The following is a 70,647-nucleotide window of genomic DNA, read 5'->3' on the forward strand; positions in this document are numbered from 1 at the left end:
TCCTAAAGAAAGGGTTTTTTCGTGGCAGAACTGTGGGAGATACCTCTATAAAGTGGGGAAAGACTCAATACAATGACTTTTTTTTTTAACAAGGGGGACGGTTAGTTGAGCCTGTTGTGCCCTATGGGGAGCCGCCCGCCATTGCAGGTTGTGTGCCACGGTGCCCCCCGGGGGCCAGTGCTGTTCCCTCTGCCCGCAGGTACACACCGCATCCACCACACCAGCCCCAGCGATCTCCAGGGGATGGGGATCAGCGGCGGCCTGGGGCACACTGCAGAGAGCAAACCTCTGGCTTGAGTGCAATACTGAGGGATGGGGCTTTTGCCAAGCCTGTGACAGTGCTGGAAGGTAAAGAGAGGAAACCCAGTGAATGCAGGGGAGGTCACAGGTGGAAGAGAGGCAACGCAGTTCCCGCTGACAGGGACACAGCGCAACCCAGGCAGAGGAGTGCACGCTGCACGACCAGTGAGGGGTGCAGGCTGTGGCTGCGACATCACTGCACGTAGGTGTCACCGAGATGGAAGAGGTGATCTCTTGATAAGATTTTGCAGGTAAGAAGCATCACATTGTCACAATAAAACAATCCATACAGACACAAACAGGGCTGATCTGACCAGCAAAGGTGACAGGAAGTTCAGATGCAGCAGAACTTTATATTCCAGTTTGGTTTAGGCTTTGCTTCTGGGGAAAAGTAGTGCAAAAGACCACAATGACCCCCAAACTCACAGATGGTTATACAGTCATCCTAAGTGATCAGGAAATATTTGCACTAGTGGAGTGGAGTTGCCAGGAGGGGAGAGAGTGCCTAAAATTCTGGCCATTCTTTTCCAGTTTGTTTACCACGTTGCTCTGATATTGCCCTAAACAAAAATGGCAAGAGCAGCAGCAGTCAGCCTAGCACACAAAGTCTTCAGCTAAACTGCTCACCAATACAAAAAAATTAGCAAAACTGTGCAAACATGTTTCAACTCCAGCAATGGGTTGAGGTTGTGATGTGTTATGCTAGAATATTACAAAGTCGCATTTGTGCTCACAACTTCAGACCTCAACATGCCTAAGCTAATGGTTTGGGCTTGGCTGATTCCTGGTGTTGACTACATGCAGCTTTGGAAGGATCTGTGCTAGTTCTAAAGGGCAAGTTGTCATTAGATGAGTTCTGCTATGCTTTTCTGGATGCCAGACAAATAGCCTTTCTCCAGATGCAGCTGGCACTTGTTTATCTGGAGTTGTCTTACAGCATGACCCCAGTTTACCACTGCAGCAAGCATGTGGCAGTTTTTGCCCTTATTTACACTGTCCTTTCCCTCTCCATGAACTACATATGAAGCATCATTAGGTATTGCAAAGCCAGGTGCAGGGCTGGCCTAAAGCAAACATCAGAGTGGACAGGTACTATCACTACTGTCCAGAGACCAAGAAACTCCTTCTAGCAAGAGTGGTTCTTATCTAACAGCCTGATCTTCCTCGTGTCCACCTACCTCTGCTCTATCCGTTGCTTTTAGGAACTTTCCTGACAGTCATGTGCAGCCTTTGGTCTTTGGATGCTTCAGCAGGAGCATTGCTGTGCCACTGCATAGAGCTATGGCATTCACTGCTGTCTAGATAGCTTGCTTATGTAAGTGTAAAAGTAGAGTCTGATCTGGTACCTTCCAAATTAGAGAGGAGGACAGGATATCCCCCACATATCCCAAAGAGTATCACAAGATCAAAGGCTTCTCTCAGATGGAAACAGGTAGTTCAGTATGCTACAGCCTACCTCACAACCTTAAGCACAGGAAAAAAAAAAAAACCCTTAAACAAATAAACCAAAACCACCACCCCTAAACAAAGGAACAAACAAAACCCAGGCTTGATTAAGGAAATATTTACAGGCAATATACAAGCAAGGAAGGCAGCTTGATTATTTCAGAAAGCCACCCAACCAGCCCCGCTACCCTACCAAAGCTGCTGGAGTTGGTGGTGTCATACAATGTGTAGCAGTGTGAACAGAAACTCAACTCACTGCTGCGTGAGGGGAAGAAGTGAGAGCAAAGAAATAGAAGTGCACACCATCATGATCCTAGTTGTGTGCCTTTACACTCATAGCTCCTGCTCCGCCTCCCACCCCATTCTCCAGAGCTGGGGTAGCAATACAGGTAGACTTCCCACCTTTGAAGCAGAGTGACTCAAGTGGAGTTTCTTCCTCCTGTTTTCAGGCAAAGCGTCAGAGGATATGCTGATATACTTGTACAGCACCAAACACCTTGTAGTCCTGGTTGTTAGCTGATCCCCTGGCTGTGTATATTAAAATGTTTTTGTTACCAGGCTTGTCACAAACAGAGGACCATGACTTCACTGAAGAACACAAACTTATGCAAAGAGAAGACCTTTTTATATCCTAAGTGGAACTGCAAAGATCTGGAGTAGGTAGGAAAACAGGGCTAGTGATAAAGCAGGCTTCTGAAGAAGTCTTCCTCATCTAACCCTCAGCTTAATGCAGCTAATCCTTTTTCCTGTTTGCAAACATGGTTCAGTTATAGAGTAACACCTATGATAGCAAGTTACAGAAACAGCTTCCACAGCTGCCTTGTTCAGTAATTTCACCGTCCCAAGAGAATATTTCTGCAGGATAACAGATGCAGTAGATAATACCTTGTCTTACAACTGGCACCTGGAATATATCACCTTCTCTGTACAGCCGCTGCTTGGTGCAGTGTCCAGCAGACAGAAAGCCAGATGCATGTTTAAGATTGTTAAAAAAGATTACCAGTCCAAATTTTACCAGTATTTTGTACTTGAAATACACTGAGTGTGGTGAGCATTGTTCTTTCAGTCAGCTTGGGCTCCTAGCCAGTACTTTTATAAAACCCATAGCTAGCATGCAGCATGATGGGATAGTCTTTGGCGAGGGACGTCCGGGCAGTTAATTTAACTGTCACATCGGTGTCTTGTAATGGTACAGTTTTAGAGCCTGGCTCACTGCAAGCAACTAGACACCACTCAGAAGGAAGGCCATTTCAGGACTTTGTTGAAGAACCCACTAAGCCTGGAGGACTAACAAAGTCAACAACAGTTGAAACAAGGTTAGCAAAGTAGCCTGAAGCCCTTTTTATTTTTCTTGGCAAACCCAAAGGATCTCTAATGGAAATACCGCATCTGTAAAATGTTTTTAGATTTAAAAGACACTTGCAAGAGACAGCTTTTCACAAAGGAGCCAGAATCCAAAGGAATAGGATGAATTTCGCCGTTTGGGACATTAAGATGTTTAGATTGAACAGTGTGGTAGCAGCTGCTCAGGAAATTCCAGTGTTAAAAGTGGGAAGGGCAACTTTAACATAGACCTGTGAATGGGTGTAGCAGTCTGTTGGAATATACTCTTCCTTTCATCAGCATTCAGTGACTAAGCATGGACTTGTACCTCAGTTTTATCTATATTTACTGTGGCCTAGACTACCTGACACCATTTGAAAATGTATTTTGTATTCACTTATCAATTCACAAGGTTAGGGAATAGAACAAAATTATCAGATAATGGCTGTCAAAACCAAGCCCTCATAAAATCAAGATGTAGAATATCCTGCTGCAGCAAACTGTGGTAGCAACAGGTATATAGCTGATTAATAAATGGGATGAGACAAAATTAACAGGAACTAAATCCATCGGTGGCTATCGCAGAGGTTTACTCAAAAAAAAACAAGAAACCAACACCTCTCCAAACGAACAAACACTAATTCTGAGAAGACAGAAGTATATAAACCATGTCAGGATCAACTGCCTATATGCCCTCTTTCCCAGAGTACCTCCTGTTAGCCACTGGCTGATACCATGCAGGGCTTGGTGCACTGTGCATCAGCCAGGAGGCATAAGAAGCAAGCAGAGGTGTGCAGGGGAAGGAGCACCCAGTTATGTGACTGAGAACTGTAATGCACAGACTCACAAGCAGCAACAGTCCCTGCTATGACACTTACTAAGTGCTTAACTATGCCAATTTAAATGTTCTTGTGTTTTTTTATGATATATGTTTAAAATAGAGTAAGGAAAGGATCTGTGCAAATGCAGACTTATTTCTGAACTACACAGTTGTTGAGAGATTATGGTACAAATTTTACTAGACTTAATGGCATTCCTTCCTCCCACTCATACTCTCCACCCCCCCACCCTCCCCATTTTGCCTTGAAATTCAGGCTGTCAATCAACTGCAGACATTTCTTATAGTCTAGATTATTTCCCGGCTTCCTGCCTTCCAACATTTACATTCCATGTATACCAGAAACTGTCCACACAGTACAAAAAAGTTCATAGGTTTGAAGTGCATCGTTAGTGATAATATTCTCCCAAGACTTCAGAAATCACTTTTACATCTTTTAGCCTACATACACACAATGCTTCCAAAGTCTCTTTACTTTTGTCACTTTTGTATGCAAAACACTTCAGAATAACCAAACTGATAAAAAAACAACCCAATTCCACTACAGAAGTAAGATGTCAAAGGGAAACTGTTCCCTGCTCATGTCAGCTTTATTTTCCCCCTTTTGGTTACTGTTTGCTCTACTTCATCACTAAAAGTCTGGCTGCTCTAAATCTAAACAGCACTCAGGACACATGGCACAAACATCTAAATGAGTTCCAGTGAACATCGGTGAGCCATATCCTTCCTAGGTATTCACACAGGCATTCAGCCAAGCACTTTGATACTCTGCTATGATATAAGAGCAGTCATTTCACAATGAAATCTTTGGGCTCAAATGTACAGAATCAAGCAAAAACCTCAGAACCACCACAGAGATTACTGTAAGATGAAGAATATCATGTGCTTAGTCTGGTGAGCAGTATCAGCTCACTAGATCTGAAGGAAAAGGTCTCTCTAGAGACCTGTACAGCAGAAAGCATCAGCAAGACAACCATCTGCCATAGTGGGTTTTACTTCAAAATGCCTGATCCTAATCTGGGATTGTTGAACTGCTTCACACTTTTGATATAGAGCCATCAAAAGTTTAGCAGTGCCATTCAACTCCCAAGCATACAGAGGGGTTTCTGGCTCTCCCAGAGCTCAGCTGCAGCACATGCTATTGCTAATCTCAGAAAGGTCAGACACATTTCTGATAAAAGGTTTTGGTCATTTATCAACATCTAAATAGACAAAAGGCAACTGTGAGCCGTCATCTAAACTCTTAGATTGTTTGGATGTTCTCAAGAGAATTCTGTCATGAAGGTCCAGAAGTCCTGAGGGAAGCTGAAGGGAAATATTATTTAATACCAACAGCCTGCCTAGAAAACATAAGGGTTGTGCCTTTGCTCAAAAGAGGAATTGTAGAACATCAAACCACAAAGTAAAGGTCACACGCCACAGAACGAGGCCTTCTGGTGCACAGTGTCAGTCTCGGGGGATACCTAGATTTTCCACATGCATTTCAGCTGAGCTACAAAACTGTGTCAATACCCTAACTCCATGACCTGCCAAGTCAGCTCTGCAGAAAGCAAGTAGGGGGATATCAAACCAGCAGGCACCAAGTGAACCAGACCACTAGATCCAGCCTCCCAAGTGCCAAGCAAGCTCCTGCCCTCTCCTTCCCATGCAAGTCAGAGCAAGTTTCCCAGAAAGGGACCAAACTTTTTTATTATTATTATTTTTTTTTTTAAACTAAATGCTTTTAATAGAAAACAAAATACAAAATAACTCTTTCCAGAAAGCAGAAATATTTAATCTCTCAAAATGACAAACTAGAACGTGCTTTTTCCGCAGATCCTCATTGTAAATGCTGATGATTTATCTCACAAAGTGTTCATGAAACTGATATTGCCACATTTTGAGAAAAATCCAACACTGGCAGAGCTGCCTCAGTGTACACACAATAATTTAGTAATACTATTTTTACCCATGTCACTTGTGTGTGTGTGTCTCTCTCCCTGTTCCCCTCTCCCTGGACTGCCAACTTCCATTTACGGAAATATTTCTGTGAGGTGCAGTGGTGGACTGACATGCCCTGTTTCCATTAGGAGTCCAAGCTCAGTCGCTTCTGTTCTGTTGTGCCCTTCCTCCAGACAAGGCAACCCTTAAAGCCACCAGTGTACCTCCACTGTCCTCTAATCCTCAAAACATAGTGCAACCAGATTCAGAAGGATTCCTATTTAATAGAACATAAATACAAACATCACAGCTAGTACCAGGAACCAGACCCAAATTACAAGGCAGAGATGGGCCCCAACTGAGGTCAGATTTCCATCCACTTACTAAAAAGAAAGATGGTATTTTCTACTTAGCTAGTCCAAAATATTCCAGAAGTGCTATAGGGAGCTGTAATATTTAGGACCACTACCACTGTAGAAAATACATAACATTCTTTTAATAGAAGGGTCTTAAAATGCTGGTCCTCTGCAATACCAGGAAAAGAAAAGCAAAAGAAAAAATACTGGGCCAGTAGTTCTCCACACACTCAAGCCTCAGTTAACAGTAGGTAAGATGTGCCCATCAATCAATGCAGGATGTTTAAGTGCAGGTCAGCAGCTTATCTGGTTGGCAGTTTCACTTGTCTGGACTAGGCTTTTGGTTTCCCCAAGCTACTGGATTTACTGCCCTTTTCCCCATCCCTACCAGTACAAGATTAGAATGTATACATTATTTTCATCCCTCCTCCTTTTTGCCTTACATCATTCGACAGCACATGCCTTTTTGTAGGCAAGACATTTTAAAGCATTTGCATGAACATGCCTTTCAAGGGGGCAGAGGAAGGAAAGTGTTTCACAGTCAGTAATCTCAGCTTCCAATGGGCTCTGGCAGTCAATACACCCACCCGCTTCCCTAAGAAAGAAAAGAAAAATTAATGTTCCTGATTTTCTTGTGCAATTCCAGTCACTAGAAGAAGATTACAGGCCATAAACTGTACGCTCAGTACATTATTCATCTGTCCAGTATATACACCAACCAGTTCACTGGAAGACCCATCTGCAGGGGCGTTGCAGTAAGTGTTCCGAATGTCCCAGACCCGGACTGAATTATCCATCGATGCTGAAGCAATTAAACTACTGTCGGGGCTAAAAGTAAGGCTGGTTATGTTGTCCGTGTGCCCCCTCAGTTCTTTGTAAAGAGTTCCTGACGCCAGGTCCCACAGCTTGAGCCGCTGGTCTTCACCTGCTGAGGCCAGGTACTTACCATTGGGAGAAAAGGCGAGTGCTAGCACGGGACCGCGGTGCCCAGTGAAGAGACGCACTGAGTTGCCTTGCTGAGTGCTCCACAAGCGCACAGTTTTATCTGTGGAGCCTGTTGCTAAGTAGTTGGAATTGGGGTGGAACTTGACGCAGTCTACATCTGCCAAGTGGCCTGCGTATATCCGCAGCGGGTACGTCCGATCAAACGACCAGAGCCTTGCAGTGCGATCGTGGGAACCACTGGCAAAGTACAGGCTGCAGGGGCTGATATCCAAGTCCCAGACAGGATAGGCATGTCCTTGGTACAGCACAGTGTTTGTAAAACTTCCCAGGTCCCAGTATCTGATGGACATGTCTTCAGAGCAAGATAAGAGTCCTGAACTGTCAGAAAGAAATCTTGTGCTATACACAGGTCCACAGTGTCCTCTCAGGATCTTCATTTCTGTGCCTGCAGTGTCGTCTTCTTCCTCCTGGTCGAGTAGGAGAAAAAGAAACAAGAAAGGAAAGCATGTTTATCTGCTTAACAAATACAGGAACCACCAAGAGGAAAACAGGCGGGTTTTAAAACAGAAGAAGTTATTTTAGACACGGCACATTCTGAGACACAAATGCATTTATTACATCTAAGCTAATGCTGAAGAGATAGCGAGATAAGATTTTACATAAAGCTTTTACCCTTACTTTGGGTAGCCTTATGCTCCCTGCAGAAGGCACCTTAACCTGGGATTGTGCGCAAACAGGGAAAAAAGTATTTTATGTCATTTTCCCATTTGCTCAAAGCGTATGCTTATTCCCTGTCCGCTCTCTACTAAACATTTGGCTAAGATGTTGAAACAGATCTTGGCACATGCTGTTTTGGTGTGGTCATTATTGGAAGTGAATCTCGCAGTAGAGAAACACAGATGTCTTAAACAAAATGTAGGAGATGGAAAGACTGAGCATGCTTGACAAGCTATCTGCTGGATGTTCTTTCTTAGCTCCACATGTGAACAGAAACCCAGTAAGGCTTTAGTATCTATTTCTGTATGCACGCTCCACCAGGATGCTTTCACATCCTCACCCTTCAACAACCTTAGAGAACAGCAAATATAGGCAGCTTATTTAGGTCAAAGGATCTATTTTGGGTTAAGAGAAGAAGAATAACCACAAAAAGGATGGCACTGGAAACCTTTTTATCCCGTAATTCTCCAATCCAAGTACCAGGGCAGATAGTCAGCAAGTAAAAGCTCTCACATTTAAAGACTGTTCAGTGAGCTGTGCTAAAGGAATCTCCTGACGGAGTGTAAGAGCCTCTGAAATTCTACTCAAGCAGCACCTCTTGATGCTCAAAGGCTACAAACTGCACAAATTTCAACAAACCTCAGAGTGCCCTTGCCTGACAAGCTGGGGTCTCACTAACAGAGTGCAAGATAACCATGGCTTGGAGTGCATCTGCGCTTGAGACCACCCTTCCTCAGGGCTGTCAGGCAGGCACTTTTCCTCAGCACTGAATCAGTAATAGCCCTCCACGGACAACCTCTGCTCATTAAACTCAACGCCGCAACACCCTTTTGTTTGTGAGCAGCCCCTTTAACTTTTATCATCACAAACTGGCCCATTTCCTGCAGAAGGAGCACTTCCTGCCCTGAGAGGAAACCCAATTCCCTAGGGCTGCCAGACTGCTGGCGACCAGCAGAAGTCAGTGTGTCCTGAGCAGCTGTCTTGGCTGACATGACAACTCTCATTCCTCTGACCTCAGGACCCACAGACAGTTTTGCTTCAGACTTAGCAACAATGCTGGAAGCCCTTCTTCTCCAGTGGTTTCAAATCTCGCTTCAGAGGTGAGCTTAGCTAGCTCACTGCCTTTTTCCATCTCAACTGCATGTTCAGTAGTATGCAGCAAGCCATGTTTAGCAATGCTAATTCTCTTCAGAGTAGTCAGTGCCCATGGGAGCTTTATGGTGTGGCTGAGAGCCAACTTCATCTGTGCTATGGAGGTGAGGCAGAGAAATTGCAGGCTCTAGCATGCAAAGCCCCATTCTCATTCAAATTGGGTTTTCTACCTCAGATAGAGCATTGCTTGCTGGAATCCACAGCATCTCTAGGCTATGATACCACATTAAAGGGAGAGGCTGATACCTGCAGCATTTTATACTATTTAATTATGGCCATAAGACTCCACAGAGGTTACCAGTGGAAGCCCATTCGAGTTACCTATAATGTCCTATAGCTTCTGTAAATACTGGAAGTCCAGGTACTTAATTTTTTGCCTTCAAATTCATACAGGGCTACTTGGGCTGTGTGCAAGCACATATTCTTTCTCTTTGACAAGTACCTACTCTTCTTTTCTTGCATTACAGCAGCAGCTTATTTCACAATGCCTCTGCAGCATTCAAAACCACACTCCTGTATGGTCATAGGTAATAAATCTAGTCTTTGACTTCTGTTTGACACACACTTAACATATCAACTGCACACTGCTGCTGCAGCTCACTGAAAACAGTATACCTACACTGCTTCTGAGTCACTGCATTTTTCCGTTTCCTCCCTACAGCAGTCAGTCTGCTGACCAGATTAACAAAGCAGCTGGAAGTACAGGCACTGAATTACTGCCTAACAGAACCAAGCCTCATTTCTTTGTCAGATCAAGCACACTATTCCTTTCATCCCACAGCTACTACAGTGTAGATTTGTATCTGCAGCAGCTACAGAAAGGTTACAACCTGCGCTATAAATCAGCAGGGAGGCAGAAAATCCCTCTTCCTAATATTTTTTCATGATTTCCATTTCACACACTGTGTATGCTTCCAGGATATAATATACCAATGGGCACTACCCAGATATCCCTTAGCTCCTTTTGAAGTCATTGCAGCTGCAGCTTAGCATAAATGATTTGTACTTCCTTGGAATGGACAAGAAATTTAAGTCATATAAGCCTTTTTAATCAATAACCTACACACACACTAAAAGCTACCTTTTATTATTTGAACTATCCAGTTTGAAAATAAGAACAATTAAAACAGATTTTAAGTAATAAAGCAGAGCTGGAAAACCTACCAGCACTACTAAAGTGAGCTAAAAAAGAATTTAACAGTGAACAGGAAGTCTTCCTGAGCAAGCACAAGACTTGCAAAAATGACACTGTTAAGAAACTGAAAAGAATAAAAATGTTGGCATGCTTTGTTACACAGGATACCTTCCAAATTATACACCTACGGAGAGACTGCCTCAGCTATTACTTACATCAGTAATGGATTTTGCATGACAGTCATTTGGACCCAGAAAAATCTACTGCCGATACATTTAACCTTGGGGGCAGCAAACACTATCTCGCTGACAAAAGTTACCTTGATCTTCCACCCAGAGCACTCCTCAAGGGAATGAGCAAGCCTCAGAAAGAAACAATAACCTCAAAAAAAAAACCCTGAAACACACCAAGAAATCTCACCCTGTCCCCTCCCTTTTTCTAACTAGTAACAGGTTTCCCGCATGTCATCATCTCATCCTGCAGTGCTTTTAAGATGCCAAGAGGAAAGATCCCTTAACTGCTTATAGCAGGGAGCTTGCTAGCAGGGAAAGATAAGGGAGTAGATAGGGCTGTCTTTACAGGACATTTCTTACTGCTCCTTCCAGAATTCCATGTGACCTCCACCAAGGTGGCAGCACCATCCCTGCCCATTACCACCTGAAGGACCACTGCCACTTAAAAGCAGAATCCTAGAAGCAGAGCTGAATGTGGTCAAGTCTTTTGTCTTCACAAAACTTACAGACTGCCACTCCTGCAGCTTGGAATAAGCAGTATCATTTTCTGATGTTGATCTACGTAGTACCAGCAATGAGCATGGCAAAACTGCATAGACCAACAATACATCCACTTGCATAGCTGTAAAACCGCATTTTTATACTGGACCTTAAGTAAGAGAGACTATGAAGTGGCATTTGTGAGATGCTACTATAAGGAAAATGGATTTACTTTATCCCCAAATAGTAAGCCTCTCCTACCCCCAGAAAGCAAGACAACATTAGTGAAGTACACTGGAGCATCACACTGAGCAAAATTCATCAATCTAGACCGAGTAAACAATTTTAACCTTAGGGACACTGACTTTACATGGACTACCAAAAAAAAGTAATTTTCTAACACTCTCGCCAAGTCTCAACCTCATTTTTAACTATATATACACACATATATACCCACAAAGAGCTATTAAACCCAATAGTGTAGCTTTACTGCCACTCTGAACAAGATCTACTGAAACTAGCACGGTTTTAGACTTCTGTACCTTCATAGAAAGGACCTATTTGCTTGCAGCAAATCAGAAATCGAGCTGAAGATTATTTCAGGCACTACTATTTAAACACAGTATCCAAAGCCATTTACACAATACAGAAATCAACCAAAAGAAACCTTACAAAACCCAGCCAAGTTTAATCTCCTCACAAGTTACTTGAGAGAATACACCGAAGCAGTATCAAAGCACATTCAGAATTTCTGTTCTTTGTCACAGTTTTCATCAGGTTTATCGCTGTGAATTGTTGCTGATCAGACTGCAGTGACACTCTGAAACACAGGCCCTGTTTGACTGAGCTGCATGAATGATGACTGCAGCCCGGTAAGGATGGTCTTGTTTGGTCTGTCTTGGTATCTGCGGCTTCCACTTCCTGGGGAACCCAAGCAGGTGCTGGTCTGTTCCCACCTGTGGGTCCCTGTGTATTTTCACTTAGGACTCCCAGATACTGGAATTTATTTCCTTTGTGGTTAACAGGCTTTCATTTGCATCTGGGAGATGTAACCAGCAGTTTCTTCAGGCTCGTATCCTCCCTTAACTCTGAACTCTTGATCAGGTCACTATTTGTTTTGTCATTAGTGGAAGTTATTCAGGGCAATGATGACTTTGATCTGTACTGGTCTTTGACCAGTTTTTGGGTTTAGATCTGTGACAAATACTGCAGTATACACAAAACATTGAAACAGCCAACAAAGGAGCCATTTGTACTCAAGCTTCCACGGCTGTTTCATAATACGCATACAATACGCAAGTATCTGTCTATGAGCCAAAAAAAGCTAATAGGCACTCCTGATAACCTGGCAGTATCTTGCTTTTCTGTAGTCTGGAGCCAGAGGAGCTGACCTGCTGATTTACCAGAGAAGGTCTCCTCTGTTTCAGTTATTGACATTTGGTTTCCATGGCACGCAGTACACAGTCACGTGCCCTGTGTACTCTTGCAGCTTATAATGAAAACAAGTCCATAGTTCTATCTTGGGCTAGTCTGACCCACCTACCTGCTCTCTGCAGAAAGGGTTAACCTGGGGAGCAGTCAGCTATCTCACCTGGATGCCTGCCTCTCCTTCTCAAGCTGACTAACAAAGGAATCCCTAACCATATAAGTCTCCATCCTGCAAGCTTTCCACACTCTTCCAAAACAAACAGAACGCTGCCACTAGGTATTTTTTGTGAGAAAAAAAACAGTGGAAAAAAGGATGCTACAACCCCCCCCACCCCACCCCCCCTTCAAAAGGGTGTGATTAAACAAAGGAAGAGTCACAAATTCTGATCTCTAACCAGATATAAGATGCTACGTGGGCAGCTACGGCAAGAGGGGAGGAAGGGTGTGACTAGAAGGGGAAAAAAACATCCCAGTAAACTAGAAGATGCCATCTAGCCTGGCATGTGAAGGCACAAAACCTCGTCTTTGTCTCCAGCACTCCAGAGTGGGAAGCCTCTGCAGTGTCTACACTGCAGATTCCCTGACAGAGACATTTTGCATAATTTTTCCATGCCAACTCTTCACCTCTGAATAAGGTCATAACTGAAATTCAGTTTTGCACTTAGGCATCCCTTCTTCCTCAGGCCTGAGACCAGCCCCCTTTGGCTCTTTCCTTACTTTGTCTTTATTTTCCACTTTCTGCATCTCTCCCTTTCTTTCCACCCTTCTGACTGGTTGTTCTGAGCTGCTTTCTTTCTAGTTTTCATTCACCACAGTGTGTTTTTACTGCCCGCATGTCCTTGTTTCATCTTCCCATCCACAAGAAGGCTCTTTACTCCTCAGGGAAGGAAGCCTTCTCCTTACAGGGCTGCCTGTGTACTGCCATCTGTTCAAGGACAGCTGGGAGAGCGGCACCTAAGACTAGCAAACTATGACCCAAGCACAAACTCACTGCACCATTTACAAACACCGCAGGAAAGAACAAGGACAAGAGTAGGCTATAAAATTCGTGTGTCAAGGCAGACAGGTAGTGGAATAGCCTCAGAGTCCCTGGAGACAATACGAGATATTCTGCAATGCATGCCTCAAGCAGAAAGGGGTGGGGGCGGGGGGAACAGAGAAAGGTATCCAGACCTCCTCATCCAGGATATCACAAGCCAGACGGATGCGGGACACATCAACGAGGTGGGGCTCAGATTTTAGCTTCCTGGAACGCAGGCTCCACAGCTTCACACACGAATTATCGAACCCAGCAGCCAGCAGCTTGCTATTTGGTGAAATCTCTGCAGTGTTCAGCAACTGCTCTGTGTTATAGAAGGCATAGAAACAGATGGTCGTTAGGGAAGGGGGCCCATCCTTGACACGTTTGATGCTGTCCTGCAGTAAATCCAGCGCTGCCTCGTTCTGCAGAATGGAAGCTGGCACGTCGCTGGGTTCCAGGCCGTTGCTCTCGTTGCGTGAGGAGCTCCCGCCGGCATAGAGCTGGTAGTCAGTCCTCTTGGCAGGCTGCACATCCAGGTGAATGTGCAAGGTCAGGACTTTGCACAGGGCATTGTTGTTGTCACTTTGGAGGTAGCGAAGAAGGTAGTTGTAGCTGTCCTCTTGAAGGCGGATGACGTACTTGTTGTCCAGAAAAGCCCGGAGCTTCAAGTTGGACAGGATATCTTGAATAGTCATGGTAGTCTGCAACTGCTCAATGATATCCTTCTGGCTGGCATTCTGCAAGAACATGCCATGGAAGCGGCTGTAAAAACTGTCCACTGTGCTCTTTAGGCCATTCTGGACCATGTTCAGATGGAGGTAGACGAAGAGGGGATACAGAAGAGGCATCACTTCATGGCTGTGCTGAGAATCTGAATCTATATGAAAAACAGCAACAAACTGTGAATGATTTCTCAATCATTTTCTACTGGGAATAAAACAGACCAAAGACAACTACTGCAAGAAACCTTGACAGTGGCATCAGAGAGCAAACAAGAGGAGACTTCTGTTGATGCAACGAAGTGAAACTCTTCTGCAACCTAAACGGGATACGCAATACCTACTACAGATCTGAACAGAGATTCGCAAGTCAGTGAGGGACCTTTTCAGAACAAAATGCAGAGATTTCAAAACCCTTTCTAGGTATGGGCCAGCTATTAAAATACCACCTTATAAAACACATGAGAACTGAAATTTCCCCATTTATTTAAGAAAACTGTGTGCTCTGTTTATTGCAATAACTGGACTTTAAAATTTACTCATTATATTTAGAATAGTATTTAACAAAATTATTTATTTAGCTTGTGTGGGCCTGAACTTTGGTGGCTTTTTATCCCCCCTCTCAACTTCGGTAAAACTTGCATGTGGTGCGGTGCTTTGTATGGAACTGATTTGTCCCAAGGATTAAGGAAGCTAGTTGGCAAAATGTACTGCAGTAAGCTGTGTGCTCTTGTTTTATTTCTGTGCCTGCTCACGTGCAAACCCCAGCAGTAATTCCTAGTACACAGTGTAACAAACTCCCAGTGAGGCTGTGCTGTACCTTCCAGAGACTAATCTGTCATCAGCTTCTTGGGGCTGTTTCCCTCCCATATTCAGCTGGCTGCTGCTATAAGGAGTAGAGCACTGCCACAGAACACCATGGCAACATACAGGGCCACAACAACCAGCTACCAGAGGACCACATGGTCCAGATTACTGGAACAAAACAGGCACTGCTGATCCTCAAACGGCACTGTTGGTCTTCAAACAGTATTGCTGCTTTTCAACCTGTACTTCCCTCCTGCCACTATCAAGGCATATTCTTTTCTTCACTCTTCCATTAGGTTATTTTTCCTCTCCTGTTGGGAACTCCTTCAGACTTTCTCTGGTCCATACTGTGCTCCTCTCCCATTTCTAGGTGAGTAACTATAGAGTGTGTGTGGTATATTTATGTATCTGCACACTTAGGCATCATTTTCCTTTCTGTTCCACTGAAACTGAGCCAAAGCCAGTGAAAACAGTGGTCTGTGTGCAGTAAAAGCTGTAAGCAGCCAGCAGGTGCTTTTTCCTAGAAATGTAAGATGGGGAAGGACCTTACTCTGCAGTGAGGGGAAAAAAAGAGTACAGATGGGTAGTCAGCAGAAACAGGAATGACGAAAACATTCACCCAGGAAAATAGAAGTGAGGTTACAGGCTCTGGGTCTGTCTAGTCTGGGGAAGAATAAGGGGGTATCCAGCTGCTGTCTGCAGTACCCAGTGGGACATTATGGAGGAAAAGGAGCCAGCCTCTTTTCAGAGGTGCTCAGTGAAAGGATGACAGGCAAGCTGCTGCAAGGGAAATCCTCACCAATCACTCAGCCCTGCAGCTGGGACCCAGAGGTGCAGAACAATCTTCGCACTTTCTGATTTTCAGAATGTGGCTGGACAAGGCCTTGAGCAATCTGATCAAACCCTGAGCTTGCCCTGCTTTGAGCAGCCGGTTAGACTAGAGACTTCTAGAAGAATTCCTAGTTTATCCAGTGGTCCTAGTCCCCTTCCCACTCCTCAGGCATCACAGAGATGGGAAGTGTCCTGCTGTGCCTTGCGGCTGGCTGGGAGGTTACTCCCTTGCAGAAACAGAAGCAGTTCACGTGTGTAAGAAATTTGAGCAACACAGACAAAACCCATGAAAACACTTGACATGAACACTAAAACCATGCCTAGCACTTCCTCATAAGGATTTACCTCCAGTACTAAAGTGCAATAGTGTTGAACTGCTCTAGGAGGCAAGGCTAAGACTTCAGTATTTTCTGCCTCTGTTTTACCTTCTTCCCTTTCCCTTCAACAACTATCAGGAATATTAATCACAGCATTATGCACACTGGGATCAAATCCCTACACTGGACAAATGTAGATGTGCCCAAAGGCGAGTGAACTGGCAACCTCACTTTCCTTGGGGCTATTATCTAAAAACCTTATCTGCTTTCTTCTTCACACATTTGGGACTATTAGAAGAAATAAGGCCATTCCCAGGATTATATTTGGTTTTATTATTATTAAAAAAATTATATATATATATAAAAAAGAAAAATAATGATTGTCTTCTGCATCACACTACAGAATGAGGTTTTTTTTTTACTTTCTATCATATACCTCCAGATTTAAGGGAACATTCTCCCTTTAAAATCTAGACCAGCATAAAAATAAGTCAATTATGAATAAAATTTAAAACCTACACTATGAGACAGCAGAGAACTACACTCATTTTTAAGTTACCTGCCTTTCACATAAAGGATTCTAATCTTCTTTCTTGTCCTGTATGTGCAGAAGATCTACAAAGACCAAATGTTTGAATAAGAAAGGGCAAACAGTCAGCTATCTACAAAAGCCAAAGGTACTCAAGCACTCAAACAACAACAAAAATAAACATTTCTAATTGTATTAATTGATATCTCTAAACTAGAACTCAAGATTGTTAGAGACATGATTTTAAATTTTATTATATTGTCCTTTACTCGCTGAAATGACAAAAAAGCCCCCAAACATCTACTTTCCTTTGCTTCCTGGTATTTACCTGTGAGAAAATTGCGTAATCGTCCAAATTGTACTTCATATTGCTGTGGCTCCGCCAGGCAGGGAGCTGCAGACACCACGTTGGCACAACCAGATTCAGATTGGACTGTGAAATAAAATGAGTTAACAATTAAATAGGGATTTAAGGAGTTTTGCATGTGTGTGTGGAAACAAAGCTGCTCATGAAATCCAAGGTAATGCAGCCATGAGATGACATTTCATCTCTCAAACTGTCCAGGGATAGCATAGTCTGAAGCATCTAAACATGGCATTAAGCACCTAGACAGATTGTGAATGAGAAAGTATATCGAAAACTTAAAAAAAGCCAAACAATCCTAAAACTCTCAGCTACTCATCTGCTTCCCCAAGAATATACTTTGAAGTTTTCAAATACAACCTTAAGTTCCCAAGAAATTCAGAGTAACACTGTCACAGATCACTTAACAGTTCTACAAGATACTCAGTGGCTTTATTACTCTGCACTCAGAAAAGATGAGGAAAGCAACCTCCAACTTCCCCCAAAACAAAGTTTCTTTCACAGCAGGACCCACCAGTAATCATGGACAGGAGGTCTGCAGTGGCACTGCCTCAGAGTCTCAAATTCCTTGTCCCAGTCATTCTTAATTACAACAAATGACAATCATTATCATTTACTAGTCTCCAGAGGTGGTGGTGAAAACACACTGAATCTCTAAGCACACACTTGGTAATTTTTAATCAGAATATGTCCTCCTCCTCGAGGATTTTTGGTTATAGGGCAGCTGGTTAAGGTCTCCAGTTGTTAAGGTCTCCTGCAATGGTGTTAAAATGATTTTCAGAATCAGTATCAGTGCTGGTAAAAGCAGTTTTGAACTATTTAGAAAGGGAACTGGCTTCTCCTTCTCCGGCACCAAACCTTTGCTGTCCTGCTAACCTCTCAGAATCCGACAGAGGACTTTGTGCAAGTTTACAGACACCCACCAACATAACCTCAGCATATAAAAATACTAGTGATTAGAAACACAAGTTACAAAAATGATAAGCCGTATGTTTATTTGTCTGCTCTTCTAAGAGCATGAAAAGGCAAAGAGTTTCACTGGTTTCCTTTCCTACATTTTTAAAAATCTGTAACTATTCTCCCCTCCACAAAACCTGTTTTCATTACTCTCACTTCAACTTCTTTCACTCTCCCCTGCGCTGCCACTGCTTTACAACCTCTGTCTTTGCCTTCCTACTCCTGATTGCTTTTTGTTCCAGCATTTGGCTCATGCACAGAGGTACAACTCTGACAGCCCTGGAAGTCTATAAAGAACATCATCAAATGTTTGCATGCCAAAGAGAGATAGGCCAGCCTCCAGTTCATCTCAATGCTGCTAATTAGAAAGAGATCAGCACATCGCGTACAGGCAGCCTGTTGCTATTCTCCCCTTTCTCTTTCACTCTCTCTGGTAAGACACTTTGTCTTCCTGGTGCTTATGGAAATACAGGAGAAATGTTTACCAACTCTCCAGGGCAAGCTGAATTCACCTTTGGAAGCAGAGGACTGTGCTCATCAGCCACTCATGGGAAAGAACAAATACAGATTCCAGCACCAATACCCTATCTTCTCTCTAATCAGTTTAGAAATAAACAGATACAACCTGTTAAAAGATAGAGATACAGCACACTTGCTTTCTACAGCCTGGCTGCTTCAGAAACCCAAAGCTGGTAAGAACTTGAGGCTCACATACTGGTATTACTTAATGGCTAAAGTAAAAACCTCTGCTATTTGGAATCGAAATTTAGTGTAATCAATATTCAGCATGAGAAAAGTAGACTGCATGCAGACATATGTGTATGTAACTCAACAATGTTTAGTGCCAGTTTTCAATGTCACCTGTTGTAAAAGCAAAGAAAACCAAAAATATGATGGCCTTTTATTTCCCTGAAATAAAGCAATGAAGGCTTTACAATCTGGTCAGTTTTCAATCAGTCTGCAAAATTAACATGACTGCAGCAGAAAGTATTTTCAGACTCTGTTTTCAGAGTAAGTATAAGCTGGGATTTTCTTTTTCAACAGTTATTCATGGAACTGCAGTATACTTACTGACAGCTTGCAATGAGCATGTTTGACAAGTAGTATGCAGCTAAATACATGAGAACAGTCCATTTTCAGTTCTAATGAAAACTGATGACTAAGCTCTGAATCACCAGCCACAAAACCCTTGCACTGGCGCGAGCACACAGACTAGTACGAAATCTAGTAATAACATTTGGTGGAAGATTAGTAAAAAGACAAAACCCAATCAGACACTCATTCACACTCTTTCCTGAAACACTTTTTTTTCCTGGATGATGCCATATGCAAACGCAAGGGCTTGTAATCCAATTCATCTCTCCTATTTCAAATACTTCTGTGCCTTCCTGGCATGGTTCACCCCAAGTTCTGGTCCCATTTCAACACTGACCCTTCTACCCACCTCTCCCATAAAATCTCCCATCAAAAATAATATAACATTTTACTTTGGTTTCATTCCTCCTCCATTTCCCCCAAAATGATTTCAGGGAGTTACAACAAACTTCCGATAGTTACTCTGAAAACAGCAAGGAAATGAAAAGTACTAAAATGTAAGTCACTTGTAATAACAAAATATTACCCAATTTCCTCCAGGCCCCTGAGAAAGTCAGCCTAGACATTTACTCACCAGTCACTCATCTTTGGATTATAACTATGGCAAAATACTCTATAGAGGTGGGAGGAGCTATTTTGGCATCCAATCTTACCTAGTTACAAGCAGAGAGTTATGCAACAACTAATGCTTTGTCAAATCAAGTTGTATCACCAGTAACTAAGGTCTCCATCACTCTTAGCCTGGGATGCTGTCACAATCTAAGCGATTTTGTTCACAAAAGCATTTCCTCCATGCATTTTCACCCAAAGGTCAGCCCAGTATTTTCTCAGTTTTACAATTAAATTTAATCTTTATAACCTCTACATTGATTGCATCCTTTCAATATTTGTACAAGCTCAAGCAATAACATAGTTTGCTGTAACAAAAGTAATTACTATGAAGACTGTTGTGGACACAGTTTGAAAAGCAAGTAGTATAGCAGCATTCCAAAACCTTTATAAAGAGGAGGAAGAGCATGCAGGGAAATAAACTGTCTCACCCACTGAAGGACTTTTTGTTTGTTGGCTTTTTTTTTCCCCAGGACAGAGCAGAGAAATAAATCAGCCTGTATCATTGCCATTTCATATGCCATACCCCTCCTGGAGTACAAAAGTACAACAGATTTTCATGCTTCCACTTAATTCCTCCTCTAGGTTCTTCTCACCCTCATCCCAAAGCACCACTACTCACCAGACTTCATGGTCTTTGGGATACAACATAAGCATCTTCCACTACACTGACATATGCCCTTCCTATACCCCCATTTCAGCTTGCTGTTTCACTGACCATGAATCTCACATTGTTACACTTTCATACACATTTTTATTGTTCAAAAGTTCCTATCTCACTCCAACTTCACACTGGGAAATTTATTTCAAAAGGAGAGCTGTTCATATATGCAGACAAATTCACACAGTTACCAATGTACATACTCACACCTGTCACAACTCTGCAGAGAAGCATGTGTGGAAAATACAACAGCCTTACCTGTGAGATTAGCTGCCATCTCTTCAGCAGTCTGACACAGCCTCAGCCCTTGTTTTAGGGGACCTTCTGAGTCCACATACTGACGGCGCTTGAGGTAGCAGGACACTGCCATCTGAATCTGTTCCGTGCGTACGCGTTTCATGACCTCAAGAGAAAAGAAAGAGATGATGAGGCTCTTGCTGGGTAGGTATATGCTAAGATAAACATGCTCTATACACTAAGATAAACTGATAGAAAAGAAACAGCTGAGTATTTTCATTGCTGAAGTCAAACAACTTCGTTACTGAAATAAGAGAAAAACCTTTTATGCGTTTGCCTCTCAGTACTGAGGTGTAACTAAACACTTTGAATCAAATCCCTGAAGATATTTTGCTGCCTAATTCCACTAGCGTCACCAAGGAATCAAAAACACTTTTGAGGGTTCTGGACTAAAAGTGCAGTGGTGAGCTGCAGCATTTGTTTTTTGTTAAAAATAGCTCATGAAAAAGGAGTGTTTCTCCTCCTTGCGTTTTTACAGTGGCTGTTTTGGTATTCTTTAGTCATTTTCTGACTCCTCTGCTTGACCAACTGAAAAACCAATTGCACTTCAGTCAGGTAAATCCCCAGAAAAAAAAAAAAAAAGTAAGCAGAAATTAAAACAAAAGCAGAGCCTTTTGCCTTTTTCACCTGCCCCGATCTATCTAGAATTCCCTCCTATAAAAGTCCTCACAGACACCACTTAGTATCTCAAAACTGAAAGCCCAATGCTTTTAGCCTGTGGCTTGTAATAAAAGAACCTTACCAAGATGAAAGCAATCACTCCCTTGCAATTTGAGTAGCCCCTTACCGCCGCAAATATTTTGCAGTAGCCATTGATTTTACACATAGGTTTAGACAACCTAAAAGGCTTTAAATAAATCATAACTAAGGAATGCTTTTATTCTGTCAGAGTAACAGGTAAAGCCTGAATCTACACATTAGAGCTCCACTACCAGTGACCTGCATGTGTTCCACAAGTGCACATGCTTTCTGGTTTGAGTAGCTAAATCTGATGAAACACAACTTCTCAGAGACACAGAGAAGGATGCCCTTTCCCCATTACACGAACTGTATTTCCCACAAAATCACAGCATTAAAAATTATCATAAATGAAGCCTTTTCAAACACCCATGCACACTTTAGTGCTTATCCCAGTTGGTAGAACAATAAGCCCTCTGTGAAGTTCCAAGCGGACAGGGATGCAAAGTTTCAGCAAAAGTTACTTTAAACAGATACATGACATTGCAAACCCTCATGCTTTGGCAAAAACCTTAAGATTTCAATTTTTTCTCACAGGTGAAATAACTGTGGTGAAGGGGCATCAGCAAAGTGGAGTTTTCAAAGCATTTCCAAAGAGAGCTATTAAAATGAGTTTCAACCACAACTTTTTCCACTCCAAAAATGAACCTCTTTTTCATTTTCCTTGCAATTAAACAAATTGCATCCAACTCTTACACTGTCTCAAATACAACACTTCTGCTGCACAAAACCGTAGGGAAGATAGAATTCTAATGAAGATCATGAAGAAAGGTGAACACAGGAATGGACCAGCATCTCAGTACCCACCTAGAAAACACCCTTAACTAAGCTTCACAATGTATTACGTTCCATTCTGCATTTCAGCCAGCAGCATGGACTCACATGCAGGTGACTTGCCCAGGTCCACCTCTGCATGCACTCTGCTGTACAGTTTAGGTTCAGGTAGCAACACAATTATATCTGAGATGCTTTCATAGATGCATAGGTGATATCTCATAGATTTCAAGTCCAGAAACTGTTTTGGGAGAATTTGCATTTAGACTGTTTCATCTGGCTTATAATCCAAAAGAAATTCACTCCCCAAATGGCACAGAACAGATTCATCTAAATGTTTCTGAAGTGGTACAGTCAGTCAGAACTGTGCACATCCGTCTCAAGTCTGTGGTTTAATTGCAAAGAGAGAGAATCAAGAAATATCCTTGCCCATTCGTTTGTTTTGCTTCAGTTATGGGATCAGTTTGCACCAGGTTAGATTTGGTGAGTACAGGTAATTATTCATAAACTCATAATGGATCAGAGAAACCAAAAACTGGCATGTGAAAGATGCGGAACTCCAGAGGGCCCTTTGAAATGACAGTGACAAACAAGAGCAGCATTGAGATCAGCCTTTTTAAGCTGCTGAACGAACAAATGATGAACAGAGAAAATGGCAAATTTTAAATGGTAGGCAAAAAAAGCAGTAAGTAACCCTAAATTCTAACAGCAGGATCTGACATTTTAGCAGCAAGACAGAATGGCCTGTGAAAGGAGCAGTTGCTGGCAGATGATTCAAACCCAAGCTTTTTCAGAGCTTTAGGGATAACAGGGAAGCCCCAGTTTCTTCAGCCAAGTCTAGCAAGGTGGTGTCTGCAGCTGCTTTATGCAATCTGTACAGTTTCTTGCTCCCTTCACACACCTTGTGTACTCCTGGCAGTCACAATAGTGGGTGCTACAAGCAGTATCTCCTTCCCTACTCACAGGTGACAGAACAGAACTACCTTACAGGAAATTCATCTTCACCAAGAAACACCCGTTAGCATCAAACCATCACCCCTACTTTCATTCCAGGTACTTGTTTCTCCATTCACTTTGCCTATATATTTCACTGTCAGCTTCTCAAAGAGCAATGTCACAGAGGCAGGGAAAACATTCACGAAAAGTGCAAGAGGAGCAAAAGCAGCATTCCTACAAATATTCTTTATTAAGCCCTCAAAATTAGAATATATCATAAAATAAACATAAGGACGGCCTGCGAAAATACCTTTAACTGGGTTCAAGCTGAGCCAGTTCACAACAGGTCAAAGATGCAGAATTTAAATGCAAAAAAGGACAAGCCTCCAATTAATATAAAACTCTAGCTCTCATCACTGAAGATAATGTCTAAAACATGAAACAAACTGAATCCAGCATTCCGTGTCCATGCCTGCAGAAAACTTGAAACAACTGGTCAAAAGTCCCAGCTGCCTCATTCTTCTCAAACAGCCAGAGAGGACAATAAATACTAATGCCATGAACTATTTTTACTGATAAGCAAAATACATAAGGGAAGAGAGAAGAAAGATCACATCGACAGTCTGCACAGCTACAATGCAGCATCTTCCGCAGTGTCACAAACTGGAGCACAAATGAGAAAGGATATTAGGTTAATTTTTTTTTTGAGGAACCAAAACCACTGAAGAAACCCTGAGCAGTGCCTGATCATACACAACACATCACAAGTTCCTCTTTCCTAAAGACGCGGGAAATTAGCTGTGGAAATTCATTTCCTGCCTGTGCTACACCTTGGGTATAGGTTTAGGCAGATTCCACAGGCTTGAAACATTACCACTGCAGACATACAGAAAAGAACTTGAAAACTAGTCTTGGAATGCTGTTTTTTAGGACTCTGCATTCCTGTCCCGACAGTGGGACAGCAGTGTCTTATTTCCAATAGAGTGAGGAAAGACATCAGAGAAGAACCAAGGACAAGCAATCTTGAAACAATAAACCAATAAAACACCACACAGAAGCGCATTTTGAGTGTTCTCTACTGAGAACTGTGTCTCAGGCCCCAGCTGTGGACAGATGGTACTTCACCCTCACCACTACAGGTGAAACTTGGGGTATACTGACAACACTAATCACGCTGTGACGTTAGGTTAATCTAAAATATACAAGACTTCAAAATAGATAAATTAAGGGTAAACTGACAGGAAGACAAGACGAACCTAGAGCCAAGGGATGTCACACATGCAGCGGCAGCAGCTCAGAAACACAGGCAACCAAACACGACAAGCCGACATGGAGACGCGGTGTGGTGGTGGAAAATGGGAAAAGTGCTACAGATAGCATGGACCAGCGAGAAGGCTTCTTCCAAAGCAGCGGCATTCACATGCAGAGGGAGAGAGGAAACAGCTGTGATTTTACAAGAGCCTGCATCCATTTGTGTTTGGCGCAGGTCGGGGTTAGGCTTTTCCAGTTCCACAACGTATCTTCTCTAACTACCCCCTGCAGACAGAGCCAAGCAGTGCGCTTCACCCATGGGTAAAGCCTTCATCCCCTGCGCTACCCTGGCAGGACGCGCTCCTCTTGCCCGCAGCACCACTGTCTGACCCTGCCTCCTCGGATGCAGCTGCTCGGGCCCAGGGACCACCGGGTGGGCAGGGGCCAAAGCCATGGGCCCCGCGTAGCCTCTCGCCCATTCCAGGAGCGGCCGCGGCCGCTGCTGCCGCCGCCCGGTCAGCGCTGCGGATGGGGAGCGGCGGAGGGCTCGCTGAGGGGCCGCGACAGCGAAACTCTTCCCCTATCGGGATGAAACCATGAATACGGAGAAACAGGGAAAAGCGGAGGGGAGGCGCGGTGCGATAAGCAGCGGCCGACCAACCCCGTGCACTGCCCAAGGAAAGACGAGGGTACCAAGAGAAAAGCCCACCCCGCGACCCTCGGGGCGCACCGCAGCCGTCCACCCTTGTCCCCACCCGTGGCCGCCCCCAGAACCGCGCCCCTGCCCAAGGCCTCCCCCCAGGGCCCGCCGGCCTCCCGGGAGCCGCCGGCCGGGCCGGGCCTGCGGGCCTCCGCCACGAGGCGGTCCGGCGGGACGCCCGGGGCCCGCTCCCGCCGCCAGCCGGCCGGCACTGCCCCCCCCCCGCCCCGGCTCTCCCTCACCCCGATCCCGCAATGGCCGCGGCCCGGAGCCGGTCGCCGCTGCCCGCCCGCTGCCACTCACTGAGCATCGCAGGCGGCGGGAGGCAGGGTCCGGCGAAACCTGGGGGGCGCTGTCACTGCGCCCAGCGGCGCCAGGCGCTGCCGGCGGGCGCGCCGCCGCCTCCCCTGCGTGCCCGTGCCGGTGGCGGTGGTGGTGGCGCTGGCGCGGCCGGCGGTGCCCGGGGGCCGGCGGCGGCCGGCGGCGGCCGCTCCATGGCTGGCTGACACACGCCGCCGCTGGCGGGCGCGGGGAGGGGGGAGCGGGACTGAGGCCGCCCCGCGCGCAGGCGCCCTCCGGCCGCCAATGGGTGCGGGCGCCCCACACACCGCCTCCCGCGATCGGCGCTCGGCTGCGGCTGCCTGGCGGGGACAGAGGTCAGCGGGGTGGAGGGGAGGCGGGGAGAGCGTGTGGCGTGCGCCCGGCGGCACGGTGAGGGCCGCGCAGTGCCGTGATCCCGGTGAAGGGGGCCGGGGTCTGGGCTGAGGGAGGGAAGTGTGCTCCGGGAGCGGGCTGTGCGGGGCTCGCCCCGTCCCGCCGAGGGGGAGGCGGTCGGGGTGGTCAGGCCGTGAGCAAGGGGCTGGGGATGCAGGGCCGCTCGCCCTATGTGCTGCCTTCTCCTCATGTGAGGTTTGTTTCAGGCGTGACTCGCTGCCTTTGCCGTGCCGGTCCCCATGGCAGCCATCTACTCCGGGATTTACCTGAAGTTGAAAAGTGCCAAGACTTCTTGGGAGGATAAACTCAAGCTAGCGCGGTTTGCGTGGGTTTCCCACCAGTGCGTTCTACCTAATAAAGAACAGGTTAGTGTGCTTAGTGGTAAGCGGCGGAAGGGAAAACCCCAAAACTCCCAGTAGTTAACTGCTGTTGAGCTTGAATTAATTCATAGAATCCAGGCCTAGCTCTTGACCCTCCCTCGGTTGTTGTGCCAGTATAGCTGTGATGTGGTGTCTCTTGATTCGTGTGGTAGTATAAAATGTTTTCATAACGCCATCTTTCAAGTCGTTTCAGCAGGAAGGTCTGCATGAGGGCAGGGGGAAAGTCTTACGGAGAGAGTAGTGCATGAATTGTGTCTCTGGGATAGCTGAAAAACCACTCTCTTCACAGCTGTTACTAACACTGGTTATTATATCCCATAGAGGATGCTCTGGTGCTTCTGGTCATGGTTAAGAGCAAAAACCTCAGGGTGGGAGAATTGACTGCCACTAGACATGTGTTTTCCGGTGTTCTGAACCTGTTGTGTATGTGCTGAGTGTGCTGTGGATTCATGGGCTGCTTATTAGAAGGTGGTTTGATGCTCTCTGCTTGGAACCCACCCTGTCCCCTCAAATTGTTTGTTTTGAGCCTGTTTCCTGAGGGTCTGCTCAGTGTTTCCCCGAGGGAGGGGTGTCTTGTGCTGCTCAACCAGCCTAGCAGTTTTGTGGGGTCTTGTTCACCATCAGAGACCCGAGTTTTGTTAACGCCATAATTGTATTTTTAACTCAGTAATTTAAATTAGCATGTTTCAGCCTTTTCCAGTTTGCACATAGCTAAATTCCTAGGCCTGAATTTCTAGGTGGTGAATTTAAACATAGGAAGAGGGGGAATGTGAAAAGAATACCAATTGTCAGAAAGTGAAAATCATCTGATTCTTTGTTTTGATTGAAAAGACTGTATTGGCTAATTAGTATTGGCTGTCAGAATTATGCCCTGATGAAAGGGCCTTAGGATGTTGTCTCTTGAGAGCTGTTTTGAGTTGATACAAGGCCAACATTGGATTTAGAATGAAGGCTCTTAAAAACTGCAACCTACAAGGGTGAACTTATCTGCTTGTTTAGAGCCTGTCCTGCTTGGATGCAGAGCAGTTCTCAAGGCACAGGTGTATAATTGTGAAGAGGTGTTACTTTTGTCTTGTTTTCACGTGGGGGTTATTAAAGCTTATTTCTTTTCCCTTTTCTTAACAGGTATTACTCGATTGGGTAAGCCATGTGTTGGTTTCATACTACAATAAGAAACTTGAACTGGAGGATGAAGTTGTTGAGAAACTCTGGGTGTATCTAGACAACATTATCCACAGTAAAAGGCTACAAAATCTCTTAAAGAGTGGCAAGACAATTGGTCTCAGTTTTTCAATTGCACAGGTAACTAAAACTGGGGATGTTTGTTATGTGCTAGATAGACATTTGTATTTTCTACAGTGTAGGACTCTTCCTCACAGTGTCAGGCATTACATGAGATATATAATAATTAATCTGATGGCTTTTAGGACCTCTACTAAAAACTCCTCTGTTTCTGTTCCGCAATACAGTTTGTATTTGTGCAGCACTAAGGCAAAAAATGGCAAAGTGGTATAAGAATAATTTTCCTCTGTGTCTTTTACTTCTTCACACCCTCAGAGAGTGAGGTCTAAGTATTGCAATAGGCTTAGTTCCATATGTTGTTCTTTTATATTATTTACTGCTTATATTGCTCTTTTGCCTGGAAGTCTTAGGGAGAGAGACTGTTTTCCCTCACAGTAGGGCTCATCAGTGTGTTTGGCTTGAATACTTGTGCACTGTGACGTGCTGTCCAGCAAACCCTGCAGCTTATGATGACTCTGAGCAGTGATGGCACTGAATCAGTATTGATCTTAATAATAGCATTATTTTAGCCTCAGACGAAAGTGCATGGGGGAGACTTTAGTTTACAGTTTAGAACTGAACCAGGAAGTCTAGCTTCTTATTCAGCTTCCTGGTTACAGAAATGTCTGTAAAGACAGTGAAAATGACTGGGAAAATGATGCTTTTAGTTGTGATGATGTGGAAGAAGGTGGGAGAAGATAGGCTTTATCTGCAGAAATTGAGTTGTGAGGTACAGGGAATTGGTTGGATGAAATCTGTGCTTCAGAGATGTTACATAGAAAGTGTGCCAAATTTAAACGTGGTCTGAGGGTGAACACCTGTCTGGCTGAAGTTTAGGTGGCAGACCAGAGTACCCTAAAGACCAAGGACTGAGGTGGTAAAGCATCCAGTGCAAAGAATTTAAGGATGTCTTAATCCAGGGGGGCTTGCATTGAGGAGGTGAAATGTCCACTGTGAGGTGTAAGGAGACAAATGAGGTTTTTAACTCTGGAATAGGCATAGATTTGTAAATTGCTACTGAATTTGTTTGATGACAAGACTATTTTGGGGTGAGAAAAGGGAGCAAGTGTAAAGGGGGGATCAAAGGTAAATCAACACAAAGATTGAGAAAGGAAGGGAACTGCAAGTTTAAGTAAACATTAATTCTTTATATCTGTTCTTTACCCTCAAAGAGGAGAGAGAACAGTCCTTCACGTTCCACACATCAGCATAGGAAACTGTGTCTTTTTAAAATACAAAAATGATTATTTAGTCATGGGCATTCTTACTGAATAAGCTTCCTGGATCAAAGGTGGGATGTATGTTGTGTGGGGGTTTGTTGTTTGGAGCAGAAGTCTGGGGGCCTTGCAAAAAGGGAGGAAATTTCTAGGTTTTCTTCCTACTCCCTTTCCACAGGATCAATTATTAGGATCAAGTGTAGACAATCTTAGGCTGTTGCCAGTAGTACTGATACTGAATGAGGGCTTTCTCATTCATCCTGTGGTACAAACAAATGCAGGGACACAGTTCTGACCAGAGGAGCTTCTAATCTCAGCCCTCTGATGTGAGAAACCCAGCACGAGCTGTTGGCAGCTCACAGAAGGTGGTGTTGGTTCATTATGATGAGCTTTATCTTTGTGTGCAAAAGTGACTGGTTTTTTTTTCCTTCCTAACCTGCAGGTCATAAATAAGAGGTTATTAGAGGCCTGTTCTCAAAAAACACAGCAAAATATTGGCACGGTGCTGAGTTGCTCCAGTGGCATCCTTTCTACTCCTTCGCTCTCCATCATTTACACAGCAAAGTGCGAGCTCTTGGTTGATCTCCTCAGCAACCTGTCCAAGCTGGCGTGTCAGCAGCTGGCTTCTGATGATGCTGTGGGCTCCCAGTTGTTCAGCGTCCTCCATCTTACTTTTGCTCAGTACCTTCTGATCCAGAGGCAGCAAACTAACCCAAATCGTGTGTTTGGGCATGTGACAAGTCACTTGCTGCAGCCATGTCTGCTCCTGAGGCACTTGATGACTGCGAGGAGCTGGACACAAGCAGATGACAACCGTGTGCGTCAGCACCTGAGCAGGGAAATCCGAAACCAGGTAGAAACTTTGCTGCAGGCTGGGTTATTCCAGCCTGAGCTTTTCTCATCCTACAAAGAGGAGCTGCTGCCAGAACAGGAACTCCAGGAGAAGAAGAAAGGAGCTTTGAAAAATCTTTTGCTACCAGTCAACACAGTGCAGACCAAGCTGGGCAGTGACTTTTGTGAACCTGCCCTCCATGGAGCTGTTGTGGCTGGGTCAATGTCGTTGTTATATAAGCTCTTTCTGGACTCATACTGTAAGGCGGAAAACCACCTTGTGTGTTTCCACATGTTCAGCAGGCTTTTTGGCTGTCTCAGGCTCTCTGGCTTGCAGCAGGGCATGAGGGAGGATACGCTTTCCCCTGTGGACTGGAGCATGGAGCTACTTGCTTTGGAACAGCTTCTGAACTTGGTGCTTAGCAATGATATCTATAACATTGCCAGTGACCGTATTCGGCACAAGGAGGTGCAGTTTGGGTTTTACCGTAAGCTAGCACAGATGTTGATGAGGCACTCCCAAGCTTCCATCCCTGCTTGGTTCAGGTGTCTCAAACTCTTGATATCATTAAACCACCTTATATTAGAGCCAGACCTGGATGACTTAGTGGCCTCGGCTTGGATTGATGCAAAGGTCTCCGAGCTGCGTACAAAGAAACCCCAGGAGACTCTCATCAACACCATGTTTCAGACTTATTCCAAGCTGCGACAGTTCCCACGGCTCTTTGAGGAGGTGCTGACAGTCATCTGCCAGCCAGCAGTTGATGAACTGAGGCTGCCTGTCTTCTCTGCTGGCCTGACAGTAAAGCTTCGTGAGTGCCTCCTTGAATTGCCACCCAACCAGATTCTGGACATTTTGTGTCTCTTCATGGAGAAATGCCAGACCCTTATCATTCCTGCTATTGAAGGGTCAGTTGACATGTCCTTGAAGCTGCTGTCAGTGTGCTCTGTGCTGCATGCTTTTCTGTTCAACATGAGAAGCTTAGATGATATCACTCCTTCCCCTGTGGTCCTTCGCACTCAGAGTCTGTTGGCAAAGATGCAGAAGGGAATCATTCAGCCACTGATGGAGCTGCTGCAGGCTCCTAGGGGAGAGGAAGAGAAGTCAGACCTTTGGCTAAGAAAGGCTAGTGATTCTGCTCTCCTTCTTGTTTACACTTGGGTTGAAGTAGACACTTTGTTTGGTATTAGCTGCAGTAAGTATGTGTCTCCAGGAGCTGAAAGTGCTGGTGCTGTTACTGAACATGGTGCAAGGCACTGGGGCATTTCGGCTCTCCTCCGTGGTGTGGAGGAGCAGTGCTGGGACAGAGTTATGGAACTTGCAAATAGTTTTACCTCCACTAGTAAATACTGTTTAGAACTGATGACACTTCAGAAAATGAAGATGATCTTAATGCAGAACAAAGCTGACCTACAGGCCTTGCAGCATGCTGCAGCTTTCATCCTGGAGTCTGGGAGAGCCAACATGAGCAGGGGAGAATCTGAACCATGGGATGGAGATATCATCGCAATAAGTGATCTCACCTACCCCACAGCACACTGGCACCTTGTCATATCCAACCTGACTATCCTGTTGCCATATATATCCTTGAAAGATGTAGAGTACATCGCAGATCTGCTTCTAGAGACATTAGTGTTGGCCAAAGCTCAGGAAGATGCCACGGACCAGGAGCCTTCCATCAGCATTGGAAAGGTATCTCTTGGTTTGATGCATAGCTCCTTTCTCCCAGAAATGAAGGTCCTGCATTGTGCTTTTATGACCAGTCTTATTCATCAGTTCACTAGGGTGTTGTCCACTGCTGCCAGGGATTCAGTAGATCTGCCACTTCAACAGCTCTCTGCAGCTGACATCGCTTGGCATGAAGAAATCCTGGCTGGCTGCAGACCTGTTGACCTGTTGGAAGCACCATTAGAAAACAAACTGCTGAAGGATGAGGTCAGCTTATCTTGGAAGACACTGGAGAAGGTTGCCCAGTGTATAGTATTGTTAGCAAAAAATGGCCGCCCTGTCATCCTGAAAGAAAGCCATCTAGAGAGCTTCTTGGGTTTGCTGGAAGTTGCTTCTCTTCTGAAACTAGACAGTCTTCTTCCCTCTGACTGTACTCGGTGTTTTCTGGTGCTACTGTCCCTGCTGGCCAACACCAGGGCTAGAGTCTCTTGCAGCAAGCCATTACTGCTGAAGTTTTTAAGCACCTGCTTCCACCTCCTGAGGTGCCTGCAAGATGGCAGGAATGTCAACTCTGTACTTAAGGTGTTTCATGCCAGCGATGTTCTTGAGGCTGTCATGACCTCCCAGCTTACAGCTAGCAAGTTCTTCACTGATGTCTTGACTACTCCTGTTTGGGCACAGTATCTCCAGGAAGTCCAGGCCTTTTTGGAAAACTTCCTTCAGATGATTATTGAAAGAAGGCAAAGCGTGAGGCTCAATTTGGAAAAGTTCATGTCTTTCTTGGAGAGCTGCAAGCCAGACATTGGTGCAGCCCAAAGCAAAGGCTGGAGAAATGGGAATCCTGCAGCTGGGCAGTTACAGCTCATGGCATTCACCACACTGTGCCATGTTGTCACGCTCTACCTTCAGCAGCTGCCAGAAAAAAAAACCCACTCTGTGGATGTGCTATCTGCTCTGTTGGAGCCAGTAGTTCTGCAGATGGTCAGAACTGTTGAACAAGGGCTTCAGAGGAACACCCCAAACCAGCCTTTGCCTGTAGCATTCATACCATCTGTCACTACTCTTCTTAAAGCAGATCTGAGCCATGCTGTCCAGGGCTGGCAGAAGGAGCCCAGTGGGTTTTTGGGGCAACCCCGTATTAAACTGTACCAAGAGTTTTACTCGCAGATTCTGAAAGAACTGCCGTGTGCAGGGGATAACCTGCAGTTCCTTCAGTTTTCGTTGCAGTTCCTGACAGTCTTCTGCTCAGCTCCAGAGCTGTATCCTGGAAAAGAAACTGCTGTCACTGTTGTTTTTGCTATGAAAAAGCTTCTCACTGGTATGAAAATTCCTTTTCTCCACTTCCTTTGATAATGTTGCAGCGCAGAGGCGAGTTAAAAGCCATTTAGGAAACCACAGAGCTTTCCAAAAAGTCTGTATTGATTTACTTGTGTTAAAGCAGTAGGCTATCCTTTTATAAATACATAACAGGAAAATTTTCAAGGAGGCAATGTTGTGGTACCTGGACCACAGCCACCATCTAATTCGGTAATGATCCTCAGGAAGATGTAAACAGCTTAATAAACTGAGGTCCTGCGTTGCTTATCCCTGTAGAGCCTTTTGACAGTAACGGGAACATGGTAATGCTTCTGCATGTAGGGCTGAAGGTGCAGTATCCTACTCACGTAGTCGGTATAGTAGGCACCACTGAAGCAGCTGATGTCGACCAGGGCAGATCTGGTATGGCTTATCTGAGGATCTTGGAGGACCTTACATTAAAATACTCATCTATTTTTGTATCTGATAAGGCAAGGTTGTAGGACATCACCTAACTTAAGGATGCTGAACACCCATAATTCCGATAAAGGCTGTGGGAGATTGGCTGATCAGTCCCTTTATCCCCATCAGATAAAGAGCCAGGGCTAGAAATTACATGTAAAACTTCTCTTGCCAGCTGTGTGACTTAACGGCTCCTTTACGTTTGTTGTTCAGAACAAGAGGTGAACTGAACACAGCACAGGCATAACTGTTCTCTTTGGCTTCTTCAGACAGTTGGAATTTGTCAAGCTTACTGCTAATATGCTCTAGTGCAATGCTCTCCAAAAATAACACGAGTGTGCAGCCTCAATGTATGTTTATTTGTAAATTATATGCATGTGCTACACTACTAGTATGCCAAGATAGCATGCACACGGGATAAAAATGAAATAAATACTATTTTACTATTTCATTTTATTTATGAAGGATATTTCATTTATAATTCGTGCATCTTAATGGAGTATCTTGTGCACACCCTGGGGTGTGCATACCCCACTTTGGAGGCTGCTGCTCAGGTGAACTACGGTCATAATGTCAATGTTATATTGGTATTAGGTAGTTAGGAACAGAGCACAGCTCTCCATGGAAAATCTGACCTTGAATTTGCACAGCTGAGTTTGAGCTAAAACTTCCAGATAGAGGCTTAATCTGTCTCTTCCCTGGCCTGCATTTTGATCCTTCAGCATTTTGCGGGGTTCAATGAGGGTACTAAGAGCCAGGATTTCACATTAGAACTAGAGCCCAGGAGGATGTTTCGATTGCTGTAATTTTTCTGCTGACTTTTCTCCTGTCCTATCCTGTGTATCACATTATTAGTGAAGATTGATAAAGTGCTTTAGCCTGGAGACATAATTATTCACTGTAAAAAGCTGTAAGAATTTCTGATGAGTAGGTAAAGTGTTTAATAAGGTGAAATACAGATTCCTGTTGAAGAGCACTTTTGGCATTACCTATGGATACTTGTGGAACTTGAAAACAAGCCTTCAGAATCGTTTAAGATATAAGTTAGTCTAGTACTGTCTACATAGTAATAATTGAGTAGGTTGGGAGTGTGACTTATGATCAGCAGAGGGCTAAACTTGTCAGCTTAATGCTTTTGTGACATGTCATGGTTCTCTGGCAGGATCTGTAGTAAAGCCTTGTAGCTTGTTTAGCCTACTCCCTTGGCTTGTGAACATGCTTTGTTGCAGTGTTTCCCTACTACTGAAGGCTTGCGATTGGTATGGTGACTGCTCTGGAAATACTTGAGAATAGCAGGTAATTGCATTTGTGGGGACAGAGGTAAAGGGAAAGCATGGGGCCTGGTATGCAGTTGCGTGTTAAAAAGGTACCCACAGAGCTATTCTGAGTTTCAGTTCACTCTGTTTTACCTGTGGAAGTCCTTGTCTTGGGAATTGATTAAGACATGTTTATGCCTCTTGAATATGCAGGTCCTGCAATCACAACCCAGGTGATCCAAAGTATGGAGATGGAGCTGACAGAGGTGCTTGTCCAGCTGCTGGGAAACTGCTCTGATGAGGAGTTTTATACCATAATGAGGCTGGTGCTGCAGGGACTTGAAATGAGGAACGTTTGGCAACAGAAGGCCAAAGTAAGGCATGAGCTTAGTTCTTTGTCAACTTCTTTCTTCAGTTTTCTGTATCTTGAAAAAAATTTCCTTTGCTGAATGACATCTGATAAATATGTTTCCCTCTTCCTGCTTCATGTTTAGTGGTCAGGTCAAATTAATTTTCATGGCTATGGCTTGATGACTGTGGCGAGATATGTTTTGGACATAGAATCACAGAATGGTTTGGGTTGGAAAAGACCTTAGAGATCATGTAGTTCCAACCCCCTGCCACAGGCAGGGACGCCTTCCACTAGACCAGGTTGTTTGAGGCTCTGTCCAACCTGGCCTTCAGCACTGCCAGAGATGGGGCATTTATCACTTCTTTGGGCAGCCTGTGCCGGTGTCTCACCACCCTGAAAAATTATATGTATTTTTTTCTGTATAAATTGAGAGAGGTGGAAAGATCATGGAAACCGGCTGGAAAACTTTCTGTCCAGCTTAAGGACTTGGCAGCGTTAATTCCTTGTATTGTCAACAGAAGTCACATAGCTGTGATGCTAAATGCCCTGCTGGATTCTTACAGAATCATAGAATAGCTAGGGTTGGAAAGGACCTTAAGATCATCAAGTTCCAACCCCCCTGCCATGGGCAGGGACACCTCACACTAAACCATGCCACCCAAGGCTCTGTCCAGCCTGGTCTTGAACACCGCCAGGGATGGAGCATTCTTATTTAATACTTGCTGATGAGAGTTCTTGCTCAACAGATCCTAGCAGCCAGTGAGTTTAACCAGTGTTTGCCTGTAGTTCTTCTTAACAGGGTTAAAGGCACTTGCAGAAGTACTCGCGTTTTTAAGTAAAACCAAAACTGCACCAGTGCTTTTGTTATTTGTCTCTATAAAGACTTTTAGTCTGTAATAACTAGATACCACTCAGTAGCTTTTAACATACTGTGCCTTTTTCCAGAGCAGCTTAAGCAGCTGTGGTGACATAAGGAACACTTTTGGCAAAAAAGCCAGTTGTATTCTCCATAGAAAGCTTGGTGACTTGAGAATGAAACTTGGATTAAACTTGGTGCTTTATCTGGCTCTTATTTGTTAGAAGCAGACATGAACATGTCTGAAATAGACATGGATATATCCAAGTCTGTCTGGAATTCTTATACTGTGAATATAATTCCTGCCACCTGAGTGTAGTTTGTAGTATGTTTCTTTTATCAATCAGCAAGTAAAAAAACCAACCTGCTGCCAAATGCAGCATTCTTAGTGTATGGTGTACTGGTGTCCCTGTATTTCTTCTGCTACCCTCTGTTACCTAGTGGCAGCTGAAGGCTTTCCTTTCTTCAAAATCACCTAAGCCTATTTGTACAATAAGTTGATCTAAAACAAAGGTAGCTTGCAGTACATTTGGGCCAGTGCTGCTCAGCATATTGAATTTTGTTGAGCTGCTGCTTGCTTCACAGTTTCCAAAGTGATGTGTTGGTGGAAGGACCTGCATGTGTCAAGGCTCTGATAATGCTCAAAATTGCCACTGCCCTTGGAAGAGCTCTTGTATACTTGAAAGGAGCCAGTGCCTCTTGTACCTGACTGATCATCAATCTGCTTTCTGCAGGAAGTATTGTCAGCCGTTACGCTAACCAAATTGTTGCTCAGCTGCCCGTTAAGTGGAGACAAAGAGAAAGCTTTCTGGTTCGCCAGCCCACAGATAATCACAGCTTTAGCTGTAAGTATCCCTTTATTATAACTTCATTACCTATCACTTTTATTTGTTGGAGTCTGTAGTGGTTACATCTAACATGCACAGAGGCATACAGGAGCAAAAATGATAGTAGCCAAAACCACACCAGATTCACCTGCACTTTGATTTTTGGTCTAGACCCTTTCTCTCCTCCTTCCTTAAGTAAATCTGCTCCCATAGTGCAGTGTGTAGGTCATCCGTTTTTACTGTCATTAATTCTCTGGGACTGCACCATGTAATCTGGAGCTTGGGAGAAACATTTTAGGCTGCGGAGAATAGAGTCTGAGTCTCCTGTCCTCCTTTTTGGCCAAAGGAGGAGGTAACTGTCAGCTGCATGTCACAGTAGGAGGCAACAGCAGCAAAACAAGAAGAAAAGAGTACTCATATTAAAAAAATAATAATATAAATTCACTGAATTATGAAGGGGAAATGAAACTGAAAGTAACCAAACCCAAGTTTCCTGTCCTTCATGTGTACAACATGCAAATTTAGTGACAGAGCTTTTCTTCTCTTGTGGTGATGGTGTCTATGGACCAGAATTTGTCTAAGGTTGGCCTTGCAATGCCTGGGACTCGTGAGCATGCACTTTCTGCCTGTGTGTAAAAGAGAGAACAGCATCAGTGCATTCATGTGAGGAGGTGCAAAGAAGTGCTGATTGTCAGGGGACTGGGGAGTAGTTCCAGTTCCACACTCTCATCAATGCTCACTTGAAATGCATCGTAGTCACCCTCACCCAGGGTGCAGTTGCATGAAAATGGTTAAAGTGCAAACTGTCCCTGCCAGTCCAGCTTGCACCAGTCTAGTTCCATGGACTCAAGTCAGAGCACAGTGGCTTTCTGGTGTGTGAATACTAGTCATAGGTAGTTAATAGCTAATTAGTTAGTAGCTAATTAATTAACCTACTAATTAAGTTAGTAGGTAGTTAGTAGCTAATACACTCCTCCTTGCCTTTTTCTTGTCTTCTTGTAGATGCAAACCAAAGAGGCCTGTCAGGACCAGTCACTGATTTCCACCATAGTCATACCTATTCTAGAGACTGTAGCAGCTCTGCTGAGGCAAGGAGAAGGGGTTCTCATAAATCCACACCATGTGGCATTGGCATTCAGCATTCTCCTAACAGTCCCTCTCGATCATCTGAAGACAGAAGACTATCGTGGTGTCTTCCTGGGAGTCCATGAAGTGCTCTTCTCTATTGTGCAATGTCATCCAAAGGTATATCTGTGAGGGGGTGGGAGGAGGGGGAAAAGGTAGAAAGAACCAGCACAGGGGCCTGTGATGACAAATTTCTTTTAACAGTGCTTTTGAAATTTGTCCTGATGGTTTGAAAGTGCTCTGTATCAGTTGTCGTTTAAAAGGCTGAGAATCTGAATATCACATAATTTCAGTTGCTCTCCTGCTTTGATTTATGCCTGCATTATTGGTCTTTGGCAGCAGATTGCTTATCAACATCTGATGCTAGATTAGAAGAAAACTTTCCCTTTTTTAATGATGGATTTCTGGAAGCACAGATGGCTCAGGCTTTAGGATCTCATTCTCACTGGAGATCAAGATTCTGCAGTCCTTTGAAAACAGGGCTTAGACATGTTAGAAGTTGGTGACCTTCAAACATCATACCATCCTGGTGTTCTTGTCAGCCTTCTGGCATGGGAAAGTGAAGTCATGCCAGGAATACATGGAATATGTAGGCAGAGGTGGAAGAAAAAAGGAAAGGGGCCTCATGCATTTATATTAGGACTGAGAGTGAAGAAAGTGAGAGATGGGGAAATGTCAAATTCTAAAAAGCAAAGCAGTACATATTGCTAAAATGCCCTTACGAAAACCCTGTGGTAGAAAGCTGCGTAGCCAGGCTGTTCTCACACGGTAACCTGTAGTGTTACTGGACCCTGTGTTCTGTGAATCTGTCTGGCTACAGAGGATCTCTACCAGCAAGAGCAAATTCCCTAGACATTAGGGTACTGAGTCAAATGCTGCTTTGGAGAGATTAAGTAACTCTAATATAATGTTTACTTGTTATTTATATTTGCATATGGCCAGGACTGCAGTTCTGTCTCAGGATTCTCATGTGTGAGATACTGTGTGGATGTGAAAGAAAAGATCGTCCCTGCTCCTGACAGCTCTATAAGCTATATAGTTTCCTTCACAGGAGTTCATCTCCCTCAGGCTATGGAGTGGTATACCTCTACCCTCTCCACTCTGTTTTCTACATAATCTCAGATGTTTTTATTTTGTGTCTTTGCAGGTGCTGTTGAAAGCAGCACCATCCTTTCTGAACAGTTTCCATCGTCTGGTTGTTTCTGTCATGCATGAAGGACGTCAGAAAGGAGACAGAGGTACCATATCTTTTCCACTTTTGCATTATATATAAACACTGTAATTTATATATGTTCTAGAAGAGGAAATGCAGAATAGGGCAGTCTGACACCAGAAGCAAAGTCCTCAAAACTTAGCTGTGGCACTGAAACTGTTAGCCCTTTCTGTCCTTTATGTAAAATTCAGGATGAGATTTGTAATACTGTGGGCTTATGAAGGTAACTCCTGTGGAGCTGCATTCAGACAGCACTGCTTTCGATGATTAAGGTATTCTCCACTGCCTGGCTGGTAAGTAGACAGGAACTGGTAAGGCTTGCTGCGCTCTTCCTATCAACCCATGTGCCTGAAAGCATGGTGGCTGTTAACTCTAGTGGTACTTGCTAATATGCCTGAATTATAGCCCCAGGTCAATCCTACTAAATGGAGTCTCCTGAGACTGGAACTGTGTTTACTCCAGACCTGAACTGTCACCGTTATGCTAAGCAAAAAGCCAGAACATTACATGTATCTGAAGCATCAGTTGGGATTAAATGATATATCTGTATGTTCGAAATGAAGGAAAGATTGGTGCCAGACTTTGAGAATTTGCTTGTTTCTGCAATATGTTTACATAAGGCAAGGGTCACAGGAAACTTACGGGTATGTGGCACCCTCAGGTTGAAAAAAGTGCTGTTTATCCTTGCAGGATTTTTCCGTTTTCATAACGGATCACATGAAAGTGGCTTCTGCTGCTATATTCCACATAATAGAGCTCTGTTATTATAGATCTTTCTTACTATGCCCTTTCTAAGAGTGTCTTAGCAGGCATTCTAAGGTACGTCTTCTGATTTTCTGTAGATAGAGAATGCAATTTTCCTGTCTCCTTGTTCTCTCCTCCACAGTACTAGTTAGGACTGAATCGTGGAAGGGATCATAGCTGCTGTTTTTAGCACTCCAGCATTTATAACGTACTTTTTGCCTTGCGCTGCATGTGGAGTTGGACTCAGTGTGCTCTTACAAAATAACCATTGTAAGAGATCCATATGGTGTGTTGTGGAGGTGTGGGGGCCTCTCAGCTGTAGCTTGATAAGAAAAGAAGATAAAGTGGGCATATTGGTGTTGGCTTCATGTAGTTCAAGAATCATGTAAGACTGGGTGATTCTTTGGGTTATTTTCCTAGGTTTTTTTAAACCTCAAATACCAGGCTGCAATTCTCTTTCTGTTTTAGGCAACACAGATGAGTTTGAAGTTATACTGAGGTGTGCACACTTGGTGGAACGGATGTATACTCATATTGCTGCAGAAATGGAGGACTTCACTGTGTTTTCTGCTTTCATTGTGGCTCAGTATGTGACTGAATTGCAGAAGGTAACATGTTCTCATTCATCTTGAAAGTGCCATGGTGTTGTGCTAGCTTTGGAGTTCCTGTTCCAGAGGCAATTGCGTTAAGATTTATAAATCTGTGAAGTGAAAAACGTTGCTATGTCTCATGGGGATACAGGTTTGACTGAGACTGTTATTTTGAGCAGGAGCTCCTGAGAGTCTATTTTTACCCAGCTCCAGAAAAGTTTCTAAAGGTGTGAGCTGTGTTTCTTCTAAGGCAAAACAATGCAATGCCTGTTTACAGAACTGCTTGGCTTTTCTGTCATGTTGAGTGTTGCTTTTTCTTCATCTAGTGGTCAGGTTCTCCCAGCTAGTCTCAGTTGTCCAGGACTGATAGCAGTTAGAGCTCCATCTGGCAAAGTAATGGAGAAAACTTCTCTTGGAAAATGCCTTATAATCCAGTCTAAATGAGTAAGTGAATGTAAAAAAATGTTCTCAACCTGGACAATTGTAACCTTCTCAGTAATTCGTTTGGAACCAAAGTTATCATTCCAATCCTTACTAAAAACAGCTGTCCCTGCTATTACAGATGCCGGAGCCAGGTCAGTAGCTTCTCACATTCAGACCTAAGTTCAAATTGTTGTTCTGTTCAGCCTAATGGGTTTAGATTTCACCAGAGTTTGAATGCTGCTTTGTGTTGCAAGTACCTGCAAATTGATTATTTGGGGCTCTGGCCTGGGCATGGGCTGAGATACAGAAAGGAATTTAGTTTTTGTTTTTAGGTTCTTTTACCACAAAAATACCCTAACTGGTGCTGTGTTTCTGAAAGCTTATGGTATAACCTGTGTAACTAACCATGAAGGTTGTTATTGAGCTTAAACTTGGCTTTCTTCTCTATTGCCTTAGCCTGTCTATTGCCTGACATAACCTGGGATATATCAGGTTTTAGCCATGTTATTTAGCGTTCCAAATAAGCTGGTTAGTGTTTACATAGTAAACATAGTAATTCAGGAAATACTAGGGACAAATTACTGTTAAGGCTACTTCTGCTCTATTTAACTGTCTGAACTCTGTAATCTGTTCATGGCTGAATGTAAGTCAGAAAGCCCGACTCAGATTGTCAGATGGCCTTTTCAGGTTGAAAGGACACTTACCTCAGTATTAGCAGGAGTGCAAAGTCTCATGAGACTTCTAGGAAAGTTTTGTGCAATACTTTCAGTAGGAAATGCAGGGTGATGGATGATAGCTGAAACTACAGGTCAGTAATGTACGCATGGAACCTTTGGGCTCAGAGAAGGGAATTGGTGGGGTGAGCCACCAGATGCTGTGACAGTTTTCTGTCTGACAGAATAGATAGATTACAAGAAGGTGATGATTTATTTGCTCATTAGACTGGTGAGAATTGATGGATATCAGAGGAAGGAGAGGCCTCAGCATGCCTGTCTTAAGAGGGGCACTACATATCTTTCATGTTGTGCTGCAGAGGGAGAGAAAAACTCTTTCAGCCATTCATTTCGTCTGAGTCCAGATCAGTGGCTTTAAGCCTGTGGTCTGAAAACCCTAGGGGTCTATCAAAGGTAAATATGAAAAACATGTTGGTAGATTTAAGTCTGTATATGGGGATCTGCACACTTACTGGAACCCTTTTAAGGATGTGCAAGCTAAAACTTGTGAAAGCTGCTGGCCTTAACAGTTGCTTACTCCTGAAGCAGCTGAGTAACAGTTCCCTCAGTACTTCCTCTTTACACCAGGAAATAAAATATCCTTGTGAATTATTTTGTGTTAATCTAGAAAGACTCCTTGCTGGCTTGGATGGCATTTATAGCCTCTTTCATACTGTTGACAGTGCTTTTCCCTTGTTGTCTATGAACTGTTGCTTAATTCAGCAATAGTGAAATACCTCTTCATATTTTTAATGTCTCATATCAAGAGCTCTGTAGTGCTTGACAAATTGGTTGTGCTAACTATATAGACCATAAAACACTTACTAGAATAATTAACTGCCAGCCAGTAGTGGCAGCTGTTTAACTCTGTGGTTCTGCTTCCCATAGTGGTATTGGAGGGTGTTTATAGAAACTGCACTGCAAAGCAAGGATGGCACAAATAAGGCATGGGTCCAGATTAATTTGTGAAGTGAGGGATGCGGTTCCATTAACTGCAGCTCTGAGGTATCTCCTTATCCCAAGTGGGACATCTGGTCCATCTTGTCAATAGCTGTGGGTTTTCCTGTCCTTGTTCTCTGTGGTCTTTTCTCTGCCTTAGGAGGGGAGATCACAGGCCAGCGCATTCACTGGAAGTTGTGAAACTTAACTGTTCTGTTAAATTAGTGCATGATGTAGGGAGAAATAACATCTGTTATAACCAGCCAATAGATCAAATGGCACAGAGGGGAAAAACGACAACCTTTTGGATGTGCAAACTCTTCGGGGTCACAGATATGAAGAAATGCTTATGTGCCTTAATGCCTGCTGTAAGTTTTTCTCAGCTATGTTAGCAGGTCTAATAAAACATATACTAGCTGTTTTACATTTAGGGCAGGAAGAGAGCACGAGTCTGTCACAGTGATTAGGAGTGCACTTCATTAGCACAAAGTTTATTAGTTGCCTCAGGAAGAAAGAAGTCTGCATTTTAATGACAGCTTTTTATGTAATTTTCATTAGGCCTGGAGTGCAGAGGCTTAGGTCTGGAGGCATAAAGTGAATTTTGGGATTCAAAGAAGATAAGACATGGTTCTGTGGCAGAAATAATGTGATGATGCCAGAGGCCAGCACTGTTTCAGACAGTGAAGTATTTAGCAAGTGATTTGTGAGCACAGGACAGATTTTAGTTAGCCTGGAGCACCAGAGGACTCCACAGTCAGCACTGATGTTCCTGGTTGTAGTGGTGGTTCTGCTGGTTTTCGGGTTGGGCAGGGGTAATGGCAGGAGCAGGGCACTGAGTCCTGACTCATTCATTGTGTTCCTTCAACTCTCTGCATGACTTCAGGAAAGTACCTGCTTCTTGATGTTAAAACAGATCAAGGAAGTGCACATCTCCTGAGCTTCTTGAATGCTGCTTTTATTAAGGCTTGTACATTGAAGTCCTCGGATACAAATTGTTAGATAAATAAGAAGTTGTTAAGTTAAAATTGATTGACTACTCAATGTAGCCTAAAGGAACAGCTCATCTGAAACTGAGACTTAGGAGCATACAGCTAATATGAGACATAGAGAATCTAGTGAACTGTGTAATCCAGCACAAGTATTTGGGTTTTTTTTAATTACAGTTTTTCCGCTGAAGGGATTTCATGTGATTCCAAGATGATCAGTACTGATGTGTGTAGTAACAGCACTTCTGTGGGTTTTATTGCAAGGGGCATGTTTGTTCTGCAAAACATGTTTGCAAAGATCAGGAAAATACTGCATCAAAATCTTGGATTTTATCTAATAGGCTGTTCCAGATGGTCTGATGCACTGGATGACATGTTGTCAGCGTTCCATCTCTACTGACTGTGGAGAGGGTGTTTTCTTGCCCTTTTGTCTTCAAACGTAATGCAGTTTTGTTCTTCTCGTAGGTGACTTTGCACCCAGCTGTGAAGAAACATCTTGCAGAAGGGATATATCACATCCTTGACCTTTGCATTGAACGGGACATCAAGTTCTTAAATACGTCACTACCAGCAGGTGTAAGGGAGGTCTTTAAGGATCTGTATAATGATTACAACCGCTACCACAAAGCAAGAAAACATGGGGAGGAAAAGTACACTGCATGATGATTCCTGCCTGGTGCTACATCATCAGTTGTGAATTGATCTTGCAGTGCTCAGAAAATCCTCAGTTGCCGTTTGGTTTGGGATGACTAGTGAGATCAAGTCTGAATAGGGTCCTCTAAACATGGATTGCACGTATCGCTGTACAGCCAGCCTTCAAATAGGAAAGAGGGGAGTGGGGAGGGAGGATGTGCTTTAGATCTGGTCCTGCTGTACCTGTGCTGGCTCCCATTGAACTTGCTGGGAGCCCTGGGGAGCTTGCTGCAGCCTGGTACCAGATGTCAGGCTTTAGGCTTTAGCACATCCATGGTGCTTTTTCCTCTGGAAGCAATAGTCTGGTGTAAAAGCCACTGAGGGTTATAACTCCTGCTCTCCCTTACATAGTAAGCAAGATTAAAGCACTCAAAGTGCTTATTTTTGTACCTGTTGTTTTACATTTTGTTACTGGAGAAATTTGTGCAGTAGGTTACTGTGCAGAACTGTGCAAATACAGTAAAACATTTGAAAGCTTGTATCTCTTTGCTTGTTTGGTTTTGCTCTTCAGTGTAGCCCTGGGCAACCTGGTCTGACCTATTGAATTTCCTCCCCAGCTGTATTATCCTGTAATCTCATGATAATCAAAAAGACTGACTACTTAGAACTCTGGTCGATTTACTGTCATTAAGCAATTACACTTAGTCATCTGGGCTGTGGTCACTTTCAGTGTACATTTTTAGCATGTTAATTACCAAGACCTATCTGAGACCTTTTTGATCTAAGTTGAGGCTGCTTGTTTTGCATTCACTTTAAGAGCAAGCCCTGGGACTTACTGCAGCTCAGCTGACAGTAATTTAATAAACTGTGGTAAATTAATCACATTTGAGCCTGTAAGAAGCTTTATCAAACAGCTCCCTTTCATTAGCTAAACTACAGAAGTTCCTTGAAAATGAGAGAGACTGAAGATGTAAACTCTTATGAGAGTGGTAAAACAATATTCACATTTGCACACGGCTACTAAGAACTCAATACTCTCACGTGATGTCTGCTTTAATCTATAGGTAGTGCAGGGAGACTGGAATGTGGCTTACACGTTTAGTGGTTCCATCTGCCTCGTAGCAAGGTACAAAGGATGAGGTTTGGCGTGGGCAGAAGACTCCACATGGCACAGGGGAGGGAAGTGAGCCGGGCTGTGCTACGTGGAGGCAAGTGGAGCTGGACCTTGGGGCATCCAGCGCAGGAGCATGGCATGGCTTAGCTTGGCAGCTGCTGTCTAACATAAAGCCCTTCATGGTCCTCTTGCACTGTCCTGCTGGCTGTGGCCTTGGCAGGACACTTCTGGCACATTACGGACCTCCACTGGGACCGCGACTAGGCTGGAACATCAGGTACCGGGTGGCTCCTGGGCAGTCCTTGCTCTGGGCCCTGGGGCAGCTACCTCTGCAACTCATGCTGGTGCTTGCTCACCTCCTCAAGCTTTGCCTTCTGGAGCCTCCTGTGCTGGCTAAACTTCATCCTTTGGACTGGAGATGATCCTCCTTACATCCTGAACAGTAAGCTTGGAGAGGAAGCTTTGACACTGCGAAAGCACTGTTCAGAAGTAGCCACAAGACTGGTATGTTATCAGTACTGTTCTAGATGCAAATGCAAAGCACAGCGCCAGGTGGGCTCCATCCAAGCTGTACACCACTGTGCCATTTCTGTATTTTATTTCAAAGTTGAAAAGCTGATGTGGGCCAGTGTTGGGAAGGGCAATTACTGCTGCCCCACCAGGCAGTGGGACAGAGAAGTAGGTCCCAGAAAGGAAACGTGTGTAAGCTGGGTGCAGCCCAATGGGCAACAAAGGGAGGGGGTCTCCAGGGTTAAGGCAGTTAATAGTGTAGTAAAAGGAAGGAAGGTTATGAGCACTGGGAGATGATCTGGAAAGAACAGTATAAAAAGGAGCACTAGGTTTGGAGCGGGGGAGGAAGGAAGTGAGGTAGCATTTCTGGCGTCTAAGTGTCAAGGCTCCCCTGATGTAGCCATATGGTTGCAAGCCACACACGTAGCTCAAAAGCTTCTGAGTGTGGTTCACAGAGTAAATAACAGCTTACTCATTGCTGTAAAGGAGATAGACTCTTTGAGTTGGTATGAGTTTTATTTCATTAATACGAACTTTTAAAGTTTTATCAACATTAACTTCTTGGCTTGGAAATGAAAACAAGTAACTGACAGGGATAATGGAAATAACAAACTCCTGCTATAAAAGGGACACAGTGCTTGTATGAATGAGAACTTGAAACCCTGCCACAAGTAAACCTTTATTTCAAATATGCTGTGCAACTGCCACTTGCCCCCAGGCCTCCCTCCTCCTTCTCCAGGCTAAACAGCAGAGTTCTGAAACACAAAGCAGCGTTTCTATGTAGAAGTTACAAAGGGGTTAAAAAGAAGGCTGTGTTTCACTTGCTAATCCTAGGGCTTTGTCCAAGAACTGCTTTGGGTTGGTTTTTTTTTAGCTAGAATAAATTAAGTCACTGGCAGAGGACCACCTGCTGAGAAAGCAGGCTTTGTTTGATGGAGTCCATTCCAATATGGGTGCAGTGCTCCTCTTCGGTCACACGATGGCGCCATCCTGCAAGGTTTCGAAAGCACCCTCTGAAATCGATTTAGGAGGCCCTTCTCCTGGGCTGGGTTCGTTCAAGAGCTCTGAGCACCAGGAAGGTGAAAGGTTTGGAGGAAGCACCGTCTCAAGGCTAAAGGACAGCATCGAGACCTTTGTTTCACTCGAGTCGTGCAAGTGAACCTAAAAGCACAGTCCTGCACACAATCTTGGCCAGACTTCCAGCTGTTGATACAGTGCATCTCTTCTGAGGGCTGCTCTGGCTGCTGCTGTGCTAACAGACATACCTCCTGTAGGCAGAGCTCACAGGCTGGGATATCAAGGTCCTGTGCTGGTCCTGTGCTGGCTGCGCTGCACAGCCTCAGCCTGTGTCTCAGCCTGTGTTATTTGTGCAGGGGCAGTGCCCAAGTCTGCTGTGCCAAAACTGGCTCAAATATAAAATGAGAGACAGGATGGGCAAGAAGAGCAGTCACGGCTGGCAAAGATCACGTTGGGTTTATTTGTCCCTTGGTTTTGTGTAGCTGCTGTGAAAATCAGCTGATTTTTCTACTTATCTGGGGGTGGGGCTTGATGTTTGACTTATCTGCTGCTGTGGGTAGAAATGCAGAAAAAGATGATGATGTAAAATGGCAGAAATTATCTGCTAGGCTAGAAAGAAGTTATTTTTCCTGTTCATATCTGCTGGCAGGAGACAATGTACTGAGTACTTTCCTTCGAGTTTGAAATGGGTCAGTAACTTCCTATTTGTATACTTCTTGATGTGGGTCCAGGGCTGCTGCATAACAGAAGGCTCCTTCCATAGCTTCCTTTATGGGTTAAAACATGATAGCATGAATAAAGGAGTACTTTGAGAGCTCCTTATGTCATTATTACCGGACCATTAAATATCTACAGGGGTAATAGTTTGCTGATGATACCAAATTTAGTAGGGAAGTGGGCACTTTGGAAGTGAGAGCCACCTCGCAGGCAACCTGGATAGGCTGGAGGAGTGGGCTAACAACAACCTTGTGAAGTTCTACAAGGACAAGTGTAAGGTCTTGCACCTGGGAAAACATAATCCCTGCACAGGTTGCAGGGCTTTACTCAGCGAGGGAGAGGCTCTGTGGAAAGGGACCTGGGGTCCTGGTAGACAACAAGCTCAGCATGAGTGAACAGTGTGCTGTTGCACAAAGAAAGCCAGCTGGTTACAGCATCACCACCAGAGATAAAAGAAATCATCCTGCTCTACTCAGCGCTTGTCAGGCCACACTTGAAATAACTGTGTTCGGTTTTGGTTCCTGCTATGCAAAAAGATGTGGACAGGCTGGGGAGGGTCCAGAGAAGGGCCACAAAGATGATCAGAGGACTGGGAAGCCTGCCATGTGTGGAAAGGCTGAGAGAACTGGATTTGGTCAGCCTTGAGGAAAGGCTTAGGGGAGACCTTATCACCGTGTTGTAGTATTTAAAGGGTGGCCACAAAGAAGATGGCGATTCCCTCTTCACAGGGAGTCACATGCAAAAGATGAGGGATAAAGAGCACAGATTAGTCCTGGGGAAATTCCAGCTGGACATAAGAAAATTATTCACAGTGAGAACAATCAGCTATTGGAATAATCTCCCGAGGGGAGCAGTGGATTCCCCAACACTGGACACTTTTAAGATTTGATGGGACATCTTTTCTAGATCATGCTTTTGCCAAGGAAAGTTGGACCAGATGAGCACTGAGGTCCCTTCCAACCTAGTAAATCTATGTTTCTATGACTCTAAGTTATAGTGTAAGCTATAGTGGGATTCTATAATCTTTGTGTGTTACACACTTGTAAGGACACTTGCCTTAAGCTACAACAATTGTTTTTCTACTTGAAGCAGATTCTGGCCATGCAGGTGGAGAACTGCGTTTGTGTCCTGAACAGTGTTTGCAAGCATAGAGAAATGATTCCTTTTTTTTTGCCAGTGAAACTACTGCTTGAAATTTTCCATCAGAAACATACAGAAGTGCCACTGTGTCATTGCAGGCAGTGCTGGCATCTGCTGCTCTGTGATCAGTGAAGTACTCTGCATATGGTTAAAGTTTCCACAAAGGAAGATGCTCCTGTTGTTATACCAACCCTGTAAGATTGAAGTCACAGCCAAGTGGAAGTGAAACCTGACTTCCTATGGAGCAGTGCTGATTTGTATTCACCTCCTTTTTTTTTTTTTTTAAGTATGAAAGGGTTTCTTTGGGTTTTATTTGTGACTTTAAAGCCTGGAAAGTTTGTGAAAGAAAGTATGTTCCTGTGACCTTCCCAGAGCTTTTAGTCTAGGATAGCCCTTTAGGTAACACCTTGACACATCTGCAAGATAATTTGGGAAGAATAAATGAAGGTACTGCAGATGTCTAAGCTGTACCGCAGTCCCTTTGCTCACGAAGAAGCATGCCGACTTCTGTACCTATTTCTAAAGATCGCAATGAATGCAAATGGCAAAATCCGTTTTGTCTTTTGTAGGCATCTTTTAATGCAAGCGTAGAGTGGCAAGAGGTAGAGGCCCACAGTGACTTTCTAGCAGTGGCTGCTTGGTCCTTTCTAGGTATAGAGTTGTTTGTGTCAGAAAAGTCTTATTCTGACATGTAGTTCTGGGCTTCTCTTTTAAGACTGGTGGAGACCAACTTCTGCCCCAAAGCAGCTGTTGTTGGTTTGATTACTTTTTGTGGCAGTTGGACTCAGAATTGCTTCTTGAAGGGAGAAGTTCCACAGCTGATCAGCTCTTCCAGCAGGGCAGTCACTGTAATGCCATTTCAGCTTTAATTTCTGCAGCCTCCACTTGAGGGTTTGGTTCTGCAGGCTTTCACAGGGCAGTGCTGGGGCTTCTCAGGAGTGCGCACAAAGCTGAACATTGTTGTCCTAAGGATTAAGACCACAAGCTGCTTCTGCTGCAGGAAAGAAGAGAAGAAAAAGAGTAGGAATGGAGGTCTGCGATGTAATCAGACTGTTGCCAAGGCTCTTTGCTGATGAGATGACTTTGTTGATGATCTGATTTTGGGTAGGAATAGGAAGCTTACAAGAGGTAAAGAAGCTCTTGGTAGCTGACAGCAGGGCAACTTTGAAAACCAGGCTGTTCCTGGTTTCAGTGCATCTTAAACACCCCTTGCTTTATTTGGTGTGCTACAAGCCCCTAGAAACCTCTTTCAGTGGCGGGCCTCCATGCGTGCAGCAGTGTGAACTGTGAGCGGGCACTCGCTGTCCTAACACGCTGCCAGGTGCGAGAGACGGTGGGTGGGAGAAGCAACAACACTGCAGGAAGAAGTGATTGATCTGTGTTTAATTTTCCATGCCGGTTTTAGAGCAGCATGTGGGAGTTCCCTTCAGTAACCTCAGCGAGTGGGATGGTTGGGTCTGGGTTTTGTTGCTATCCCAGGAAAAGAGAGGAAGAGTAAATGACCATGTTACCAAAAAATCCAGTTTTCACGTTGGGGCACAAACAGACGAATCCATAAATGACAATTTGATCAGCTACCGGTGCCGGTAAATTACATGGCCTAAGCAAAAAAGCCTCAGCTTTATGAGACAGTGTATTAACTTATGGAGGGAAGGCTGATTTATTACTCCTCATCCAGTGAGTAATTGTCAGGGAAAGTAGCCATCCGTGCTTACCATGTGAGAAGAGATGCTTGAACAAACAGATGCTGATTTTAGCCTGGCAAAAGACATTGCCACTTGAGCATTGCGCAGTGTGCCCGAACACAAGTGTGTTTCTGCTTGTCTGTTCACCAGGCCTGGGGGTGCAGGTGATCCTGAGCACCAGAGGCTGGGACTAAAGCTTGGGGCTTTGGTGTGGCTTTGTTCCTGCATCTCCTGCAGGTCACCTTTCTGCTTTGCTTGATGAGGCCTTACCTGCTTTGGGCTCTGACAGAGACATGAGTCTTCCCCATAAGGGATTTGTGAGCTTTACAAAATGTTTAATGCTCTGTGGGTACCGAGGTGAGCTGAGATATTATTTATTTATTTGTTCTAAATGCTACAGAGACGAGTGATGCAGCATTGTTCGGTTTATTCCAAATATCACAAGTGATAACCAGAAAACATGTAGACTAACAGCATAATTTCTTCCCCTTTCATCTTCCCACTAGCTGCTTGTGAAACTTGCTATTGTTTGAGTGTGTGCTTTACTCGCTTTTCTAGGATACGTCAGGACTGCTCAGTGTTTTCAGGAGACCGCTATGCAAATGTGAGCTGCTAGTACCTGATTTCTGCAGAGTGACGTTTTAAAATATGTCCATGAATGTTTTCATAACCTAAGCCCATAATGAGAGCCTAGAATATGTGCCTCCTGCTACCACATGCAGAGGAAATGTGTCTAAGAAACCTGTTATTAGCAGCTCATATTTTGTTTGTGCAGCGACATCTAAGAGACTTCCTAAGCAACTTCTTTTCCCTTGCTGTAAAGGCAGATTTCTTATGGCAGGAAAGAGGCAAATCTGTTATTCAGATCTGGGATTGAGTGCGCCCTGAGCAAGTTTGCCGATGACACCAAGCTGTGTGGTTTGGTTGATACGCTGGAGGGAAGGGATGCCATCCAGAGGGACCTTGACACGCTTGTGAGGTGGGCTGATGCCAACCTCATGAAGTTCAACCACGACAAGTGCAAGGTCCTACAGCTGGGGTGGAGCAGTCCCAGGCACAGCTACAGGTTGGGCAGAGAAGAGATTCAGAGCAGCCCTGCAGAGAAGGACTTGGGGGTGTTGGTGATGAGAAAATGAACATGAGCCGGCTTCAGTGTGCGCTCGCAGCCCAGAAAGCCAACCGTATCCTGGGCTGCATCAAAAGAAGCGTGACCAGCAGGTCGAAGGAGGTGATCCTGCCCCTCTACTCTGCTCTTGTGAGACCTCACCTGGAGTATTGTGTGCAGTTCTGGTGTCCTCAACATAAAAAGGACATGGAACTGCTGGAACAAGTCCAGAGGAGGGCCACGAGGATGATCAGGGGACTGGAGCACCTCCTGTATGAATATAGGCTGAGAAAGTTGGGGCTGTTCAGCCTGGAGAAGAGAAGGCTGCGTGGAGACCTCAGAGCAGCCTTCCAGTATCTGAAGGGGGCCTATAGGGATGCTGGGAGGGACTCTTCATTGGGGACTGTAATAACAGGACAAGGGGTAATGGGCTAAAACTTAAACAGGGGAAGTTTAGATTGGATATAAGGAAGAAGTTCTTTCTTGTTAGGGTGGTGAGGCACTGGAATGGGTTGCCCGGGGCAGTTGTGAATGCTCCATCCCTGGCAGTGTTCAAGGCAAGGTTGGACAGAGCCTTGGGTGAGATGGTTTAGTGTGAGGTGTCCCTGCCCATGGCAGTGGGGGCTGGAACTTGATGATCTCAAGGTCCTTTCCAACCCTCACTATTCTATGATTCTATGACCTCAGCCTGTGCTGTATTGTCTGGATGAGGAGAAATACTTTTGTTCCTGAGCTGTGGAAACTTCACCAGCTGGAAACCTCCTTTGACCCACCTGGCCTGTCCCTGCAATAGCTAGGGATTATCATCTGTCATGGTATTTCTGCCAGCACTTCTGCCCTAAGGTGCTATTTCTCTAAAAGCATCACCAGAACTGTTGTATTCTGTCTATTAGCAAGGGGACTGTCCCAGCAGCTCGTGTTTGAGGGGAGATTATTAGCATAGCAAGAGTTGGGGAAAACCCATTAGCACGAGTGGTAAGAAATGGTTGTGTTTGACTTCCAAGGTGTGAAGTTTCAATCTGTTCTTTCTAGGTAAGTGTAGTTCTATTACAGCTGGGCCGTGTATCCACAGAGCATGGGTGAATGGCGTTAAATTACTCCACCTGGCAGTCCTCTGTTCCTGTTTTTGGAGGAGAATAGGGAGCTGTGTTATCTTAACACAGGCAGTATCTGGAAGATGCGTTAATCTCTCTATGCAGATCCATGGTGTTGAGGAGTTGTGGTACATGCATGTTTTCCCTTGCCACACTGTAGTAGCAGTAATGTTTGGAATTAGCTTCTGAACATGATTCCTAGGGACTTCAGAGGGCAGAAATGTGCCCCTAGAGCTCATGGCACTTTTCATCTTGAAAGCGCTTTATAATCAGTAATACATTAATTAGGCATTCTCCCTTTCCTTCCTGCTAACAAGGTTTATTAAGCTGAATGTATTTATCTTTGGGCAGGTTCTACAAGCAATTGAATGAATAATTTTCCTAATAACTTTAATAGCAAAGACATGAAAGAGAACAGGGATGATGAGAAGAATGAGAAACTGAGGTAAACAAGGCTGCACTGTGAAAGGAGAGGAGCAATTTCATTCCAGGTGTAACTCCACCTACCCCTGTTGCTCCAGATGGCAGCTGTGCAGCCATTGTTACTTCTATCTACCCTAACCTATGCGTAATTGTGCAGCTATGCAACATTTATGCTAGAATGCACACATGCAAAACAGGAGCTCATGGGTGAATGGGATCTGCAGGAGAGAACATGAAAATAGTTTGGAATTGCAAGGTGCAGAAAGCCTGTATGAAAGTTTGACTTTTACATATGCTTTTGGTATCTTAGGTGTTTTTATGAGAACCAGGATAATCTAGCAGAGTATTTCAGAGTGGGTAAGTTGCAGGAGCCAGGAGGTGGAAGAAGGTAATGAATGTCTTTGTTGGGGGTTTAAGGCATTGAAAGCTGTAATCCAAAGTGAATGAAATTTTGCTTTCCTTCCCCATCTTTACCCTTCAAGCATTGTCTGTTGTTCCCTCAAAGCACACACAAACACACATACGGTGTATCTGTTACCATATGTATACTGTTTTGCTCCTACTCTCACAGTAAATGTTGGTTGAAGGACACAAAATGTTTTCTTTCAATGAGGACATGGCCCAGAAAAGCTCTGAGGCTCGGTTAGTGGCTTAGTGGCTGGGATGAGGATGCTGCACTGTGAATTTGGTGATTTGCATCTTAGGCTCTGCTGTTTGCTAAGGGATTTCACCTCTGTCTTCTTCCTGTCTTGTTTATTTAGATTCACAGGCTTAAGACCAGGAGAGACTACTAGATCATATGGCCATACCTCTTGTGTATTCCATCACAGTCCATTGAGCTTGATATAGTTACTGCTGTAGCAAATCCAATAACCTGTGGGTAATTCCAACATATCTTCCATAAAGGCAAATTTTTGACATTAAGCTCTTCAGGGGCAGGAGTTGTGTTCTATCCATGCTTTAAGTAGAGCATCTCAGCAGTGTTATTAAACCAACATCAGGAAAAGAACAACAAGGCTAACACCACTAATGTTAATTGTAATAAAATCTATTAATATTTTATTGGTTAAGCTTGCAAATACGTATAATTTATTAAACTGAGAAGCTAGCCACTGTGTATGAACTGTAACCTTCAGGAAGGAGATTGAGAAGTGGCTTTCAATTCTGGTATGCAAATACTTCTGCAGGGCAACAGATGAGCTGTTGGGAGGGCTCTTTAATGCGGTGGAGGAGGTTGTAACAAAAAAAAAACAACCCCAGCATAGGTAGAGGCTGTTCTCCAGCAACACAGATTTGCAGTGAGTTGTAAATAGCTACATTACTGAGTTCCATACAGCAGTAAGGGAGTAAAATGTTACAGCTGATGGCATACAGGATGAATGCTCTGAGTATGAAATGTAGGTTTTATTAAAACATGGAGAATCAGCCCTTTTTTTATACCTCTTAGTTCCTAATTGAAAGCTCAAGTAGCCCGCCTGTGCCACTGTGATGGAAAGTGGCTTGCCAAATGGAGCAAATATTATATATATTTTTTAAAGAACTCTTTCAGTTTATGTGGATTTGACACCCCCACAGCTTCCCTCAGACTTTGTCAGACCAGGAAGGTGTTTGTCAGCATCCTCTTTTAGTGGAAAAGCTAACCTAGCCTGAGATCTTGAAGGGAGAAAACCTTTACTTAAAATAGAAGTGTTTGTGACAGGAGGGGGTCATAGGAATAGAAGGATCCTTCCTAACCACCTGCCTGCTTGTCACAAAAGCTTAACTCTTCCTCTTGACACCTTCGGCTCTGTAGAGTTTGCCACAGACTGCCTGCAGGCTATGAAGGGAATGGGGGAGATGAACATGTGCACTGAGAAGTGACCAGAGTTTATTTGCTGCGATAAGAGCAGTGCCTACCACCACCACTGGCAGTCGCTTCTCACAGCACTCAGGTGGAAGAGCTTCAGGTGGTTTAACCAAAGCACATAGGCTTTATCAATCCCACTGCACCACTTTCCCTATAGCAGCACGAGGGGAGCAGAGCTAAAGTCTCACCTCAGACCCTGCAGCTCTGAGCCTGATCCAATACCCCAAACCACTGGGGAGGATGGTTTAAGAATCAAATACCAAGTTGCAGAGAAGCTAACACACTTCTGCACCCCCTTGTCTCTACTGTGGGGCAGCGGTCTTTGGCACAGAGGCTGGGCGAATATGGCTGGTGAAACTCAAATTAGTACCTGAAGGGGATGCACAGAGTTGCCCTTGAAGTTCCAGAGCACTGTTGGTCCTGCGCACTCTGAGTAGAGCTCAGCCGCATCCCAGACCTCCCACCCTGCCCAGTGGTAGGGCTGTTCTGTAGATGCAGGCACTCACAGCACCAGCAGCAGGAAAACTGGTTCTTGGCAAATGGTGCCAAAGCTCAAAAGTCAGAATCAGTCCTGGCTGTGAATTGCCTTGGGTGGGGTGCTGACTTCCCTTTAGCCCTTATTATCCTAGCAGTGGAGGTACTGCCATCCCAGCTACCTTGATGAAAGCTGGCCAAAGTATTGCAGAAACACTGCAGTCAAACCTCTGATGGCAAAGATGTGCCTTGGGCTTCAGCACAAAAATGGGACTTGTTCAGGCTCTGTAGCAAGAGAGAAAGGAGGAAGGGAAACTGGGTTGGAGCAAAATGAAGTTTATGGTTGCAGGGCTTGTGATGCGTTTTCCTCTCTAGCTAGAATTGAGCTTTCAGCCTGTTTGAAAGGTTGAAATGAGGTGAGCCACTAAGCTTCATTACTTTAAGGTGCAGAGATAGCAACCTGTTGTTTGGGAACCAGACAGCTTAGGAGTTCATCCGTTTGGGACAGTCTTAAAAAGAAACATTCACGGATTCAGATGCAAGTCTGCTTTGGGCTGTTGTTTCAAAGCTAGTAGGAAAAGTTCAAGTGAAAGCATGCAGGAAGACAGCAGAGCAGAGATCCCCAGTGAAACTCAGTTCAAAGCAAGGTCTGCCCTGCTTTCTATTTATAGTACTTCAAGAATGTATTTATTTTATTACAAGAGACAGCTAGGGTGGGAATTGCAGTGCAAAATGAGATAGGTTAAGACAAAAAAGCAGTGGTGTGATAGCCCTTTCTTCCTTTTCCTTTGAGGCCGATGTAGGCTGCAGGTGAGCAAGGCCACAATGAGACTAATTTCTCGCAGCTGACAGATATTAGCTGGAATGGTGGATTTTTAGAGCTTTGAAAAGCGGGTCTTAAAGAGTGTGTGGTGTGTGTTACAGTGTGGGTGGTTCCATTTTCCTGGCTTTGGGTTCCCACAGGGTATGCTACTCTTCCTCGTCAAGGTGTTTACCACTGGAAATGAGCCTTACCCAATAGCAGCTGTTTAGCAATAGAACCATAAGCTGGGATGTAGTAAGTGTAGGCTCCTTGTGTTGTAGCCTTTATTAAAGGCAATATCCTCCATTGTTCTTTGAGCAAAGATTGAGGTGGCTTTGTGCTCAGCTTTTGTGGATACCTAGGTTAATGGCTCTTCATCTTGCCTAGGTTCTAATTCTTGGTGCTGCCAGGGTCATCCTTGTCAGGCTGCTTATCCTCCTTGCTAACTAAGCGCTTTATCCCAGCATCTGCAGTATTTCACCCCTTCATGCACTTCCTCTGTTTGTGTAGTGATTACAGAAATAATTCTTGCCTGTTGTACAGCATTCTTTAGGTTCAAAAATACAGGCTATTATTGTGATTGTTAAAAGAAAAGCAAAGCTGCAGCTCAGTACTGAGCGTGAAATATTCTCTCAGTCAGATATGGTGATTATGTCCATAATTCTCAGGCTTCTGAGATGTTAAACTGGTCTGAGACATGAATGTGGTGCGTAAGACCACTTGAGGGGAAGTCAGCTTCTCTAGCAGACCACTTAGCAGCTTTACTGCTCTAAACGTTTCAACTTTTTTCAACTCTTGTTTTCAGTGTGCGTTTTCTGAAATGCCTTCACTTTCTCTGACTTCTGCAGCAGCATGAAAATCATAAGCCCTGCCACTTGTCAGCCTGATGAGACTTTATGTGCCATTTGTGTGAAGCCGTGCTACTCTGATGATCCTCTTGCTCCTCCTGTCTTGGGTCGGGTATTTCTGTAGCGAAGAGTTGATCAAATGCGCTAATCTGCTTTTTGTGGGCCAAGGAAAGATTCTCAACATCTGCAAGAACTCTGCCCTGCCCTTATAGGGAGCGGGAGTAACACCAATGTTTTGTTGCCATATGGTTTTAGCTGATTTGTGGTTGTAATCGTTTCCACTTGGCAGAGGACTATCCAGCTCTCTGTGCTGTCTACCAGGAACTGACTCATGGAAATGGAGTTTTCCCTTGGTATGTTGGGAGAGCAAATATCTATGTGTGTTTGAGAAACCTAGTGAGATAACGTGCAGATGATGAAGATTCCTAAATGTGTGGGGAAACCCATATTTGGCTATTTTAAATAAAGCTTCTAATTTTATTCATCAGCCAATTGGAGCTTCATCTATTCTAAATCAGAGATTTTTTCTGCCTCATTGCTCACAAATTGCCAAGCTGGTGACCTGAATGCTGTTACTTTAGAGAGGTAAGTGGTGGCTGCTAGTGGATAGAGCTGATCAGATGGTGATAAGCCTGATACAAAATACAAACCTTAGTCTTACTGTCAGCTCTGTGCAGATCTGTGTCCTGTGTTGACCTAACATCATGGCCTCAGGCATCATCATCATCATCTAGGCTTGAACCTGGGATTTGTGGATCTAAAAACATAACCTGCTATGAGCTGGAGGCTCAGGCAGGCAAGCGTGCTGGGACCAAACATGAAGTAAAGTGTATTTGCGTAAGCCGCAATGAAAAAGATTTAAGCAAACACGTTTTTATCTCACTTTTGTGATAGGCTAAGTGTGTATGCAGTCTGCCACTGCAGCTTGGCAGATAAGCAGTGTCTTCTTGAGCTGTAGCGGCTAATCAAGTGTCAGAACTGTGAGCTGAGGGACCCATCTCCTTATCAAGAGACTGAACTGTCTCGGCAGTATTTGTGATTCAACCACAAGAAGGAGACAGAGCTGCAGTAGGCAGGGTTCAGACTGTGTTTGCAGGGAATTCGGTTGATCGGAGTGGAGCTCTGGGGGCGTCCAGGGATGTGTATATTCAGAGGACTCGCAAGATGGATGTCTCTGGTACATTAGAAGTGTCTTGGCAAACTAAGCTCATTAAATTATATGGTGTGTCACCTGTACTGTCAAAAAGTTGGTTGTTTGGGGGTTTGGCTGGTTTTTTTTCATGCTGTTTGTTTTCTTCTCTTATAGGATTAAGCAGCCCAAACACTGGCGCTTTCTCAGTATCCTCAGAAAGTTATTTCCTACCTTTAAAGATTAATGTCATGGAAATTTTTCTTTGATCTCAAGCCTGACTTTCGTTGGCTCAGTTTTATCCTCTTATTTCTGGATACGAGGGACAATGGCTGGAGGAATAGGATTTCTTGCACTGAGATTTGGAGGCAAGGTATTGCTGTTGCCCCAGCTATGGAGGAGTTGTGGATGGCCAGGCTTCGAAGCAGTGATGTCTTTCCCTTATGAGCGGGAAACCTGCTGTGCTTTAGCGGCATTGCCTGCTGACCCACTGCCTGATCTTTGATGTTTTCATTTTGAAACACATGCCACTGCACAAGATATATGCTTAGCTACAGCCCTAAAAGATTATCTGTATTCTGTTGCACACGAGCAGGCTGCGACCAAGACTAAATCCTGCAGCCTTGCTGGGTATTATCTGACAAGCAGGTGATACACGGAGAATAAATGGGGAGCACAGAGGGTGCTTGTTAGGCTCCTAGCGCTGGAGAAATGGGGGTCTGTGCTCGGGAACAAAGGCAATTTGCATTTAATTTCTTTGGGCTGCAGTGCTGGCAACAATGGTAGATGTTTATCTGTAGCTTTAAACCACTGCACAGTCCAGGCTGAATGGGAGTCTTTGTTCAGGGCTGGGGCAGCAGGACCACTGCAAGCCATGACAGAAACACTGTGCCGTACGGCTTGGCCACAGCATGAGAGGGGAGCAGGGGTTGTGGACAGACAGAGGAACTGGATGCTGTTAAAGCCTATCCCATCTCTCCCCCTGTCCCACGGTGGTTGTTCAGTGACCTTGGGAAGCCTCAAAGAGAAAATGGTCCCATCCTCAAGCTGTCCTCCTGTGGGGTTACAGTCAGTGCCTGTCCACGCTGGTGTTCACCTCTGCCCTGCACTGAGAATAGGAGGAGGCTGGCTGCTGTTCTTCCCGGAGGATTATTGTAAAGGGTCAGGCAGGAACAAGCAAGGCCATGTACAAGGTGCATCCTGCTGCAGCAGCTAGCTTGGGCTCCACACAAGAGATTGAACAGCCCTAAATCTTACCTGGCTGGGACATGGTCTTCTCCCTAGATTCAGAAGGTGGTGAAGAAGGGTAGGGATGAAGACTGTGTCAAGTGTGGCGCATTCCTCTAGCAGAAAGCTGGGTTCAGCCAGGTGCTATGTGCTGGATGCCTTTCTGAATTTTGTTGTGGCAGGCTTGGCACTGAACTTGTTATGCAGTTTAACAGCCTTTGTAGAGGGCTGAGGTTTGGAAGCCCCCTCCTCGTGGGTCTCCAGGTACTCACTGGGCTGTGAAAAGCATATCCCCTCAGACAGGGGGCTAGCAGCCACAGAACACATTACTGCATCCACCAGCAGCGTTAACTTCCCCACAGTTCCAGACCTCCTTGCTCATTGCACTAGCTATGTTTGTGATAGAAGTGCCAAAGCAGTAGGAGTTTGTCTGAGACCACCATGAGGCAGCAGGTGACTGATGGGGTCTTCTACTGGTCTCTTACCAGCAGTGATTTATTTCTGCAATAGGTGGGAGGAAAGTGTGGGAAGTAGGATCCCATTCTCTAGCCCCACAGAGAAATGGTGTTCAGCTCGGGGATTGATAGTACCAAATACTGCCTCGGAAACCTGAGCTTCTCCTGCTTCACCTACTCCATGGTACAGTGCTTGCTGTGCCAGATAAATAAGAAGTAGTGTTAATTGCACTGTGTGCTCCTAAGCTTCTTTCCATAGCTTTCTGGAGGGTGATTAAGAGAGAGAAAGTAAAGTGGGGATTATTGGGATCCTGGTGGAGGCTAGGGAGAAAAAAAAGGGAAATTCCTTGGAGGGGAAAAAAGAGGCATTTGAACAGCTGACGGCAAGCCTCTGCAAACAAACCGGGAGTTAGGCAGCAGATGGACTAACACTCCCTGGGCTTGTGCCAATGCATCAGATTGATTTTAAAGATGAAGCACCCACTGCCTGGGAAAGCAAGCCAGTATCCTTGCAAGTAGGAGCACTTCCTGGCAGCTGTTCAAACACTAGCTGCTTTATGGTTCACTTTCAGTGCACCAGGAGTCAGTGAGAAGCACTGGGGACTTGGGTTATGAAATACGACCAGTGGGGACTACAGACCAATAAAGAGATTATTTTTGTAGAGAGGATTGCATGGAAAATAATGTCCAGTTGCTCAGAAACTCACAGTGTGCAATTAAAGGACCAGAAGAGATCAAAGGGCCATCTAGTCAAACTCTGTGCCTCCCAGCATGGTGAGTGCTGAATCTTTCAAGCCAAGGTGTAGACTTCTCTGGAGTTCAGTTCCAGAGGAATTTTTTTTTTTGCTGGACCTTAGGCGTAGACCTTGCTGTAGATCATCAGCCTATGTCCTGAGGTACGGCTGCTGTCCGGAATGACATTATGGTAGATGTCTGTAACACAGCTGATGTGTTTGAACCGAACTCACAGAATACCGTGGTGATGGATTTGGATACGAACCCTGACAAATGCCTCCTTCTCCCACACCATCCCTTTCCTTCTACAGAAATTATATGAGCTGGAATGGTTTATTTTTCCCTCCTGCACTTTTCTCAAAATGAACAGAACCCACCCCCTAGTCCCCCCTGTTGATGAAATAAAACTGGTGAGTAATAAAACACCCGAAGACTCTTCAGTGAAATAAGCATTTTCACAGCAGTTTGTTCCATTGGATTATATACACATGCACATATAATATAGCCTGACTGTCCACCTAATTTATGAAGGCTGTTCCATGGTTCTTCCTCTTAATTTCCCATTATATATAATTTTGTTCTCTTTTAAGCATGCCATACACTGTTTTTACGGCATGCATGGCAAAGAGACACAGGCTCATACCCTGAGCTGATGCCAGCTCCCACATCTTGAATTGCCCCTTGAACATAAGCTTAGATAAAAGCTAATTGGTTTTTAGGGTGATTTTACAACATGTGCAGTTGTGATTAGAGTCTTAAATATAGACTTGGCTGCCAAAAAGACTTCAGCAATGACGAGCTTGCAAGTATTTCAGCAAAAGGCTGACTGACACCAATGTAGGGTGGGCTGGGAGTGCCACACAATTTATGTTCTGCCCTGAGGAAATGCCATCTCCCACCCTGGCACGGCACCTTCCTCTGCCTCTGTTGGTGTTGCAGTGAAGGGTGCTTGTGTTTGTCACCCTGCCTCTTCATCTGTCCCTGGGTTTCTGATGCAATAGGGCTGGAGCTAGAAAACAAGGATGATACAGCAAAGCATGGCTGTGGCAAATGGGAAAAGGGCTGAGAGGCTGGGAGCAGGTCTTGGTTTCAGGAGTACAGGTGTGGAAAGGTAAAGAAGGAGCATCATGAACTGCTCCTTAATGTTGGTGAAGAGTTTCCTGTTCTGCAGCCAGAGTAGTGTGGAGAAAACCAACATCCAGCTGTCAGAGCTCAGATGGATTGTTCCCTGATGTTTGCAATAGTGTGTCCTGACTTTTGAGCAGCTGGGGTCTTGCTGAAGCTGGAGAACCTGATCAGAGAGGATTTTCAGTCAGGTTTTCAGCTTTGAGATAGGCACTTATCTGCCTGCTTAGCTGACGGCCGTGGGTCTGGGGCAGGTGACTTGGCCTTTCACTGGTGGGCTGTTTGTTCGGATGTACTCCACGTGATTAGAGTGACAGGCTGAGAGGCTTTTGCAGCTGCTTGGCCATTTAAGGCCTTCTGTAAAATAGATGTAGCGGACCCTAGAAAACCAGGGAGAATTCAGCACAAGGACCACTAGGCTCAGATGAACATCACTTAAATGTTCACAAAATGGGCATGTATCCAGATTTATCTAGCTCAATGAGCATGTATCCAGATTTATCTAGCTCAATGAGAGATCTTTCTTCTGCTTCCCTGAAATAGCACCCTGCCAACAGAAGCCCTCTTTTGGTCTGCTTTACTACAAGACTGTCATTAAAATATAAAAACAAAAGCTACTTCCCCCTGCTACAGTCCTCTGTTGTATCCCACCGGTTTTATGATGCTGACTGAGGTGGAGCGAAGCTGGCGTGGAGCTGAGACAGCCTAATGGTGAGCTTGGTCCTGCGTTTGCTTTAGCAAATGGATTTTTTGAAATGGGAATGTCATGGTAACTGATGGGAAATTCATCAGGTAAAAATGACAGGTTTCTGACCGATAGCCAGGCATGTTAAAAATACAGATGTTTACTGTCAGGGAGAGTTACTGGAACAAAACATTCTATGATTCATGGAAAAATATGTAAGCATAAAATGATTTTCTACTTTCCCCTCTCCCAGTCACCAAAGACACCTAATTTTAAATGTTACCTACCTGCTTGGAGAACAGAAATATTTTTCTGGGCAGGTTCTGAGGCTGGTAACACCTAAGTCAACCTGGAGTCATGACCCAGCACAGCCTGTGGAGTTCCTCCACATTTACACCAGCATCACAGATGAGCTTCTGGCTCTCGAGAGCAATCAAAGCTAATCGACATGGCTAGAATTTGGAATTTGGAATGCTTCTGCTGAATGGCTCATGAGCAATCTACAGGCTAGGAGTTATTTGCGGAAAGTATCCAGCAGTTAATTTCAAATCCCATATACGTTTGAGATGTTCATAAGCTACTTGCAGACAATTTGCAAACAGAAAAAGAGGCTAAAATTCATCAAAATAAATGATCTGCCATGAATTATTCATTTGGCTCCCATCAATCATGCCAAATGTTTCCCTTGTTGTTAGTCTCTGCAAAGAGATCGGGGATTGAATTTAGCTTAGAGACAGAAGTATGCTTTCACCCCTAGAGGTGCTTCTTCAAAGCAGACTAGCAGCATGTAGGTGATGAGAATAAGAAAGCTTCTGCAGCACAAAACGTTCCTTCTCTGTGGATAAACAGCAGATTTCAGCCAGCAGGGCTGTCAGGCTGCTTCCACGAGGACCATTTTTACAACCCCCCCCCCCCCCAACCACCAAAACAAACCCTGAACTTGAAGGGAGAAGAAAAGAGAGAATTTGGAGTGTTTGTTGTAAACAGGAAATATGTCTTTCAGCCCATCCTAGCAGTAGGCTGAGGATAGCTTTGCCTTTTAAAGTGGGAGGGAAGAATATGGATGAAGTGAAGTCTGGATCACTGAGAAATAAAAGCAGGTTATCACAACCTGAGAGCTTTTCAGACACCAGCCTGGCTTCCCTTCCTTGCACATGTAATTAATTTCTGGTCATGGGCACGCTCCCATACCTAGCAGAAAGGGGATAGCCAGAATTAAACAGCTAGGTGATGTCCACACAACATTCTTGGAGAAAGGGGCTGCCATGGGAAAGCTCTGTAGCACTTGGTTAATATAGTGGAAACCACATCCAGATACAGCTTTTTTGGGGGAAAGAAGGTGGCTAATTGTAGGGAAAGGGCCTCATTCACTAGTGTTTTAATCAGGTTGACAGCAGAGAAATACAGCTGACACCAACTGTGTGTTGGTAAATGGCAGTGGCACAGCACATGGAAAAGCACTAAGAGTAAATAAGCTTCTGTTAAAAAAATTAGCTGAGTTTGATTCAAAGGCAATGCATGTAGCAGTGTAAGCCCCCAGTACTCAACAGGCCCTCACATGAGGCTCTTATAACCTGGATTGAGTTGCAGCATGGACTTAACCATCCTTGGTTTTTCAATAAAGGTATTACCATGGTTGTACGTTCAGTGCCGAGCCAGACCCAGCTCTCCAAAGCCTCATCCCAGTGCCTGAGGTGCTAGGTTACTGCTTTTACTGTTCAGAAAATGGAAATAAATAAGGCGTAATAGAGTTTAGGGAACTGAAATGCCACATGGCTTGAAAGAGGGGCATCTAGCAGCAAAACTGATAAGAAAGTGTGTTGAAGCAATCTCTTTGCACTTCAATTTACATCTTACACTGCGAGTCCTTCACTTAAGAACCACTCCGCATCGTTTAATTTAGACAAGTGCACCTGTCATCTTCTGCCTGTTGCTTCTGATGCTGGTACAACACAGATGGCTTGCTGAGGGTCACTGAGAGGGGCTGGTGTACCAGGCTGTAAGGGCTGGGGCTGCTGGCATGTGGCCACCTGCCTCCCAGAGCATGGAGGTAAATGTCTGAATGACTTCTTATTTGAATCCTGGTTTGGAAAGGAAGGTCTTGTATGTCTCCAGGAGAATGCGGCCAGGGTCTTTGTGAAAGGACATGTGGAGGAAACACTGATTTTTCTCTTCTTAATAATCTTGCCTTCCTTGCAGCAGATTAAGAACAGGCTCATCAGCTTGCACTCGAGTTCATTTCCCTTCTATTTTAAGCTTTTATTTCAGTCTATTTGACCTAAAAATTAATTCTAATTTACCACATACAAAGTAATGTTTTATTTTACAGTACATTATATGCCCACAGCTTGAAGGTCTTAACAAGCTTTTGTCAACAATCTAAGGCAAGCTGCAGGGAGGGCTCAACAGGTTGCTGGTGAACTGATGGCACTAGTGCTGTGAGAGGGGAGGCAGTTAGTATCTCTAATGGGGCTAGCTTGAGTGCCTGTCCCTGCCTGCCCTGGCACACCTTCCCTTTCCAGAGGCAGGGTGCAGGCAGTGGTCTGGCTGAGACATGGGACAGCAAGAGCCATAGAGGAGCAAACCCCATAACACAGCTCAATCGGGGATTCAGCATGTGTCTAAGATGTGCTCAAAACTGCTCAGGAAGGGAGCATTCAGAACATCATGGCTGGGTCAAGCCGTGAGCCTGATCTGTGTGTGGGGAGACTTGTTTCCCTTGCCTGCCTGTACAGACCAGTGCTGCAGCGAAGGTAGCGATGGAGCAGATGTCATTACATGAAATGCCCAGGACCTGCTGTCAGCCAAGCCCAGACCTCACTCTTGTCCATTCCTACAGTCACCTCAATGCCTTGTCTGCCTGAGAAACCCCACCATGAGCATCACTGCCTTCCCCATCTTGTCCCCGCCTTCTCTTATGGTCTGTGATTTAAAGCGTCTACAAGGGCACATGGCAGCTCTTTCCCTCTCCTTGCTCCAGCTGAGCCCTTTCCAGGTCCTCTCCTTCCCCAGATTCACACCTTCCTGCCAAAAACCTGTCATCAGCCAGGAGGCCACCGGTTAGTCCTGAGAGGAGCCCACGTTGCACTCAGGCTGGCCCTGTGCGAGTGATGGAGTCGGTGGGGTGAGAGGACAGAGAGGCCCTGCTGAAGCTGCCATGTTGACAACCCCAGTACCCCAGTGTGGCTGGGAGCCCTGTGGGCTTCCAGGGCAGTGCTGGAGGCAAGCAGGAGAGGGGCAGAGTGGCTTCTCTTGGCAAGAATCGGCTGCTCTGCTTTTTGGAGCCTTGTGTGTGTGTGTGTGGGGAGGGACAGCCCTGCAGCCTGAGTGGTGCTGCCCGGCCATGGCCGCTGAGGGGGCACACCGCAGATGGTCCCTGACACCGCAATGCGGGGCAGGGCTTCCGCACTGCAACCGGTGGTGAAGGGGTGGAGGTCGCTGGAGACGCAGCGCTGCTGAATCGCTTTGCCATTAGTGACACAGACCGTTACCTCAGTTACATCATGTGTTGTTTTAAATACATTTGCTCGCAGACAGCAGTTTTGCAGTCTTACTTACATTGCCATAGAAACAATCTTTCTCATTTCTCTATTTGCTGTGCATTTTTGCTAAGGGCTATTTCTTCTTTACTTACCCACTCCATCTTTTCCTTTGCCGCCGCTTTCTTCATTATGTCCTTCCGAATCCCTCTCCTTCCAGCTCACCGTGCTACAGCTAAGTATTTTTCTCAGTAAATATACTCAGCTCACAGCCTCTACCTGTACAGCTGTCAAAATCTGATGGAGATATGCCACATGGATAAGGAAATTGGGCTAAGTGTGTGTAAGCACATGTGCGCCTATGCCCACAAGTGCTGGGATGAGGAGGGCGGAAGGAGGTGGGAAGAAGTGTGATAATCTGGTATCAGACAGGTTGCCCTTGACAGTAATGAAATCAATTTTAACTTCTGCTTTGTGACCTGGGACTGAGGCTGCCCATCAGATAATGGGCTGTGGGACTCCAAGGGACTTCTTGCCTTGGTTGATTTAAGCTGGGAAGGAGCACTGCTAAAACATAATTATAAGACGACAAAAATCTTTTGGGGCATTCTGATTAGACAGAGAGATTTTTATGATGAATCACACTCTCTGGTGGATTGCATTCAATTGTTTGCTTTGGAAGGGAAATGGAAGAAAAAGCAAATTCTTTAGGGGTTTTCTGATGGCAAAGGGTGAATTTTGCTAGCACGCTGATTGTGTCTTGTTTCCCTTCTCCTCTGCTCTCATTGGCAGGAAGCGCCCAAGAAGAAATAAGGGCTATTCATGGAGTGAAAAAAAAAAAAAGGCAACCATCCAGTGACTGATCCCATGTAAACAAATAGGTCTTTTTTCCCCCATTCCTCATGGGAGGCTGCTGTACTGCTGGCAAAGGGACAGGCAGTGACACATCCAGGATCACCTCAGATTGCAAGTACTGGGCAGGGCCAGGGGCAGAGCCCTCTCTGCTTGGACACAGGGCATGGCTCTGTGTGCCAGGCTGGATGCTTCTCCTCTGCAGGTGGAGTGTCTACCAGTGGAACTTGGGGAATGTGTTTTCCAGCCTTTGCTGTGCTGTGCATTGGGTGAGGGAGCGGAGGATGTCACCTGGGCCCCCACATTGCCACTGCCTATTTTCCTGCTTTACAAAGTTTTGTGTTCAGGAGGAGGGTTAACTGCTTTGCATTTACCCTTCAGTGATACCGCTTATTTAAATTCCCGGAGATGCAGCCATTCTGTATGTTCAGGCAATGACACTGGGACAAGTGGCCAGAGCGTGTAGGAATCCTAAAGCTCTGCTTGTCTTGCATGACAGCAGGTTAAACTAAACCAGAATCACAGAATCACAGAATCACAGAATCCCAAGGGTTGGAAGGGACCTAAAAAGATCATCTAGTCCAACCCCCCTGCAAGAGCAGGGTAACCTACAGTACATCACACAGGAACTTGTCCAGGTGGGCCTTGAATATCTCCAGTGTAGGAGACTCCACAACCCCCCTGGGCAACCTGTTCCAGTGCTCTGTCACTCTTACAGTAAAGAAGTTCTTCCTGATGTTAACGTGGAACTTCCTATGTTCCAGTTTACACCCATTGCCCCTTGTCCTATCACTGGATATCACTGAAAAAAGCTTAGCTCCATCATCCTGACACCTACCCTTTACATATTTGTAAACATTGATGAGGTCACCCCTCAGTCTCCTCTTCTCCAAGCTAAAGAGACCCAGCTCCCTCAGCCTCTCCTCATAAGGGAGATGTTCCACTCCCTTAATCATCTTTGTGGCTCTGCGCTGGACTCCTTCAAGGAATTCCCTGTCCTTCTTGAATTGAGGGGCCCAGAACTGGACACAATATTCCAGATGCGGCCTCACCAAGGCTGAGTAGAGGGGGAGGAGAACCTCTCTTGACCTACTAACCACTCCCTTTCTAATGCACCCTAAGATGCCATTTGCCTTCTTGGCCACAAGAGCACATTGCTGGCTCATGGTCATCCTCCTATCCACCAGGACCCCCAGGTCCCTTTCCCCTTCACTACTTTCCAGCAGGTCAACCCCCAACCTGTACTGGTACATGGGGTTGTTCTTCCCCAGATGCAAGACTCTACACTTGCCCTTGTTAAATTTCATCAAGTTTCTCCCCGCCCAACTCTCCAGCCTGTCCAGGTCTCGCTGAATGGCAGCACAGTCCTCTGGTGTGTCAGCCACTCCTCCCAGTTTTGTGTCATCAGCAAACTTGCTGAGGGTGCACTCAGTTCCCTCATCCAGGTCATTGATGAAAATATTAAACAGCACCGGTCCCAGCACCGACCCCTGAGGAACTCCACTAGTCACAGACCTCCAGCTAGATTCTGCGCCATTGACCACAACTCTCTGCCTTCTTCCTTTCAACCAGTTCTCGATCCACCTCACTACTTGATCGTCAAGCCCACACTTCCTTAGCTTATCTATGAGGATGCTGTGGGAGACAGTATCAAATGCCTTACTGAAATCAAGAAAAACTACATCTACCGCTCTACCATCATCCCTCCACCTAGTCACTTCCTCATAGAAGGCTATAAGGTTGGTCATACATGACTTCCCCCTCATAAAACCATGTTGGCTGTTCTTAATGACCCCCTCATCCTTGATATGCCTAGTGATGGAGTCAAGAATAAGTTGTTCCATCACCTTTCCAGGGATGGAGGTAAGGCTGACCGGTCTATAATTACCCGGGTCCTCCTTCTTGCCCTTCTTATAGATTGGTGTGACCTTTGCCATCCGCCAATCCTCAGGCACCTCGCCCGTTTCCCACGACTTACCAAAGATGATGGAAAGTGGCCTAGCAATGACCTCCGCCAGCTCCCTCAGCACCCGTGGGTGCATTCCATCCGGACCCATCGATTTACAGATGTCCAGATTGCATAGCTGATCCCTAACCCAATCCTCATCTACCAAAGCAAACTCCTCCTTTGTCCTGACTCCTTCTGGGGCTATAGAAATCCGGGGCCCTCGGGGAGAGTCTGCAGGAGTAAAGACAGAGGCAAAGAAGGCATTCAGCACCTCTGCCTTCTTTATATCCTCTGTCTCCAGGGTACCCACTTCGTTCAGCAGTGGGCCTATATTGCCTCTTGTGTTAGTTTTATTTGCTATGTATTTGAAGAAGCCCTTTCTATTGTCTTTAACCCGACTAGCAAGATTGAGTTCCAAGGAGGCCTTAGCTGTCCTAATTGCCTCCCTACATCCTCTAACAACTGTCCTATATTCCTCCCAAGCGGCCAGCCCCTCCTTCCATAATCCATAGATTCTCCTTTTCCACTTGAGTTTGCCCAGCAGCTCCTTGTTTAACCACGCCGGTCTCCTAGATCCCTTACTTGACTTCCTACTCATTGGGATGCTCCGATCCTGAGCTTGGAAGAAGCGGTCCTTGAATGCTAACCAACTATCTTGAGCCCCTTTACCGCCTAGTACACTTTCCCATGAGACTTCCCTTAGCAGTTGACTGAAGAGGCCAAAGTTGGCCCTTCGGAAATCCAGAACTGTGGCTTTGCTAGGTATTCTATTCCTCCCACACAGGATCCTAAACTCCACCATCTCATGGTCACTGCAGCCAAGGCTGCCATTGACCGTCACCACTTCGACCAAACCCTCCTTGCTGGCGAGTACTAAATCTAGCAGCGCTGCTCCCCTAGTTGGTACGTCCACCATTTGCATTAAGAAATTATCATCAATGCACTCGAGGAACCTCCTAGACTGTGAATGACTGGCTGTGTGAGTCTTCCAGCAAATATCGGGGTAATTAAAGTCCCCCACGACGACTAAGGTATGTAGTCGCGAGGCTACTTCCAGTTGCCTGTAGAAAGCCTCATCAACTCCTTCGTCCTGATCAGGAGGTCTGTAATAGACCCCCACAACTGTATCACCCGTGCCAGTCAGCCCCTTGATTCGTACCCACAGACATTCCACTTGCTCCTCATCCGACCCCGGACAGAACTCAATACATTCTAGTTGCTCTCTCACGTAAAGAGCAACTCCACCACCTCGCTTTGCTGACCTATCTTTCCTAAAAAGGACATAGCCATCCATGACCACATTCCAGTCATGTGAACTGTCCCACCATGTCTCTGTAATCGCCACTAGATCATAACCTTTAGCCCGCACACAGACTTCTAACTCCTCCTGTTTATTCCCCATGCTGCGTGCATTGGTGTACAGGCATTTCAGGGAGCCAGTCCTAGTACCCTTTTTCCCCTGCGGGACAGGGTCTAAAAAGCTATCCTTTCCCACAAGTGAAACAAGAGATTGATAGTCCTCCTTAGCCCGCCATCCTTCAATCCCTAGCATGTTCCTCTTGGGCTTGTCCCCAACAGGCCCAGTTAAATCCCCTCCCCCCTTCATAACTAGTTTAAAGCCCTGTCAATAAGCCCTGCTAACTCCTGCCCCAAAACCCTTTTTCTTCTCTGGGACTGGTGTATCCCGCCTGTCACCAGCAAACCAGGTGTCCCATACAGCAGCCCGTGACTGAAAAACCCAAACCCCTGCCTTTGGCACCAGTCACGTAGCCATACATTAACCTGCAGAGTCTTCTTATATATCCCTTCACCCTCGCTTGCAACAGGTATGGAGGCAAACACCACTTGCGCTCCAGACCCTTTAACCAGCCGTCCCAGGGCCCTGTAGTCTCTCTTCATCGCCCTTACGTTCCTCGTAATAATTTCGTCACTGCCAACCTGAAAAACCAGCAGTGGGAATTCCTCCTCTAAACAGGGCGGAAGAAGAATTAAGCTTCAGAGTGTTTAGATTCAACACCAGGAAGCCACAAGCAGCAGGGGTTTAGTTCCTTCCTTCCCTTGCCTTAGGAGATCCTTTAAGAGCACCAAATGCAGGGGTGATGGGGTGGATGGAGAGGACAAAAGGGGGAAAGCAGGACAAGAATTAACTTGATTATTCCCACCCTTCAAAGTTAAGGGGAGCATGCCCAGGAGAATTTTTGATTCTTGCTGGGCTTCTCTATTTTTTCCCTTGAAGCAGCCATGCACCAAAATCTGTTTATAGTACATAGTTATTAAGATCAAATATAGCAGTAATAGCACGTGGCAGCCTTCTCTTTTCTGAATCAATTTGTACCATGTATGAGTCTTAGTCCTGTCAGATGAAGTGAACTGTGACAATGTCTACCCATCCATCAGGACAAATCAAGTTATTCATACATTTACTCTGAGGACATCTTAACTGCATTCAAGGTTTTTTTTTCCTGTGGCAGAATTTCTCTGGTTTGTAATGCCAAATGTAAGAACCGTGCAGTCACCAGGTCCTTCAAAACTGAGAACTGCGCTGGCCATGCTGATGTCATCTAATGGCCACATGTCATCTAATCACGTATTTTTCTTGTATTTGGTTTGCCTCTAGGGTTGGATTTATTTTCTACATTATTTATTTTTTCTTTTAAATTCTATGTGCAGGGAGCTCCTTTCTTCTATGTTATATATGGATGTCATGCACAAATTCACAGCTGATCCATAAAGATGCTTCAAATGCTATTAGCTAATGGCAGCTATTACTGCTGCTGACCTGCTGGTATGGAAGAGCAGGGCCTTTGAGGATAGAAATGCACGCTTTCTCATCCTGGGGATGAAGCAGTGC

The 70,647-nt window shown here is 44.9% G+C and overlaps 2 protein-coding genes and 1 long non-coding RNA gene across 7 annotated transcripts; 2 read left to right on the plus strand and 1 right to left on the minus strand.

The window, feature by feature from the left end:
• Positions 1–5,659: 5,659 nt before the first annotated feature.
• On the minus strand, positions 5,660–25,409 carry TAF5L (TATA-box binding protein associated factor 5 like). Of its 4 annotated transcripts, XM_065680303.1 has the most exons (6): positions 25,183–25,409; positions 24,185–24,326; positions 20,442–20,586; positions 16,826–16,930; positions 13,447–14,171; positions 5,660–7,595 (listed from the first exon to the last, which is right to left on the minus strand). In XM_065680303.1, exons 3-6 carry the CDS (start codon positions 20,581–20,583, stop codon positions 6,798–6,800), a joined length of 1,770 nt encoding a protein of 589 aa, XP_065536375.1. In that variant the 5' UTR covers positions 20,584–20,586; positions 24,185–24,326; positions 25,183–25,409; the 3' UTR covers positions 5,660–6,797. The 4 variants fall into 4 exon arrangements, with proteins under 4 accessions (XP_065536375.1, XP_065536374.1, XP_065536376.1 ...); XM_065680302.1 differs by lacking the exon at positions 24,185–24,326; XM_065680304.1 differs by lacking the exons at positions 24,185–24,326; positions 25,183–25,409 and adding an exon at positions 16,532–16,583 and having other exon boundaries at positions 20,442–20,531.
• Positions 15,043–18,755, plus strand: LOC136015017 (uncharacterized). The gene is made up of 2 exons (XR_010613032.1): positions 15,043–15,190; positions 18,061–18,755. It is a non-coding gene; the product is annotated as an uncharacterized LOC136015017 (long non-coding RNA).
• A 64-nt stretch (positions 25,410–25,473) lies between the features above and the next one.
• Positions 25,474–43,927, plus strand: URB2 (URB2 ribosome biogenesis homolog). Of its 2 annotated transcripts, none has more exons than XM_065680301.1 (10): positions 25,474–25,535; positions 25,800–25,958; positions 27,099–27,275; positions 28,914–32,289; positions 34,199–34,359; positions 35,928–36,038; positions 37,023–37,265; positions 38,293–38,383; positions 39,571–39,710; positions 43,219–43,927. In XM_065680301.1, exons 2-10 carry the CDS (start codon positions 25,833–25,835, stop codon positions 43,414–43,416), a joined length of 4,623 nt encoding a protein of 1,540 aa, XP_065536373.1. In that variant the 5' UTR covers positions 25,474–25,535; positions 25,800–25,832; the 3' UTR covers positions 43,417–43,927. The 2 variants fall into 2 exon arrangements, with proteins under 2 accessions (XP_065536373.1, XP_065536372.1); XM_065680300.1 differs by lacking the exon at positions 25,474–25,535 and adding an exon at positions 25,540–25,590.
• Positions 43,928–70,647: the final 26,720 nt, after the last annotated feature.

The sequence above is a fragment of the Lathamus discolor genome, chromosome 5, assembly GCF_037157495.1.
Source record: "Lathamus discolor isolate bLatDis1 chromosome 5, bLatDis1.hap1, whole genome shotgun sequence".
NCBI classification, from domain to species: domain Eukaryota; kingdom Metazoa; phylum Chordata; class Aves; order Psittaciformes; family Psittacidae; genus Lathamus; species Lathamus discolor.

Bases quoted from the DNA above. Each gene is read 5' to 3' on its own strand.
- TAF5L (XM_065680302.1), bottom strand. From the start codon at position 20,583: ATGAAACGCGTACGCACGGAACAGATTCAGATGGCAGTGTCCTGCTAC. The intron at 16,931-20,441 runs GTAAGGCTGTTG...TTTATTTCACAG, and splicing joins GATGGCAGCTAATCTCACAG to TCCAATCTGAATCTGGTTGT. The intron at 7,596-13,446 runs GTCTGGATACCT...CTACTCGACCAG, and splicing joins GTGATATCCTGGATGAGGAG to GAGGAAGAAGACGACACTGC.
- URB2 (XM_065680301.1), top strand. From the start codon at position 25,833: ATGGCAGCCATCTACTCCGGGATTTACCTGAAGTTGAAAAGTGCCAAG. The intron at 37,266-38,292 runs GTATATCTGTGA...GTGTCTTTGCAG, and splicing joins TTGTGCAATGTCATCCAAAG to GTGCTGTTGAAAGCAGCACC. The intron at 38,384-39,570 runs GTACCATATCTT...TTTCTGTTTTAG, and splicing joins ACGTCAGAAAGGAGACAGAG to GCAACACAGATGAGTTTGAA.